This window comes from Anastrepha ludens, chromosome 3, assembly GCF_028408465.1.
Source record: "Anastrepha ludens isolate Willacy chromosome 3, idAnaLude1.1, whole genome shotgun sequence".
Taxonomy (NCBI): domain Eukaryota; kingdom Metazoa; phylum Arthropoda; class Insecta; order Diptera; family Tephritidae; genus Anastrepha; species Anastrepha ludens.
In genome coordinates this window covers 106,268,788-106,340,876 of record NC_071499.1, presented here as the reverse complement: position 1 = coordinate 106,340,876, position 72,089 = coordinate 106,268,788, and the positions used below count along the sequence as shown (strand labels likewise).

The window sequence follows — 72,089 nt, the reverse complement described above, 5'->3', positions numbered from 1 at the left end:
GTCAATTGTAGCGTGTGCTGTGTGGCTTGTGGCCCCGTCCTGTTGAAACCACATGTCGTCTAAGTCCATACCATTCAATTGCGGCCAAAAATAATCGTTTATCATGTCGCGGTATCGATTTCCATTCATAGTAACGTGGCGATCGTTCTCGTCAACGAAAAAATATGGGCCAATTACGCCGCCGGCATGTAAACCGCACCAAACAGTGATTTTTTCGGGATGCAACGGTGCCTCATGAATCACGTGTGGATTGCTTTCTGCCCAGTAACGCATATTTTGCTTGTTGACAAAGCCATTGAGCCAAAAGTGAGCTTCATCACTGAAGATGATTTTTTGGAAAATTTATAAGTTTTCATAAAAAATTTGCACGATTATTTTCATAAAAAATTTGCACGATTTGCAATCTTTGCTCAAGTGTGTAGCGTTCCATGGTGGAATGTATACTAATGAAGTTTACAAATGACAAGCGAAAAATAAAAAATATTGCGTCGTTGCGCACCTATTGAAAAACGCTATACAAGCGGAGGGGTAATTACATCTTTACTCGATATTCACAAATACTATTGATGATGTCAAATCATACCTGATTCAGTTGTTTGCCAATAAAAACCAGACGTTTTATGAACGTGGGATTATGATGCTGCCTGAAAGATGGGAAAAGGTCATTGATCAAAATGGGCAATACATTACAGAACAAACTTATTTAGTTCCATGAAAAAATTTTCTTTGATTTTGATTTTCTAAAAAAAATCCGCAATTACTTAGTTGCCAACCCAATATAGGTATATATCAAATTGTCTAAACACTGCTCGCGCCCTTCATAAGCATTCATATTTCATGATTAGAGGAATACGCATTGCGATTACCTAACAAATGCCTTCATATACTGATATTTTTTCGTTCATTCTACAAAAAATATCGCGAAATATAGTATGCATTTGCATACCGCACTCGCATATGGATGTAAAAGATATTTCTATACATATTTTCCAAAAATAATTGTCTATACTATTGCTGTCACGTATCAAATCCGTTTTGCTAATTGAATCTATTTTCAGTTCAATTTTGCGTTTTATATTCAAACAACCATTTTAGAGTATTTTAAACGATTTGCATACATTTGTAAATATGTACATATCGATGGTTTTCGAGAAAAGTGACATAATTCAAAAATACAAGTTTTGTAGAAAATCAATTTTAAAATTACGCAAATAGATAATTTAAGTTTTTGATTACAATTATGCATATTTTCCAATTCTACTGGTTTTGTGCAATCATAATACAACAGTGCTTTGTGGAAATAACATATTTTACATTCTTAGCTTATTTTGAAAAGAAATATTGTAAGTTGTTCGCAAATGTGTCATTTTTCCTGAAAAGATTTAAAAAATGTATATTATTGTACAATATATTTTTTTTAAATTTTGAGATACATTTCGAAGAGTAGTAGGGTCAAAAGCAAAAAAGCCATTTATTTTTTATTATTTTTTATTACAAAATAGAAATTGTAACACAACATTTACAAACTTCCTCTGAATAAACTAGTAAAACAAAAACAAAAACAAGTAAATCCTTTATAGAATGGTAGAACATAAAAAATACTTTTTTTAAGGCATAATGGTAAGAAAAATCCTAGATGTTATTGTAGAACTGAGAGTAATACTTTCGAATGATATTCTTCTCCATCAGTTTTAATAAACCTTCCTTTTTTTATCCTTAACTTTCTGTTTAGGCTTGTAGGCGCGATTGAGCGCAAGTAGAGTCGTTAATTCGCTATTACTGCTAGCACTATAAAGCCGGATTTTTCCGCTAAATCTTTTAAATCAAAAAATTATTCATAATTTAATTCATGTACTTCATACAAGTTGCCTCTTTTTTTAGCTCCCCAGATAATTGTAACGTATTGTTGCGGTACATGGATAGGTCCAGACATCAGTGATTTTGAAATTTGGCGCTCGATTGTTGCATGAACACTGTCGCCCTCGTTTTTATTACGCCCTTTTACGAGAAACTTGTGTGTGATGGAATTTATATGAGGATATTTTCTTACAGCAAATAAGTAAGGTGTTTTTTTAGAGGTTAGGTTTTCAAGATGAAATAAAACGTATATGATTTAATGTTATGGCCAAGAATTTAGCTTTATTATAAAGATAAGGGTTTGCCATTATGTTTTAAAAATGATACCCATTCAACCAAAAGTGAGCTTCATCGCTGAACAAAATTTTCTTCGATGCGTCGCGCGAACCGAACCATTATTTTCGTAATAAATTTGCACGATTTGCAAACGTTGTTCAGGTGTAAGTCTATTCATTATGAAATGGCAAACCAAACTGAGCATAAATCAAGTGACAGCTGTCAAAAAGACCATCTACGAAGAAAGTAGTGCCAACTTGAAAACCTAACCTCTAAAAAAAGCACCTTATACATTGACATCATGTAACGATTTTTCTGTGGACCACAGCAGTTGTCTGAGTAAAAATTATATCAAGTACATTGCCATCACTGTTGATAGTTTTTTCTCGTAAACTTTCAAGATACGATAGTACACAGGACCCAATTTCATCAACTCCCCTATTGGCCTCTGTTTCATCCCACACATAACATTTGGCTAAGTTAGTTTTTAGCTCAAAAATTGTGAAGTTAAACACATTTATTTTTGATGTGTAATAAAAAGAAGAACTATTTCCTCTAGGGCATTGAAGAACTGCCTGTAAATCGTATACGGCCACAACTAAACTGTCACTTACGCTTTCCTTGTCCACGTTTTTTTCATCTCTTGCTAAATCTTTTTATAAAAGGTGGTTTTCATACTTAATCCTCAATTTTCCCTTTTCTTCTTCAGATGCATTTGTTATGAGACACAATCTTCGCACATGTCTTTTTTTGGTTTAAAAAATGAGATATTGAGTCCACTAAATATTCTAAAATACGTTAAGTAATTGGCATACAAAAGATTATTTTCTTTGCATTGATTAACATAATCTCTATGTAACTCAGCTACAGATTTTCCCCCCTCGATATACTTTTTTTCCGTATCCTTTCTGCAGTAGTGACTCTCAATTTTGGGTATAGAATTCATGTGTTTTAGAACTCCCTCCTTAATGGCTTCATCAGTCCTATGATGCTTACTATTTTTGCCTCTTAAGTCAGTACTTATCATTCCACTTGCTGATTACTGTCTCTTATGCATCACCGTTCCAATTGGACGATCGATTATAGCCAAGGTTCCTTTAAAATAGGTTTTGCACACACGTATTTTTTCCCCCCAAATTTGAAAAAAAATGCATTGTTGCATATTCTATTACTATTTTCGCTCTTGCATTGATATTTAGGCTTAATACTTTCCATACTTAATAACATAAAATGACGTTGTCTTTGGATATCGCCTCGTTTCCAAAATTCGTCGAATATTTTTTGTCGTTCTTCTTCTTTTATTTTAGTATTGCACATTAATCTGCACTTCTCAGTGCAAGTCTTTCCCATTTTCTTGGCTTCATAAATCTTTTTACTCTTGGAACTAGATTCATACTGTTTTCCAGAATTTCGACAAATCTTAGCTGCTGTTTTCCTCCATGTATTTGGCTCAGCCTTTCTTTTTCTTTTTCTGACCATTTCGACTTCATTTAATTCATCTTCAGAAAGCGATTGTATATAGTTCGGATCTTTGTTGCTGTCATCACTAGAAAAGTCCGTTCTTTTGCTCCCAGAGACAGATGATGAAACTGAATCTGATGATGATGAGTCGGAACTTGAACTCGATGGCGATTGATGAAACGTTGAAGCCAAGTTGGAGCTTGACGGTCCACAAGAAGGTAATGCAGAATTATCTGTAATAAAAGATAAACATATTTTAAGGGAGTAACAACAGTGAAAAGAGCAAACCAATTTCGGAGAAATCAACACAAAGAGAATATCTAATTTGGGTCAATACCCTTAATTTCTGTTTCTCTATTTAATATGTCATATTTCGGTGACTTGGCGGCAGCTGATGACTGTAAGCTAATGTCTAAACCGTCGTTTTGATCTGAAACAATATTATTTTTAATCTTGATATATTTATTTTTAAATTTGAAAATAAATAATATATGCCTACTATAAAAAAGTAGTACCTTCATTGGTCAAATGCTGTATTATTCATTTTTTGCGCCATCTCCAAATTTTTCCTTCCCCTATTTCCATTAAAATGAATATGAATGAAATAAATAAAAGTAAATATTTTTAAATTATTTTAGGTTCTATTTATATTAAAAAAATGCACAAAAACTGCCACAATCCGAAAAATTAACAATATTATTTCGAGGCAAGTGACATAAATCAAAAATTAATAATGATGCTGCTCGGTAAGCTCATTGGTATTTAAAGAAAAATGACATAACTCAAAAAAAACAATACACTTATAGAAATAGTCAATTTGTTTCACTTACCTTATCGTCAAAAACGGCCCAACTAAAAAAATGACACTTTTCTCGATAAATTAACTGCGCTTTGCTTCAAGATTCTCTTATGACGCTTTTCCAGATAAAAATATATAAACTCTGTAGTTGATTTTTGCTTTTAACGGCAAAACTCCGAATTTTGAGTTGTGTCGCTTTTCTCGAAAACCATCGATATGTGTAACATCTATTCTCGTGCATGAATTCTGTTGTGAATTTCACATAAGGCATGTACGTGTGTGAGTATGTATTAGACATGCATGCAAGTACATGATATCATCAATAATCACAATTAAATAATTAAATTTTCCGACAACTTGCGGGTGACCAAAAGTGATAGGGTAGAAAATAGCCTACTATGGTAAAGTTCGTGTTTTTTTCCTTTATTTACTTTTATTATTAATTGTTGTAGTATGAATTTTATAAAGCATGTAGGCAATAGTGCATATTGTGCATTTGAATCTGAAAGTGTTTATTGATGTTGATTAAATAACCTGGTGGCTGTGCTTACTTATGCAATAACAAATTTGCGCAGATATTTTTGTCGAAGGTAGTAATCGCTAGCGCATTCATGAGAATTTCCTCAAAATTTGTTAACTTTATTGTGAAAATATATCAGAAATCTATCTCAATCATTTGGTCAATTTAAAACAACTTCTGGGGCCTATATGAAGAATTATGGGATGACTTGTTAATTGATAATTACAATATAAGACTTTTACTTTATGCGGATTATATAGGGCTTCTTTTGGACGATATCGTATATACGAGGGTGGATTGATAAGTCTTTATAATGAAAAACTAGGCATTGGTTTTTTAACAAAAAATTGATTTATTTTTCAACATAATCTTAATCTATTTTTTCTAACGCTTTTCTAACATATTTATTCCTTCTCTAAAATAAGTTTTTTCAAAACCGTCAAAATAAGCATTTGTTTCAGCTATAACTTCACTATTTGACACAAATCTTTTTCCGCCGAGCCATTTTTTCATATTTGGAAAAAGGAAAAAGTCACTGGAGGCTAAATCTGGCGAATATGGCGGATGAGCGAGCAATTCATAGCCTAACTCATTTATTTTTTCCTGCGTTTTCCAAGATGAATGTGAAGGAGCGTTATCATGATGAAAGAGGATTTTCTTCTTCTTCAAATGTGACCGTTTTTTGGCTTAATATTTTGGTCCAATGCATCCAACAAAGATGAATAATATTCAGTTGTGATGGTTTTACCCTTTTCAAGATAATGAATGAACCTTGTGCATCCCAAAAAATAGATGCCAAAACCTTACCAGCTGATGCAACGACCTTTGCCTTCTTTGGAGCACTTGAGCCACGTTCTACCCATTGTTTGGACTGTTCTTTAGACTCTGGTGTATAGTGGTGGATCCACGTTTCATCCATCATTATGAAACGACGCAAAAATTCCGATGGATATCTGTTAAACATGTCTAAACCAACTTTTGAAGTCGACATTCGGATCATTTTTTTCAGAGGAGTTAGCAAACGCGGCACCCATCTTGCTGAACGCTTTTTCATACCCAATTCATCATGTATTATGTTATGCACACGTTTATAACTAATGTTCACAATGTCAGCAATCTCTCTCAATTTCATTATTCGATCTTGTGTGACAATTTTGCAAAATCGGCGGTAATGGTCTTCAGACAAGGAGGAAGTTAGAAAAAGAAGAAAAATGGCAGTACATGGGAAAAGAAATAATAATCATAAAGGAGTATTGCTACTTAGGGGTGTTATTTACACCAAAAATGTCCTTTAAAAACATTTGGAAATAAAAACAAAGCGGCAATAGCAAGCCGGAATAGCTTATGGAATAGTTTTTTTGGGAAAAAGAAAATAGGTCTAAGCATTTAGTTATGCTTCTCAGATGTGGGGGCATGGACTATTTGAAGATGTTGATCAATTATTTTTGTATTTGATAAAGAAGATTTTCAAATTACCCGACTGCGCACGCACTTACATCTCGCTAAATTTGCGCCCACGCCCCGAAGAGAAGGACGATGCGGCCAAAAATTCCTTCTATGACCGCTTGGAACGTTCCTATGAGCGTTGCCCCCGCTACGACATAAAAGTCGTGCTTGGCGACTTCAATGCCAGGGTGGGCAAGGAGGGAATTTTTGGACCCACAGTCGGAATATTCAGCCTGCACAACGAAACATCCGGTAACGGACAGAGGTTTATCGACTTCGTCGGGGCCCGAAACATAGTAGTCTGCAGCACCAGATTCCAGCATAAAAAGATACACCAAGCTACCTGGCTGCCTCCTTATCGAAAAATGTGAAACCAGATCGGTCATGTTTTGATAGATGAAAGACACGCTTCTAGTGTATTAGATGTACGTATGATCCGAGGACCCAACATAGACTCGGATCACTACCTTGTTGCAGCCAAACTGCGCTCACGCCTCTGTGCAGCAAAAAACGTGTATCTACCTATGCAAAGAATGTTCAACATGGAAAAGCTGCAATCACAACAGACAGCCAGAAGACTCCCCACTCGACTCTCACTCCTGCTCTCAGAGAGTACTGCCCAACAAACCGGCATCTACGAAGAATGGAGTAACATTTCTCGTTCTCTACGTACCGCCGCCGAAAAAGAAATCGGATTCCGGCGAGCCCGAAAAAACAGTTGGTACGACGAGGAATGTCATGCTCCCGCAGAAAGAAAGGATGCCGCCTATAGAGCCACGCTGCGATCGGGCGCAACGCGACCCATATGGAATGGATAGAGAGAGCTAAAAAAGAAAGAGGAACATATTATCCGAAAGAAGAAATAAGAGGCCGAAATACGTGAGTGTGAGCAGCTTGAGATGCTGGCCAAAAAGAACAACGCCCGAAAACTCTACCAGAAATTTCTGCGGCTTACAGAAGGTTTTAAGACCGGGGCGTTTTCCTGTAAGGACAAAGAGGACGATCTGGTGACTGACATCTAGAGCAATCTTAAATTAGGAGGGAAAACTTCTTGAACCTGTTAAACAGTGATAGCTGCGCATGTCACGGAGAATGTGAAGATCCCGATACCTCAATCGTCGACGACGGAATTGTCGTTCCGCTACCCGATCATGACGAGCTGAGAATAGCGAAAACGTCATCATGCCCGTCCTAATGTATGGCGCAGAAGCGTGGGCGATGACAACAACCGATGAAGCGACGCTTGGAGTGCTTGAGAGAAAGATTCAGCGGAAGATTTTTGGACCTTTGCACGTTGGCAACGGCGAATACCGCAAGCGATGGAACGATGAGCTGTATGAGCTTCACGACGACATAGACATAGCGCAGCGAATAAAGATCCAGCGGCTCCGCTGGCTGAGTCATGTCGTCCGAATGGATATAAACGCCACGGCTCTGAAAGTATTCGATGCGGTACCAGCTGGTGATAGCAGAGGAGGCCTGCTCCTTTGCGTTGGAAAGATCAGATGGAGAAGGACTTTGCTTCACTTGGTGTGTCCAACTGGCGCCGGTTAGCACGAGAAGGAAACGACTAGCGCACTTTGTTAAACTCGGCCCAAATCGGTTAAGCGGTTATCGCGCCAATTAAGAAGTAGAAGAAGTGGGTGCATTATGCTAAACGAGTTTTTTTAGCAGAATAGAAAGGTTAGGAAATATTATGCTCAATGCTTTTGAGCTAATTGAAAAAATATATAAAAATTTAAAATATGTATTCACTAGCAGAGCTGTTCACTAGTTCAAGCACTTTTCATTAGTTTTAGCTTGATTTGTAAAAAATGTGAAACAACAAAAGCGTACGCAGTTTGACTGAGTTAATAGATATTACGATATATTGTTCAAATCAATTTATACCATATTGTTTAAGTAAATTAAGACTAGTTGCTTTGAAATATAGTTTTTATTGCAATTAAATTTTGTCACAAACAAGCTTTTGCTTACTTTGAATTACAGTAGGTTCTGTTTTTATGCGGCTTTTTTTATGCGGTTTTGAAATAGTGCGGTTTTTTTTTTAAATTACAAAATGCATGTCGACCTATCGGGAATTGTACATATAAACAAGATTCTAAACCAGCTAAGCAAAAACTCATCACAGATTACATCAGAAATGCTAACCCTACAAGTATGGAACCGCCTGCATAACTATCTAGATCAGACGTGTACATTTCCTCAAGTGACGAAAGTGATTTTACGCCAAATCCTAAACGAACGCGCAACATGTGGGTATTGTCTGATTCTATTTCTGACTTAAATTTATTTTTCGATTCTGACGTTTCTGAAATAAAGATATAATTTTCAAAAATACAATATTTTGGTTATGCGATTTTATTTAATTATTTCAGATTCATGCGGTCTATGGAACGTATCTATAGTTATAATATGGGACTAGTGCCCTTTTTTATGCGATTTTGTTACATTATTTCAGATTTATGCGGTTTTAGCACTTTTGAAACGTATCTATAGTTTTACTATAGAACTGGTAGCTTTTTTTATGCTGTTTTTTGTTATGCTGTTTCTTGCGGAACGTATCTACCGCATAAAAACAGAACCTACTGTACTTCATTCAATTCAATACTTGAAATTTTTCGGTATCCCGGGATTGTCATTCCTAGTATGCGTGTAGATGCAGAAATTTAATACGTCTTTTATGAAATCCTGTACTCAGAAGACACCACTCCACTTACCATTAAGAGTTAAAAGTTATGACCGACTGCAGCGCTATCATCATCCTTGAATATATTATATCAGCAATGAGCACCCATGGCGTATGAGCAATAAAAGTTAGAGCGTGCTGGCTTTTGTGGTTGAAACAAAGTTGTGTGAAGTCAACTATTAATTAAATGCTTGCTTTTAATATGCAAATAAACAATTTGAAATTTAATTTGATGATGAATGGAAAAGACAATACGAAAAGAAAATTGAGGGGTATGCTATTGTATCGTAAGCGTTTGATGGAAGGTGTCTCTGATTTATTGCGAACGGGCTGTTGAGTATGCCGAGGGAGTTTGGGACAGTTGTTTGCTTATATTGCGAATACCGTCATATAATAGTGGTATGATATTATCACACCAAACTCTATTTCCAGGTCAAAGGTCCGTCGAGGTAAATCCGGAATGTTGAACTTAAAAACAAAACTGTTGGATATTTACTCAAAAATAATTTTATTTGCACTTAACTTTGTATAATGTGAGTACACATATCATACTTGAAAATTATTCAATGTAACCTCCATCTCGTGCAATTACCTGCTCCAGCCGGGACCTGAAGCGCCACATGCGCGAGCTATCATTATGGCCATTGTGGTCATCACTTCCTCGATGGTTGTCTTCAGAGCGTCCTTAGTGTTATGAGGCTTCGCGTTAACTTTTGCTTCAACTGTGCCCCACACGTAATAATCAAAAGGATTGCAGTCTGGGCTTGAAAGTGGCCAAAAATCTGGTGGCCAGTGGTAGGGTAGGTTGTTCTGGAGCCAAGCCTGAGTCTTATTTGCCTTGTGAGCAGGTGTGGAGTCCTGCTGAAACACATATTCTCTTCCAGCAGCCACGCGGTCCATCCAGGGTTGCGTTTTTTTGTAACCAAACCACTCAATTATCTCTTTAGGGCTTTTTCCGGCGCGAAGTGACTCTAGTATCGCAGCTCTTCTGTCCTGCTCTCGACTCATCGTTTCACTAGCACTTACTCCGGCACTCCAATGTCAATCAGGAAACAATACACTAAAAATATGTCCCTTTATCAGCGGTTTTAGACTTAACGCTACTACTCCAGAGCTTTCGAAATGTTTTCCGGATTTACCTCGACGGCCCTGTATATGTACTTATATTATATAATTAAAATCATTCCACATTAATGTCAGTCACAAGTCGACAAAATTTAGCAAAACTCTTCCCTAAGCTTTTCGATATGCTGAATCAAATTCCAGTGTTATAATTGCTCCGGTGAGTCTAATTTTTGATATTTTTAACCTAAAAGTGCGAAAAATCGCATTTTGACTCATATTTGAGGTTATGCCACATCGCGATTTTTCTTACAAAAAACACACCCCAGAAAGAGTTCCTAATCTGTAATAATAGTCAATTGTCACTTTAGGTCTACTGAAAGGCATTTGCCAGCGTTGAGAGTTAAAGGGCTTGTAATCTGCGTAAGTTCGTAGAAAGATGCAACCATGCAATTTAAAACGAAAATTTTTATTGTAAAAGAACAAGTCTTTCAAGCAAGAAAATTATTCAAATGCTATTGAATTTAAGAAATTATTAGTATTTCCTGATAAAACCATAATCAAGTATTTGATGTCGGCGTGGTTTTTAGTAGATTTTTGTATATTGAGAAATTTATAAATTGAAAAAATTTTTAGTTCGCGGATCTGGTGTCTTGTCCAATTTCTTCTCGTTCTGTGTTATCTGGCGCTATTCGACGAGCTTTTTTTTAACATATTTACCTCCTCATAATAAACCATCTGCCGTACGGAGGTGGCATAAAACTGTGGGTATGTACCTTCATTCATGGAACAAAATCAAAACACACACCACAAATTGGAGGAGAACTGAACCGAAAACCCAGGAAAGTATGTGCGCGCCAGTCACCTATGTCTGCTTATGGAAAGGTAGGTAGCCCTTACATTAACTCTTTGGGCGCTAGAAGAGTACACCAACTCGTAAAGTTGCGCATTTCCTCGAACCTATCTTAGATCTAAGGCGCTCGAATGAACTTTTAAAGCTAACAATGCCTCAACTCTGGAATATTGTGCTTGTCCTAATCCAGACCTTGTGCGCTAGACATCCATGCGGTGAGGTTTGATATGATATTACGTCGGGCTCCTTTCTCGGCAGCTAACTGAAAAATGAGATGAAATCATCTCAGCATCTTCAGCTGTCTTCATCAGTTATCTCGCTTGCACAAGACAAAGATCTAGGCATCTTGTATCTTGAGAAAGAAGGAGATTTGGATAACAGACGCCCAATGACCTTACTCGTCTTGCTGGCGAACCCGGAAACTTTCAGCGAAAATGCTCAATAGTCTCCTTTTCTAAAAGGTCGCCACAGCTTCTGCAATGGAGGTTAAATGGTAACCTTTGCTTTTCAGCGTGTGTGCCGATCATCCAATGACCGGTTATTACAGTTACGAGTTTGGAAATTGAATCGCGTGGAGTTCCCAGGAATTTCCGAGTGCTCCGTCTATTGTGCTCGGACCAAAGGGTTTTCGAAGTAGCACATGAAGAAATAGAGCTCCATATTTTCTGCGCTTATTTCTTAAGAAATAAGTTATACAATTCTCATTTAACAACAGTCAGCGGGTTGCCGATCACCGAGTAGGAGATCTCTGAGATCAATTCAGTCCGCTTTCAAGCAAGCTCATCAGAAACTTCATTTTCCTCTATGTTCCTATGTCCTATAATCTAGATCAGAGAAATATTACTTGCGCACCCAAGGGACTTAAGCTCCTCCTTACCGGAGTTGACTAGTTTGGATCTGCACCATGGCGTCGTCATTGGTTTAAGCGCGGCTTGACTGTCGGAATAGATGTTAATATCTCCCTTGCTCCCAAGACTTCTGCTTGAAAAACACTAGCAGTATTAGGCAATTTTAAGAAATGGAAGAAATGGAATTGAGCGAGATTGAATGAGTGGTTGAACTCCTACTTTCAAAACTGGGCTTATAGGAAATATGGTATATTAATTTGCTCATTGGTGATGCACTCTCATTGAAATGCATACTTCCTCGGATTGGATAAATCACCAAGAATCTAAATTCAATAATTATTGTTGGCTTTGTGGAAAACTTTTTCTGTTGGACAGCAGCCACATGACCGAAGGGCGAATGCTACTATAAACCACTTTTCCTATCATTAAATATAAATATTTCATAACCATAACGGGCATTGAGCCAAAAGGCAGCTCGGTGGTAGCCAGTCACTCACAAGCGCACCCAACTATGGCGGTCGCCCTTTAATTAAATTGTCACATTATTCCCCCGCGTCCATCGAAAGTCAAAAGCATTTGGTTAGGAATATTGCTTTTTTGAATAAGCCATTTTCATTTGCGCCTTCAAATGTATACAACTTTTAATACATTCAAAAATGTATGGCACTCGAAAGTCCATTCTTTTCAACTTTTCCATCTCTATTACAAATTGCTCTATAGTAAAAACCACAATCACACAAATATTCAAACCAATGGACAGTAGTCATTTCGAGATAAAGTAGCACACATTAAAAAGCAGCAGCAGAGTGAAGTGAAAAAAGCTGTAGAAATGGAAATAACAAGCAGATTTGAGTCGATTGTCGTCTTTTTGCATCATTTTCGGTCTTATCGTGTCACCACAGCAGCTCGAAAGTATGCGCATACGCATGTGTGGTTATAGATATAAGTAAATACAAACAAAATATTTATATATTATATAAACATACATACATACATATATACATATACATAGGTATTTACAGCACAATAGCCGCTTGGCCCAATGTGAGTCAAGTTGACAGTGATTGTCATTGATGGGAGCACTTTTACGTCAAATTTGACAAAAAGGCAAATGAACCGATAGACGTGTGCTTCTACAAGATTTTAACTGATATACGTACTTACACACATGCATGCATGTGTATATTATACATATGTATTTGTTATTTCCAATAGCAGAGTGTATACCTTCGAAGCCAGTCAACCCTCAGTATGTTTTTCCTACTAAAAAATCCTCTAAATTCAAACTGGCGTCCTACCGATGAATTGAGAACCACGACTGGTTCTCTTCTCCATGATAATTAAGGGAACCCGGTGGTCTAGAAATTTCGAGAAATCGATCTTTTGTTTTTCGATATTTCAAAAGTATAGTATCTTAAAAATATACTGTGAATTTTTCATGCGGAAACTCCCAATATTATCGCTTCTGCAGCCCTTTAACTAGGTAGAGAGTGATCCGCGCGCTCCTGTACCTCCCACTTTAAACTCATTTATCTCGAAACGACTTTTTTCGGCACGGCGGGATGAAAACAAAAAAACTATTCAACGGAATCACTTGAAATTTGGATATGTTGTTCACAACATGTATCGCTATCGTCGAAACTAGAACCATAATTTTATTTAAATAATTTCTTATTTTTTAAACTAAAAAACTAGTGAAAAAACCCGATCTTACGAACTCTTTTTCAAAAGTGCGCCATTTTGTCAATTTCTCATTTTTTCGATTCGTTCTAGTTTCGACCATAACTGCACTCTTTCTGATTAAGAATCTTCTTGAATTTTGTGTTTCAGATTAGTAGAAGTCTCGAAATCATCTACGCCGTCCGGGTTCGATTTTTCGAGAGGGTCATCTTCAGCGGCATTTTTATAATAATAAATATTGTTTCAAAAGTAAAAAAAAAATTTGTTTGTATGCTCAATAAACGTACTAATAAGCCCGAAAAGTTGAAACATCGTTTTTAAAATTTTTAATGGCAAAAAAAAATCGTGAAAATAGGTGAAATTTTCGTGCTCTACACCACCAGGTACCCTTAAGTGAGCACAATTTTTTCTGCTTCCTCCTTTTTCGTTTAATCTAAAGCATCGACTTATGCGAAAAATTAAAGTGCTATAAAAGTGCTCTTTGCTTCTTCGCAAAAAGGGAAACACTGTGGGTAACCCTGACACTGACTGTCAATTTTATAACTCGCACTACTCAGAGTTACTGAGGGTAATCCTTTTGATAACTCATGCTACCATTTTATATAGTATTGCCTGACATATTATTATACACATACTAACAATCAACCTACCGGCGAAAAATCCTTCGAAAACCTTGTTTTTCGTGACAAATTTTAAAGGCCGATCCAAATTTTAGTATTTTAATATCCCTCATGTTTAATCTAAATCAAGTGGTGTTTTCTCTAAAACTAAAAAGCAACTTCCTAAAAGTGACAGCTCTCAGATTTTAGCACTCATCAAGAATTGTATGTTAAATTGAAATTTTGACAGTTGACAGCTGCCAAATCAACTGTCACTTCCTCCAAAAATAAAAAGAAACTTCCTAAAAGTGACATTACTTAGGCGTTTTAAAATTCGTCAAGTTTAATCCAAATTAATTCTTTAAATTTAAAAACAAACTTTTTAAAAGTGGCAGTCTACCAGGTATATACCTATGAAGTGAGACTTTCAGCTATTAGTCCATAGTTGTCGCTAGGAGTATTTTTAAACCTTCCCAAATGTCTTGTTTTTTTCGTCTGTCAGCTGTCAACAATACTCAGTTCATTGTTTGTTACGTTTCAAACAACAATGCGTTTATGTCGCTCTTAAAAATGTCGAATTTCGTGCCTTCAAATTATGATTTGCCGACATCGTTGATTTTCTGTTATCAATTGAAGAAAAACGCTTCTCCCGGTTCAAAAGGAAGTCTTTTTTGCATTGAATCGTTACGGGTGATGAAAAATGGGTGTATGTCTCCAATCCCAAGCGTAAATGATCGTATGGTCCCGGCCACAAGCCAAAAACAACGGCCAAACCAAATCGCTTCGGCCGCGAGGCAATGCTGTGTGTTTTCTGGGATCAGCGTGGTACGATTTGGGTCGAGATATTAAAACCAGGTGAAACAGTTGACGGTGCACGCTACCAACGACAATTGGCCGACAGCGCTATACACCGAAAACGCCCAGAATATGCCGATCGGCGTCACAAAGTAATTTTTCTTAATGACAATGCACCGCCACATGCACCGCCATATCGAACAAGAGCGACCTGGGAATTGATGGAGACGTACGATTGGGAACCGCTGGCGCATGCGGCTTACTCACCAGACTTGGCGTCTTCCGATTTTCATTTGTTTGCATCGATTGGCCACGCACTTTCCGAGCAGCGCTTCAATTCTCACGAAGAAGCCAAAAAATGGCTCGATGATTGGTTTGCGGCCAAAGACGGCCAATTTTTTTGGCGCGGTATCCACAAATTGCCTGAGAGATGGGAAAAATGTGTCGCTAACGATGGCTATTATTTTGAAGATTAAATTTGTAACCATTTTTTGTTAATAAACATTTAAAATCGAAAGAAAAATTCTCATTTCATAGGTATACACCTGGTATATGTTTTAATAATCGGTGATCACGAATTTTATGTTAAATTTAAATCTTGACAGTTGACAGCTGAGAAATCAAATGTCACTTCCTCTAAAAATAAAAAGAAGCTTCCTAAATATGAACTCCTAAGATTTTGGAACTCGCTGATTACGAGTCGTAGGTCAAAACTTCTTAAAAATTACACTCTTCAGGTTTTGGAACTCGCTGAATCCAAATTTTATGTTAAATTTAAATCTTGACAGCTGTTAAATTAACTAACTTGTTTTCCAAAAAGAAAACAAAAAACTTGATAAAAGTGACTCTCCTTAAGTTTCGGAAGACGTTGATTACGAATTGTGGATCCAATTTAAATTATGACGGAACGAAAAAAATCATATTACAAAATCATTCTAAACGAGCATTTTTACAATTTTCGAGGCTCGTTCTCCTTAATTCTTTGAGCTAAAAAAATATCGAAGTCCTTTTTTTCTGAGAAAGTACTTCAATAAAATCAAACCTCCAGAAAGTTAAATTTTTTGAGTTTAAACTATTTTTAGTTCACTCGCGAGTTGTTATTTTGAACTATGTATTGCAGTCTTGAAAAAGAGTAAAATAGAAAAGAATTTAGTACTCCTGATAGCACGACCCAGACTGTCCCTACCTGTCATGTTTATTTTTAAATAAATTCTATTTCGATTGACCCTTATCCAGCCTTAATCTAGTCGCTTCCAAACTGGTTCGATTATGCATACTATTCTGATCCCCAAGCTTGTTCCATTGTTCCGCTATTTCAGATTTTCTGCCGTATGTAATGGAAAATAAGGCTTCTTGCTTCACAAGTGATAATTGGTATTTTCAGATGACGTCATGTTTGTATTAAATCGTTGAACTAAACCGGGTATGGTTGCATTTTTGTAATCCTCTACGAGTATGTTAATGAAATCGTTGAAAATTATGCTATACATGCGTCCTACAAAAATCTAAGTTAAAGCTGAGGCTGCCATGAAAATGCCACAAAAATTCAAGTAAGGACGAAATTAACCCGTAATATTGATGGCATTCATTGCTGAATTGTCAAGTTTTCGCAGGTTTATGTTTTATCTTAACAAAACTTTTTGTAGCAGCCCTACCTAGCAGCTTAGCTGGGGCTGGTCGAGTAATTAGGGTTTCGTGCTTGATTGCCAAAGTTTAGTGCATAAAAAAAAGAACGAAAATAATCCAAGCTTTAAGAAGGAAGTGAAAGATTAGTCAAGCGAGAATTGAGAATTCTAAAGCTGCAAAATAAGTAACTTATAGGTCGCTAGCACGTCCGAGTTCATGTGCTCGCTGAAATTGTTTAGACGGCTATGCAAAATGTCTTTCTGCAAAACTACCTACTCTGTGGGGATTGGGAAGAACGCATAGGAAACATTTCACACCGAAAAAAATCTCAGACAGAGCTTCAAGCGGTGAATTTGAAACGTTCACGTACGCTTTGTCGACCTGAATGACTGCGCTTGAACTTTTGCCTTGTTTAACTTTAATGAGACCGCTCTAGTGGCGGATAAAAATAAGCATATTTTGAGAGTTTATTTCAGAAGAACAATGAAATACATAAATCAAAATTCCGAAAATGTTATAAACTGTATAAATTTAAGTTTTTTTTAAAGGTTATAGAAATTACCCTGGGCTATGTGCCATAGTGGACAACCACTGAAACCTAACCTAACAGCTACATAACTTTTCTTTTACGATGGCTTCTTTTGGAAAGGCGCGTGATTGCAGCTGCAATTATTAATTCACGAGATTTTTGACCTATGAGTCGGACCAACTTGAAAAAATTTAGTTCCTGGTCAAACTCGTTTAAATTTTTCGTACGGTACGGTACGCATCGAACTTAGAAGAGTTGGCACAAAATTTAAAATATTGGGTAGTCGAAAAAGTCTTTTCGTATTTTGTCAATAGATGTCGTTGGAGTCATCTATCTCCAGTGCTACCAATCACATTGTGTCATATCATATGGTGTTAGAAAGGTAACATTTTAAGCTTCATTTAGCCAAAAAAAAATTAAATTCGGAGAAGTTGAAAAAATGTTATAGCTGTTCAAAAATGAGTGAAAATAATGAAGATATTCGCTATATTTTGAAATTTTTGTATAAAAAAGGGAAGAATGCCACGAAAGCCACCAATGAAATTTGTGAAGTTTACGGAGACGATGCTGTATCAGTTCGTGTAGCACAACAATGGTTCGCTCGCTTCCGTTCTGGAAATTTCAATGTGAAAGATGCACCTCGCTCCAGTCGACCTATCGTTGGAAAAGTTGATGAAATTATGGAAAAGATTGACCAGGACCGTCACATAAGCTGCCATGACATCGCCAAGGCACTAAACATTAATCATCAAACGGTTTTGAACCATTTAAAAATGGCTGGTTACAAAAAGAAGCTCGACGTTTGGGTACCACATGAATTGTCTGTGAAAAATTTAATGGACCGAATTAACATCTGCGAGTCTTTGCTGAAACGAAATGAAATCGACCCATTTCTGAAGCGAATGGTAACAGGAGACGAAAAGTGGATCAAATACGACAATAATGTGCGAAAAAGATTATGGTGCAAGGGTGATGAGGCTCAACAAATGGTCGCAAAGCCAGGAATGACGCCTCGAAAGGTTATGTTGTGTGTTTGGTGGGATTGGAAAGGAATCATCCACTATGAGCTGCTCCAGTCTGCTCGAACGGTTGATTCTACACTTTACTGTCAACAACTGATGAGATTGAAGCAAGCAATCGAAAAAAACGGCCAGAACTGATCAGCAGTCTTCCATCAGAACAACGCTAGACCACACACATCTTTGATGACTCGGCAAAAACTGGGAGAGCTTGACTGGGAAGTTTTGATGCATCCACCATATAGCCCTGACCTTGCACCATCGGACTACCATTTGTTTCGGTCAACACAGAACTCCCTTAATGGAGTAAAGTTGGCTTGAAGAGAAGCCTGTGAAAATTACTTGTCGCAGTTTTTCGCCGAGAAACCACAAAAGTTTTACACTGATGGAATAATGTCTCTAAAAGAAAAATGGCAAACGATGGTCGACCAAAATGGTGCATATTTGGTTTAATAAAGTTCATTATAAATATAAAAAAATTAATTGAAGTTTGAATAGAAATACGAAAAGACTTTTTCGACTACCCAATATACGTAGTTAGACGTTTTTCACATATTTTTCCTTTGAGTACGTCATTTTTAAGTAAAAATTTTTTTTCATTTCGAATAGAAGAAGAAAATAAGTCAAGTTGGCCACATTCTGAAATAAGGATGTCGATTGTCAAAATTACAACATTTGGCTCTACTTTTTTCATTTTTATTTATGCATCAAGCCAATGTCCATCTGCTGTCAATTTATCAAGAAACAGTATTGATTGACAGATTTAGAAGACATTTTTCTTGTACGCGTACACATTTCTCTTAGTCAATACATATTTAATATTTCCTTGCGTTTACACTAGCAAATAAGCATATTGTTGGAAAAATCATAACATCAAAGTACAAATTTGTTTGCGTACTACGGAAAATCAATATATTTGAAGTTGATAAATGACGGAGTGTTTATCCAAGAATATACAAGAGCCAACCCTGACCACCCAACCAACAACCACCCATCGTCTGTTTCAAGCACGTCTTCTTTTATTTAGTTTGGAAATCTGCATTTCGTATAAAGAACTTTTTGTATCTGTTTGCTTATTTTATGCTACGTAGATAATAAAGTCACCTCATTATCGTTGCCTACCGTCTGCAGTGAAAAGCCGAATTACTTAGCAGACATGGACTAGTTCGCGGACTGGTATTTGATGGAAGGATTCGTACTAGTTCAAGAGTAATTAGAATTGTACTAGTTGCAAAATCACCAATGAGAGCTTTGTACAAAAAAAATATTATTCTATAAGAATTATTTGTTATTTTGTTTTATAATAGCAATATTTAATAATTAAATTTTTATTTGAAGCGGATTTTATAGTTACAGAAAAAATAAAATTTAAGAATATGAGCGAGTTTCATTGAAATTTTCTGACAATTGCATTGAAATTCATCCGGAAATTAATTGCAATTCTTGTCCAATTAAGCCAAACAACAAAATTGATCAATCTTCGGTTGGACACCCGGCTCTGGCCTTGTTTCGTCTTGTTCGAAGATGAATTTTTATATACTATTCCAACTCGTTCAAACCTGGTGATTTTGGACACAAATTGAATCAGGTGTTTTGGTGCCTATTTGAAACTTGTTCCTTAACTGGTAAAAAGCTAATGCATAGGCGGGCAATTGACGTTTCATAGGGCAGCGCCATGCTCAAAATACTAGTGACTACAAGATGGCACAAAATTAATCATCAATATTGGTTTTTAATCACATTTTTACTAAATAAAAAATGATTTTGAGTGATGAAAATCTTTTATGCGCTCCATTGCTTGTCTGTCTGTATACTGCAGCTGTCTAGTTCACAAGTGTCGACTATGATTGACGTATGACGCCATTATATACAGGGTGAACGATATGAAGTGTTACCAACTTCATACCGCTTGTATCTGTAAAACAGCTCATGACATCAACGTCAAAATTGTTCTAATGACAGTTCAATATATTGTTTATAAGCCCTCAAAAGCATTTGCTGAATTTTTTTTCTGTGATGGAATTCAAAGGTAATAGTGTGATTGCGTTATATTTGGCTGGACAACCACAACCAGCCATTGTTCGTGAGCTCAGTCACCTCAAAGTGAATAAAATGTTTGTGTATCGCACTATAAAACGTTACAATGATACTGGTAGCATTGCAAAACGGTATGGAGGTGAACCAAAAAAAACCGCATCAACGCCAGAAATGGTTCGGAAAGTGAAGGCTCGAGTTGAACGAAATGCATGTCGAAGTGGAAGAAAAATGGCCAAAGAATTGAAAATATCGCAAGACAGCATTCGACGCATATTGAAAAATGAGCTCAAGGTCAAGGCTTATAAGTTCCAAAAAGCACACGATCTTTCACGAACGTGGCGAGTTTCCTAATATTGTGTTTTTTGATGAAAAAAAAATTTCCCAATTGAGCAGTTCATAAACACTCAAAACGATCGTGTTTACTTGACCGATCGCTCATACGAGAATTTGAGCCTACGTATGGCCCCTCGAAGCAATTTTCCATCGTAAGTAATGGTTTGGGCCGCAGTGACCGCTGATGGACGCTCTCCAATCGTTTTTATCAAGCCTGGTGCCAAAGTGAATGCGGCTTATTTTTGGGAAAATGTTTTAGAAACTGCTTTAGAGCCGTGGACACGCAAACATTTCGGTCGTAGACCATGGACGTTCCAACAGGACTCGGCACCGTCTCATAAAGCTCGTGTGAACCAAGAATGTTTAAAAAAATTATGCTCCACACTTCATTTCGACCACACAATGGCTTTCGAATTCGCCAGACGAAAATCTGATGGACTATTCCATCTGGTCCATTTTGGAGAGCAAGGTGAGGACTAAAAAATATGCCAGTATGGATGCGCTGAAAAAAGCAATGATACGAGAATGGACCAAAATACCTCAAGATCACATTCGTGCAGCATGCAACTCATTTTTTGACCGTTCGAAAGCTAGAGTCAAGGCAAAAGGTGGTCATATCGAGTTAAAGTGAATATATGTTAAAATTGTACTCACTCTGTATATAACTATAAATCTTCCGATAGGATGATTAATTTTGCGCCCCCTTGTAGCCATGAAAAAAGATAGAAGACGAAGGCTTATAAGTAAAACAAATCACAGAATGCGCATATAAAAATTGTCCATGACTTTTTGACATAGGTCGGGCAGTATATCAATTAAAACCCATATGCTTTCGTTCTTCAGCTCTGGCATTGAGCTTGTCGGCATAGACCATACTTTTTACGTATTGTACCTCCAGAGAAAGTTGCCCAATGGTGTCGAATCGCAAGATCTCGGTGACCATTTCACCTAGTTGTTTCGTGAGCTAATGTGATCCGGGAACTTCAATATGGGGGGCATGATTTCATGTGCTAAGTGGCATGGTCCTGTTGGAAATACATATTATCCATGTCCATGTCATCTGATTCAGGCCAATAAAAGTTTGTTATCATGCCACGGGAACATGCACCGTTTGCCGTAAGAGCCTTCCCGACTTCCCGAAAATAATGACTTCTACGATCCAATGCCTTCGCCAGCCGAAAAACCACACCAAACATGACTCGTTGTGGGTGCATAGTTTTTTCTTGATGGGCATGTGGATTTTCAGTACCTAAAATTCGGCAGTTTTGCTTGTTAATGTATCTGTTGAGTTGAAAATGTGCCTCATCGCTTATGATAAAAAAGTCACGCAATACGGAAAATTGATTTCTCGCCGAACAACCATTTTCATAAAATTTTCAGCCACTTTTGCAAGTTGTTCAACAGAGCATCGCTCCTTGACTAAGTTTGCTAAAATCTGTTGTAGGTCTCAATTGTGATGTCACAAACTGCCGATGAATTGGCCAACTGCGGATCAGCGCTTACCCCACAGGGATCAAAGCCAATAATCGGGATCAGTTATACAGGGATCACGAATTAGATCAGCGACTATCTATGCAATTTACACAAAGAGCGATGGTCCCGTCTAGAACGCCGTAGAACTGCAAACTGTTTTGTGACAACCCCGAACAGAAAACTGTCGAACTTTCTTCTAAAACTTAGTAGAAAAGACATAGCATATGACCACCATTGGAATCATTAAGGACCCGATTTGCCTATCTTGCTTAGAGAAGGCGGATAGCACTAAGCATTTTCTCAGTGTGTGTCCTACCTGTGAGTGTCCTTGCTAGAACAAACCTATGAATTTTGGGTTGCGGTGTCATGGGAATGAGTAATATTCGTTCTCTCAAACTAGAGAATATTTTCAGATTTGCCAAAGAATCTGGAAAATTCTCACAGGACTAGCTAGCTATTTGTTTGAAGAGTTACCATTCTCGCGATATTTCTTGGCTGACCTTTTCGAAATTTTAATTTCAAAAGTGCGAAAAAAATTACTATAGTACAAATAATTGCTGGCAAAGATCTGCATCACCCTTGAATCACCCTATACTTTAACTGCAAAGAAAGCTGGTACTAAACTAATTCGGAACTGGTAGGTTTGGCTGCAGGGATTTCTTACATCTTTGTGCGTTAGTTGTGAGTTTTTACGTCCTATGCAAACTTATTTATATTGGATATTACTGTGGTAAATTGTAGTTCATTTTCAGAAAACAAAAGAAAGTTTGATGGCGAACAGTAGAAAGCGAAATGTTCTAAAAATAAAATGATGTATAGAGATAAGTTGTAGCCGATAGATATGTAAGACTTGGCCAATATGTTAGTAAACCTTTTAGTTGTGTCGGGCCCGCAATGAACTGAGCTAAGTTTAATTATTTCAAAATTTAAACGAAATTTGTGCATATTTAAAGTTTGAATGGTTAGAAATTTTGTTTTATACCCAGCGCATTGCGATGTCTTGGGCATTGTGATATCAATGCTTTTACTAAGTAAAAGTTTTCTAAGTAAGTAAAATATCCCATTTTTGGCAATATTGGAAATTGCACTAAGACTTACTTCATGTCGAATAGGGGGTTCTCTTAGACTTGCAAAGCTCTTGTAAAATGCACTTTTGCATCCCATGTAATATGTACAGGGTTGGCCATATTCGACGGACCCGACGGATTTCGATGACTCTTTTGGCCCATTCCAATCGACGTCAATTGAATCTTATACGGGAATAAATGCAAATCAACGCGGATAATTCGTTCCGAGCAATGCCCAACTGCTGAGAACGGTAATTTTGGGATGTCCTTGGCGACGCCTTGGTGGGTTTTGATTTGGCCTCTTTGGATTAGAAAGAGCATCACCAGTCGAAAACCTTTCGTACAAATGTTTAATGGTGTTCTTAGAAGGCGCACTTTTCACATAATTTAATTTTTTATACGCTCGTTGAGTTTTCACAATTGACTTCTTTTGTTGAATGTAAATTTCAACAATTTGGGACCGCTCGCGTGGCGTGTGCTGTTCCATGGTAAAAATCTGCTTGGACTGACGCTTCCAACGCGGTATGTCATTAAGCGATCTGACGTCTCTGTCAAAAGATACAGGGTTGCCAGATGGGTCCGTCGAATATTGGCAACCCATGTATCTTATACAATACAACAAAAAAATGCAAGCAAATAAATATCTGCACTGCCTGCAAAGAGTGCAACAACGAAACCTACACCACACAGAAAATTATAAAATTTCTAAGTTTCTTATATTTATATTATCAGTTTAGGACTAACTAATTTTTTTAATATTCAACCTTTAAACGATAAATGTTTTAAAAATATTCTAAAATAAGCACACATTTCACGAAACTTAAACTAAAGGGGTATTTTTTGGCTATTATCGTTTTAAACAGTTGGTTTAAACAGCTGACGCACGTTTCGTGTTTTGTTTCACTGTCAAACATCTTCAGTTTTGAATCGTCTTACAAACGAACAAAGCTTGCAAATCGTTGAATTTTATTATACAAATGCGTGTTCTGTTAAGAAAGTTTAAAGTCGAAAAATTGTGTTCAGCAACGAAGCTCATTTTTGGATCAATGGGTACGTCAGAGAGCCAGAAGAATTGCAAGGGCTTCCAATGTATCCAGAAAAGGTCACAGTTTGGTGCGGTTAATGAGCTGGAGGTATCATTGAACCGTACTTCTTCAAAGATGCTGCGAATCGTAACGTAACTGTGAATGGTGAGCGCTACCGTGATATGATATTCAACTTTTTTTGCCCAAAATGCAAGAGCAGGCATGAAGCGTGTGATAGCGAAGTTCGTTTCAAAATTGCTGAATTTTGACCAAAACCAACGTCGCATTAGCATCGCTCAGGAATTGTTGAATGACATCAGTGATGATACAAATTTGCTTAAAAGGGTCATAACTGGTGACAAATCATGGGTATTTGGTTATGACATCGAAACCAAAGCCCAATCGTCCCAATGGAATAGTCAAGGAGAACCAAGACCAAAAAAAGCACGCCAAGTTCGATCAAATGTCAAGGTTTTGCTCACTGTTTTCTTCGATTACCATCGCGTAGTGCATCAGGAGTTCTTACAAAAGGTCTTACCGTAAGGAGTATTACCTTGAAGTTATGCGGATTGTGGAAAAAAATGCATGGCTTTTGCGTCATGATAATGCACCTGCTCACTCATCTTTGCTTGTGAGAGATAATTTGGCCAAAAACAACACCGTTATCATGTGTCAGCCCCGTATTCACCATATATGGCCCCTGCGACTCTTTTCTGTCTGAAAGGACGGTGTTTTGCGACTATTGAGGAGATAAAAAACGAATCGCTAAGAACTCAAGGGCATACAAAAAAGTTCTGATATGCACTTGCTTCGAAGATTGGAAAAAGCGCTGGCACAAGTGTACGAGTATTATATCTGAGAGGGACTACTTTGAAGGAGTTGAAATATAAATTGATGAATAAATAAATATTTTTTGAAAAAAATGAAAACTCACTTTATTTTTAATTTTGGTGTATATGAAACGCATTGTCGTTCCGCTACCCGATCATGACGAGGTGAGAATAGCGATAACGCGGCTAAAGAACAACAAAGCCGCGGGCGCCGACGGACTGCCGGCTGAGCTATTCAAACACGGCTGATGTTGGAGAGCATCGTACGAGCCGCAGAACTGAATCGCTCAGGCACAATATTTTATAAGAGCGTACAATTCTTGGCGTATGCCGATGATATTGACATCATCGGCCTTAACAACCGCGCTGTTAGTTCTGCCTTCTCCAAGCTGGATAAAGAGGCAATGCGAATGGGTCTGGTGGTGAACGAGGGCAAAACGAAGTACCTCCAGTCTTCAAACAAACAGTCGGCACACTCGCGTATCGGCACCCACGTCACTGTAGACAGTTATGATTTCAAAGTTGTAAAAGACTTTGTTTATTTAGGAACCAGCATTAACACCGATAACAATGTCAGCCTTGAAATCCAACATAGAATGTCTCTTGCCAACAAGTGCTACTTTGGACCAAGTAGGCAACTGAGGAGTAAAGTGCTCTCTCGACGAACAAAACTAACACTCTATAAGGCTCTCATAATGCCCATCCTAACATATGGCGCCGAATTGTGAACGATGACAACATCCGATAAAGTGGCGCTTGGAGTGTTCGAGAGAAAGATTCTGCGTAAGATTTTTGGACCTTTGCACGTTAGCAGCGGCGAATATCGCAGGCGATGGAACGATGAGCTGTGTGAGCTTTACAAATGTCACACTGGTCTGTTTGTGTCGTGTGGTTCGTTTTACATATTCTAGATTAAAATCCGCTCGCAACATTTGTTGCGCACGACGGGTAGTATTCCTAATTAATAATGTCAGGCTTTTTGATTTATTTAGCTAAACGTTTGATTTCCTGAACATCTTTAGCGCTAAGTATTGTATCACTTCTCTTGGTACATCCGTACTTTTCTTTCAAATGGGAGTAATAAAAAACCACAGATTTGCTTCTTTTTAATTTTGAAGCAATCTCTCGCATTCTAAGGCCTCTCTCTCCATACTAAAATGTTTCCCTGCTCAAATTCAGACTAAGTTTTTCCGCGCTTCAAAGGCGCTTATAATAAAATAAATTTAATATAATAACTTGCATGCTATACTTTTAAATTAAAAGCGAATGCTTTTGGTCTTATAATTATTTCATTTTGCGAAAGTGCAACACGGTGCGGTTTCATCAGAATGTTTTGCTCTGCTTTGTTTTACATATGTGAGTTGATGCAACGCCAACACAATAAAAAACCATTGAAGTCTAAGTACATTTAATTTAATTACTATGAATGATTTTCTTAATTGTTGGTCTCCCAAATGAAATCTTCATGCACGGGTTGTGCTATCTTCACGCTTACGCCTCTGAAATATACAAGTAAGTTCCTTCAATCGGAACAAAGACTTTTTTTTGTACATTTCTTGCTGTGCATTTTTATTTGAAGAGACTAGAAGAGGCCTTACCTTCGTATCTCCCTAACCTTCAGTTATAAATATTTATATTTGAAATATCTTAGCAGCAAAAAAACGTCACGAAGATAACTCCAACTTCGTTATCTTGTTTTGCCTTGGACCCTCTTTGATGTCACGCTGTGCAATAATCATTTATGTACTACATATTTTAAATAGTAAATTGGATATTTTTATCAATATTTTTAATCATCGTTTTTGAGCCGCATTGTGACGTTACTGTCTAATCAATGAATTTCACCGAACCGCAATTGTCGTAGAATTTCTGCAAGTACACCGCAACCAGTGTATTCATGTGTGTGTGATACTTTGTATTAGGGTAGCCCACATTTTTGAAGTTAATACATTTGAATCATATACCACAGGAAATGAGTTGAATTGTGAGTGGTGCATAAATAGAGATGAAGAAATGCAGCGCTACATGAAAAGAATCATGACAATTTTTTTTGCTTATTCGTATTGGAATCAAAATCACTAACCCATGTTTTTATAATTTTTTCCACTTTAAAAAAATTATATGCATTTTATAAAGTTCTCCACTCAGATGAGCAAATTTAAATGGCTCATTAAATTCTCAGCTTCCCATCAAACTCAAATTCAGGCTACCGGATCACTGCAGTGTGTTCCAAGCAGAGGTGGGCACTTCTTAAAGAAGCAGCTGACTGGCTACTTACTTGCGTAATAACTGTTAAGAAGGTAAATATTTACTCCGACAGCCAAGCGGCTATTAGGGCCCTAGGCTCTATTATGGTGCATTCAAAGCTGGTCAGGGGCCAGGCATTCCCTCTCGATTGCATCAGAATTCTTCGACATAAAGATAATTTGGGTACCTGGTTACAGTGACATTGCAGGAAACTGCGAAGCCGACGAGCTGGCCAGACAAGGGACCTGCGAGGTAATGTGCCCGCGAAAGGAGAGGATCGGGATCCCCTTGACAACCTGCGCTCTACTCCTGGAAGGATGGGCTCTGCACCAACTCAGCGATCGCTGGGCAAGTACACGAACGTGTAGGGACGCGCAATCCTTCTGTTTGGCGTTTCGGGATATCGTGGGGATGGCAAAATCTCATCTCTCAAATTTCGTGGGCATCCTCACGGGGCACTGTCCGCGGGGTATACTTGCCGTGAGACTCGGAATTACTTCGAGTCCTTTTTGCGTCAGCTGTATGGAGGATGACGTGGAATCATCTCAGCACCTGCTCCTTGGCTGTCCAGCTTTCGCGGGACTAAAACTCAAGCATCTTGGTTCTCACTTCTTTTCTGCGCCTGCTGATATAGCAGGTGTTGATAACAAAAATCTGATGAACTTCATCAGCAGCATAAAGAGGTTAACACAACCGCAGACTACTCACCGTTCGTAGTCCACAAACACTCACCATTCCCCATCCCTTTCCTTTCTCCACTTTTTCTTTCACCCTCTTGCAATGGTATCACAAAGGATGAACCAAACTTTTTTCGTGCAAGTGGGCCCTACTCTCTGGGCAACCATCACTACCTTACCTAACCTAACCATTCTATTAGAATTATTATAGAATATTTTATTCTATTCTATTATTTCTGGTGCCATTTGAAGTTGGTGTGTCAGTTATAATAGAAAGAACTGAATGTCAGGCGGTGATAAAACGCTTTGTTTTTGAAAGTTTGTAGAACTTTATAAAAAAAAGGGTGAATTTAAATAAAGGGCCTGCTCCTTTATTTCCAACTCTGCATCGATGGATTTTTCTTCTTCTTCTTAGCATACCAGTTATTGATGAACCATTGCTTCATGCGCAACCATGAGCCACCTCTCACTACAAACCCACATCCTTCCAACGACTCCGTTTTAGCTTACACATCTTCGAGCCATTTTGTTTTCGGCGACCTCTTCTACCTTCAACCGTGCACAATTCAAGCGCTTTTTGTGTTGCTCGCTCTTTGGCATTCTCATAACGGGCCCCACTCATATTACATCACGGTTTCCTTTTTGATTAATAGCTTCAAGTCATGATTATATCTAATTTAACCATCTTGCTGCCTTACAGGTCAAAGAATTTATCTTAGTACTTTTCTTTCGAATTGCATTAGTTGCTTAATGTCAGCATCTTTCAGTGCCCAAAGCTCACATCCATTGGTGTGCACAAAGCGGATTAAGGCTTTATATGCTAAATCTATATTTTTGGGTAGCACTGGGTAGCAGTTTTAACTAAAGCAGCTTCATCGTGGAGTGATAGGATTCGTCAACAGCTAAGACTCTGTCATTAATGCGTCTTTATTCGCTGTTTTTTTATACCAAGGCAGGAAAATTCTTGTACAATCTCAAACAGGTTAGCAGTATGCCTTAAACTGGAGCTGGATCGAACCATGTACTTCGTTTTCTCCATGATAATTCTCAGCCCAGTTTTTCGATTATCACATTTTCTCTTGTTTTATAAACACAGCTCATTTCTGTTTTTGCCAAATATGAGTATAAGCATTGATGGATTTTAAAGTTTAAAAACATTTTTTATCTTATTTTTTAGAATATTTTGTTAAAAAATAGCTTTTATTTCGTAAAATTTTTGTTTACTGTAAGGACTATTTTTTAAATTTCAAAACGAAAAACACTAAATTTGAATTTAAATTTAATTGTTAAAATAAAAATGAAAAAAATGATATTTTTCTTTAGAGAAATAAATCTTAGACAAAGCAACATAAAAGGTATTGCCGACATTTTTTGTTACTCTAGAATGACTATGAATTAAAAAATATTATTTAAACTCTCATTTTATCATGTTGAGTGATAGTGGGAACTAAAGTGTTAAACGTGGTCGTAAAAGCGTTGAAGATTAGACATCCAAAAAGTGTAACAACACCAGAAATCATTGAAGAAGTGCATGGCATTATTTGGGAAGGTTCAAGGTTGACTAAGCGTGAAATTTCTAATACCACTGACAGCTGCGATGAACAAATATACAGTGCCGCTCAACTGAATAGGTTTGACTTCTTTTTTAGACTTGGAACATAATATCTTCATAACGAGCACTCGGATTTAAACCAAATAAATTTTGTTAAGTAAAACGATCAATTATTTATAAAATACGCAAGGTTTTTTTTTTTTTTTTGTTTCGTTTTTATATATTTTTTATTATATTTTCAAAAACATAACCGAAAATCTACATTATTTTTGGCTCAAGTGAATAGGTTTGACCAACAAAACTATAAAAAAAAATTATTCACAGCAATATTTCATAACACTTGGTAACTTAAATAATAAAAGACACTATTTCTGCATTATTTAATATTTGGTATGACCACCCTTATTCTTAATTATTTCAAACATTCGAGTTGATAAGGAATCGTAATAATTTTTATTTCACTCAGTGAAATAGTTGACCAGGCTTTTTTAATCGCTTCGACCAGAGTCGCCGAGTCTTGAAATTGTCTTCCTTCTTCATACACTCTCCTGGATAAAAGTCCCCAAATGTTCTCGATAATATTTATGTCTGGGGAGTATGGCGGCCCCTCGAGCAAGTTGAAATTCTGGTCCTTAATCCACTGTTTTGTAACCCGGGCTGTATGGATGGGGGCTTTTTCTTGTTGGTACGTCCATTGAATAGGTCCAAAAATTTCGGAAAACTGGGGAAAAGCCTTTTGAAGCACAGTCTTGTAGACATTTGCATTCATCTTTGATGAAACAAACTTCAGCTCGCAAGTCCCATTAAACGATATAGCTCCCCAAACCATTACGCCTCCTGTACAGGAGTGATGACGACTCAAAAAGCATTCCTCTTTTCGCATATCGTGAAAATAGTATTTGTAGCCATCCGGTCCGTCGAGATTGAACTTTTTTTCGTCGGAGAAGACCACAGCCTTCCACTCATTGTTCCATGTCATGTGATCCCGCGCAAATCGAAGTCGCGCTTCCTTCCGTGCATCATTGAGAGAAGGTTTTTTTTTTATTTTTAATCTCTTTAAGGGTTTAGCACTCCGAATAACTCGTTTTACGGTTGCCAAACTAGCATTTACACCGCATTCATCCCTGGTTTTACTGGCAGAGAGGTGGGAATTCGAAGCAGTTCGAAGGATTAGTCGCCTCTCTGATGCCGTTGTAGCATACTTTTTTCCTTTTTTCATTTTTTCCCATAATCGGCTTCATTACGAAGAAAATTACTTACTTTGCTATTCCATTATGTTTTAGGCCAGATTCAATATAACCTTTAATTTGACCTTTTTCAAAATCGGTTAAAGATTTTCCCCGAGCCATATTAAAAAAAATGGTAGCAATTACTTTAAATTTAAGTAGACCAAAGAAATTATATGTTTTCAATCACGCAGTCAATCAAAAAGTGAAGTCAAAGTTGTCAAACCTAATCAGATGAGCCAAAAATAGACCACACATTTAGCGAATTTCGCGATGAAAGCAAAATTCTGATTTACCGTTGCATAGAACCCGTTATATTTTTTTTTTTCATACATATTAGGAATAAACAAATGAATGTTCAAAACAAAAAAGAAAAAAGGAAAAAATGCCATAGAAACAAAGAGAGAAGAAAAAATTTAAGAAATAATTTTCAAACCTATTCAGTTGAGCGGCAGTGTATATATTTTTTTTATTATGAACAAATTTTAAATATGTTTTGTCAAAACACCCTTGGTGTTCTCGTACTTCTCAATGTTGTTGTTGCAAGGAATATGAATACGACGAGCAACACCGAAAGAGAATTGGCTAAGATGAAACAACAAAATTTGTATTGTTTGCTCTGTATGAACGCGATGTAATGGAACTAATATCAAAAAAAAAGAGAATTTAAAAAAAAATAGTAAGTTTTACCAGTTTTATAAGGTTTCATTATACTTCGCTTGAGCGATAACTTTGTGACTGCTTTCACGTGTACATTTTTCGTCAAGTGAGCAAAGTCCAGAGAGAGCGAGTAGAGAAGTGGCGAATCGAAGGCGCCTTATATTGCATATAAAATATATAAGCATTTAAAAATTCACATTCATTTATTTTTGCTTTTTTACTTTTCAATCAACCTCAATTCAATAAATTATTTGCTTCTGAATTTCAAAAATAATTTTGTTTTTAATATTCCAATTATTTGCGCAAGTGGCATTAATTTCTGAGGATCAGGGCGGGCGATAGTCTAAGCTTCTAGTGCATTTCGTAATGTAATATAGTACAGGGTGGTGCTTTTTGAATCGGCTATAAAAAAAAAACTAATCAATATTTTTTCAAACTTTTTTTTATTTTGAAGACTGAACATTGTCATTTATGAATGTAGAATAATATCGTTCCAATGACTGCCACGACTGGCTTTAAAGTAGGCCATTCGATCAACTCAATTTTTAAGCACATTTTCGATTGTTTGGGCTCCAATTTCATGAATGGCAACTTCGATTTCGTGTTTTAAAGCATCGTGGCAATCATCTCTGGATGGTTCGCATAGCATTTGTCCTTAACGGCTCCCCACAAAAAATAGTCCAACGGGCTTAAATCACAGCTCCGAAGCGGCCAATTGATATCGGAATTTCGGCTGATTATTCGGTTTTCAAAAACGGTAGCCAAAAGTTCGAGTGTAACTTTGTCAGTGTGACAAGTTGCACCGTCCTGTTGAAGCCAAATGTCGTCGATGTCATCCTCTTCCATTTTTGGAAACAACTCGTAGAGCATGTCACGGCAACGCTCGCCATTTACTGCAACCGCGGCTCCTCGCTCATTTTCGAAAAAAATGGCCCCATGATGCCGCCAGACCAAAATCCGCACCAAACAGTGACTCGTTGTGGATGCATTTGCTTCTCTACAGTAACGTGTGGGCTTTCTGAGCCCCAAATCCGACAGTTTTGCTTATTGACGTAGCCACCGATAAGAAAATGAGCTTCATCAGAAAAGATGATTTTTCGGTAAAAATGCTCATCTTCGGTCAAACGATTTTGTGCCCATTGAGCGAACCGAAAACGTATTGGATGGTCATTCGGCTTCAGTTCTTGCACCAATTGAACTTTGTAAGCCTTCATACCGAGGTCTTAATGCAAAATTCTCCTCAAATAAGTGCGTGAAATGTTGAATTCTTGAGAACGATGACGAGTTGAGCTTGTTGGATGTTCACGCACATTTTCGGCTACAGCAGCAATGTTTTCGGGTGTACGCATTGTAGGAGCACGTTCACGTGTTGTTTTATCCATTAACGATCCACTTTCACGAACTCGAGTAACAAATTCATCCACAAACTGTCTTGTTGACAAATCTTTTTTTTGGAATTTTTTTTTTTCAAAATTTCTCACAGTTTGAGTAAACGACTCTCTTTGGAAATAGGTTTTCAATATTTCCCAATTTTGTTCAAGCGTATAGCGTCCCATTTCGTAAATGTCAAACCTTTAAGTAAATTATGAACACATTTGACATGTCATTTGTGTTACCATTCTCGAAAAAATAGGTGGTTCAAAAAGCAAACGCTTTATGGCCCACCCTTTAGATTACTCCTAATTATATTTATGGTAAATAAATAAATACAAATAAATAAATAAAATTCCTGAAGAAATTGTTATTATGGACCACCCTATTGTTGGTGTATGAATCCATGTATGTGCATAGTAATCGTATGTATGTATGTCCATACACACAACGTTCTGTGGCGGTATTTAACTTTATATAAATGCTTAGAACTAAATTTAAGTTTCACTTCAGAGATTCTATTTTTTGGCAGAGTACCAAACGCAGTGATTGAAAAAATTACTAACAAAAGTGAAAGAGTGAATGAACAGATTGGTAACAAATCAACATTAAACGTGAATTAGACAATACATTTAGCAGGAAAATTTGTTGCAAAGACTTTTTAGCAAGTGTTAAATTGAATGCCAGTGTATGTTAAAAAATTAAATAAAACAGGAATTTTTTTCAATTAAAATTTAATTTAAAAAAATGTAAGTTAAATAAAAAGGAAGTTATTTGTTAATAGCAAGTTTTAAATCGCAATAGTAAAACACTAAACCAAGAAAAAGTGAATTTCCACACGAGAATAACTAAAAGTATTTTAGTGCAAAATGACATTTTTGTTCATGGGAATGCTGAAGTTGTCGATGATCCTTGGTGGCACACACTTTGTAGTATCCAGGTAATTAAATGCCATATCTATTTTTGTTTTCATACTTATATTTAATATATTTTTATCAAAATATGAATTGAAATGATAGTTTTATAAAAATGCGACTCGAATTCGCTAGCTGCCCCGTTGATGATAGGCGATGCTGCGTCTTACCGGTTAAGGGTAATCAGAGGCCCGAAAAAATTATGATTTTCAATAATTTTTTTTTTTGCTAGTCAATTGCTTTATTTTACAATAATAAAAACATAGCATTAACAAAATTTCAAAAAAAAGTAATAATTGTAAAAGTTATCGCTGTTAGTATGGAGCCCATTTCTCCAGAAGTCCCTTGCGGTGATCATCACAAGCCCTTGGACATTCATCTAAAATCAATCGGACAAGAGAAATAAGTTTTATTAATAAAAAAGCTTGTGCCTGATCGAAGCTTTTTTTTCAAAATTAACAATATATGGGGTTTTTCAATTGGTGCGGGTCGATTTTGGCGCCCTGTGGCAGCCATTTTGTTTTGGTGACATCTGTCAAATCTTTTGTTTATTATTCAGTTGTTTATGCCAAATCATCATGGCAAGTTACACGATTGAACAGCACGTTCAAATGAGTGTTCATTAACGCAAACGTTGCGCGCATTACGCCCATTTCTCGGTAGACGTGGTGGCCCTTCCAATTTCTTATAGCCCATATTGAACGATATAGACCTAGACGACATGTGGTTCCAGCAGGACGGCGCTACGTGCCACACAGCAAACGCCATTTTATTCCATTTCAACATCTACCCGCCCTTATTGAAAAACCCTTAGTATGGCGGCCTCGGGAAATATTTTTCAGATTTTCGAGAAAAAAACCGGCAATTAATTGTTATAACAAAAAAAAAGTCGAAATTAAAAAAACAAAAACCTTCGATCGAGTTTTTATGTTTTTCAGTTTTAAAGTTACAGTGATCACCAGTTCAAAAATCATTGTTTTGAGAATAACACATTTAAAGTTTTGCTATCGATTTATGTAAAATTATACGAATTATTTAATTATTTACACTGTGTCATCTATTCCTGGGCCATATAATGGTTCTTCAGCCGTCATAGCAGCTTCCAAAATATCAGTTTGCTGTTGCCTACGTATAGGTAGCGTTCGACCTTCTCGAATGTTATCGTTAGCGCGCTTATCTGCCACGTTCAAGCATGCTTGCTTGCAGCTGCTGCTAGCTACTTGCTCTCGAACGCTCCGAAGCGCCCGAGCGCCGTTTGTTAATTGTTGAATAACTCAAAAAGTATTTGTCGGATTCACTTCACCTTTTCACACAATAATTTTAAGATATTATACTTTAATTAAATGTAAAAAAAAACAATTTTTTTTAATTCTGACTACACCTAGCCCCTTATACTCGTTCACTTTCAGATCCGTTTGGTTGGTTTCTTTATCGGTTTTAGAAAAGGCGGCACTAACGTCGCGGTCGTTAAGGCCGATGATATTATTTATTTATTTGCATATACACATGCCCCACAAAGTCTGCGTTCACCCGAAGAGCTTTCTTAAATTTATGAAAAACAAAATAGAATATTATGATTAAATTGAAATCTTTGCAATTTGTTTATTCACTACATTCCCAGCTTTCAAAGGCAAAAAAAAAAAAAAACAAGATTCCCCACTTCACTTTTTAGATAACGGGAAAATAATTTCAGCAGCATGTAAATGTGGCACCAAAAAGTCTGCGTTCAGCCTGTTTATTTTAATGATACCGCTAATTTTAAGATATCTTTCCTTGTTTATATTAATTTTTGATTGCGCATTACTTCGACTGAATGTTAACAAAGCTTAGCCTTTCTGAGAGGAAAATAAATATAAAAATCTGGAAAGACGGAAAAAGTTTCCGAAATATTGGAAAATCTATTGGGAGAACGTATTCCTCTATTCAGCGAGTGGTAAAAAATTTTCGGCAAACTGGAATTTTTACATCTAAGCCCAGGTCAGGGCGTCCGAAAAAATTATCGACCCGGGAAGAACGTTCTATAATCAACTTGGCAAAGGTTAACCCCCGGATTACATCCTCAAAATTAGTTGAAAACATAAATCAAACATTTAAAAAAAGTATTTGCGCTGAAACTGCCAAAAAAGTTCTACGTCAAGCTGTGGTATCCAGCTGGTAGAGTGGCCCGAAGAGAGCCTTTCATTTCTCTTGTGAACAGACGTAAACGCGTTCAGTTTGCTAATGAGTACATAAATAAGCCTCCCGAGTTCTGGAAAAAAGTAATATTACTGGAACTGCTCTTGAAAAGCAAAATCTTGTTGGCACGGTTAAGCACGGAGGTGGCGGGGTTATGGTTTGGGGCTGCATGGGGGCAAATGGGGTGGGTCAGTTAGAATTTATTGATTCGACGATGGATAAATGGTGATACTTGAACATACTAAAACGGAATTTAAAGCAAAGTGCAGAAAATCTCGGCTTATCAAGAACATTTTGGTTTCAAAAAGATAACGACCCGAAGCACACGCCCCAAAACAGCTTAAAACACCGCCACAGTCCCAAGATCTTAACCCCATCGAGCATCTGTGTGATCTATTGGAAAAAAGAATTCGTCAGCAAGTGATTACTAGTAAAGAGGAGTGTCATGCAAGCAGAATGGAGGAAGATAACAGCAGAGGAAACAGAGAAACTAGTAAGTTCAATGCCAAATAGGCTGAGTGAAGTCCTGAAGCAACGTGGATATCCAACTAAATATTAGAATTTTTGCATATAGCATATTATGTTTTTGTATTAGACTTTAAGGCTAGGGTGAACGCAGACTTTGTGGGGCATGTGTATGTACCTATGTGCCCATAATTATGAAAATGGTCTAAGTCACATATTTCTTGTATCGAGATATTCAATAAATTGCGTTTGAACGAGTTAAAAAATATTTGTATACTATGCGACATTTTAATTTACAATTTTCTTAGACTTGGTTAATGGTAGTTTATTATCAATATGAAATTTTGTATGAATTTCATACGAAAATATTGTTTTTAAAACTCTACTGGACTTAGACTATTTTCAAAATTAATTGAATGTGCTATAAATGACTTCGTTCAATAAAGAACTATGAGTTTTATTTCAAACAATAACTTCAATGAAATAATCCATTAACCTTAATTAATTATTTTTAAAAAATAACCATCCGAAAAAATTAGTATGATGCCAAAGTTAACGCCAAGATCCTCAAAATTCTTGAAGGGATTGCAAGATTCCTCCACAGAAGTTGCGCTGGGTTTTTAATAAACTGCATGATTTTGAAAATGAAACATGGACACATTTTTTAAGATTTAAAGAAAAATGTGATCTTAGCACGAAGAATATAATTTATCTAGTTCGGATTGGAGTTTCATCATACCTGCCGTATTCGTAACGACGGAATAAATCCTCAGATCTTCAGCGTATAATAGATCGTTGGCGAATAAAAGGCAAGAACCAATGTCATTTCTAAACAGAATAAACAACAACAGACCCAGAATGCTACCTTATATATACTCGTATAATCACTACATATTATAAAACAAAGTCGCTTTTTCTGTCCCTATGTCCCCTTATACGCTTAAATCTTTAAAACTACGCAACGGATTTTGATGCGGTTTTTTTTAAAGATAGATTGATTGAAGAGGAAGGTTTATATCTATATAATGTGAAGAAATATATAAAGGGGGCGTGGCAATCGGTCAAAATGTGGCAAAAAAACATAATTTTTTTGTTTTCACGGCCATAAATCATAAACGAATCAACCAATTAAAATGAAACTTTCTTGAAGTTTAACTTTGAAATATTTACTTTCGTTCTGCATCAAAAAAAATAATTGATTTATTTGTTATTTAACCAAAATTGTTTAAACAAAAGCAGCTCTTTTTCCAAAAAAAGCTGTTTATGTGTGTGTTCGCTGTCAACCGAATGAAGCAACAGGCGTTAAGCGATAATCTCACCACACCTCATTAATGTTGAATTACATCGTATGGTGACGTATGTATGTATGTATTTACGAATCGCTCGCATTATTTCATTTCGGACATATGTACATATGTATCTATGTATGTATGTACTGAATTCCATGTAATTATATGTACATACATACAATTTTACAGCGAAATAAAACGCTATTTTCAGGTTCTATATTAGTAAATTGCACATAATTAAAATACAGTTTTTGAATAGTTTTTATTGATTCGGAGCGCGTTTAGTTTGCTATCGATTCCATACAATAACATTTTTTGTCATTTACTTTTTACGACAACTAATAGCTTATTTTCGAAGCGATTTCAACAAATGGGTACAACATTAATCCTTATCCAATTAAATACCTTAAATACATTGTTGTTTTCATATAGATCTATGTATATGGCTCTTTACAGCATATAATTAAAAACAATATTTTTGAAGATATTACAACAGTAATTAGTAATTGAGATCTACCGGAAAAATTGCGTTAGCTGTTGCGTCATCCGGCATTGCCGCTACTCTTTTGGAAAGAGGCCGAACCACACACTCTACAATCAAGCACCCGCTGAAAATCGCCACCGATGATGATAACAGCGTCTGTAGTGTTTCTAGACAGAGCAATACAGGAAAATTGATGCGTGACTGCTCATTAATAGTCTGGGACGAAGCTACCATGTCAAACAAAACGTCTGTGGAAGCACTGGATAGGACAATGCGCGATTTGCGCAACAAAAATGCACCTATGGGTGGATGTACAATTCTGTTCTCAGGAGATTTCCGTCAAATCCTACCAGTTGTGACTCGAGTAACACGTACTGACGAAATAAATGCTTCGCTAAAAAGATCCCACCTTTGGTTGCATGCCAATAAATTAGAGCTTAAAACTAATATGAGGGTTTCGTCATCTTCACGTGAGAACAGGCTATTTCCAGAGATGCTGCTAAAAGTTGGCAATGGAGAATTAACACAAAGTGAGGGAAGGATTAACCTAGAAAACCTTTGTGTTTTGATAGACAACATCCAAGAGTTAGTCAACAATGTCTATCCTGACATTGATAACATAAGTTATAAGACAATATCTTGGTTTAAAGAAAGAGCTATTCTGTCACCAACTAACGAACAAGTAGATAAAGTAAATAACTTGATTATTTCAAAGATTGGTGCGCTGACGAAAATATACTACTCGGTCGATACTGTTCTCGATTTGGAAGAAGCTGTTCAATTTCCTATAGAATTTCTAAATTCTTTGAAACCGTCTGGACTCCCTCCTCACAAAATGGAGCTGAAAATAGGTTGTCCTGTTATTTTATTAAGAAACCTAAGTCCACCTAAACTTTGCAATGGCACGCGTTTGCTGGTAAAATCACTGAAAACTTTCATAATAGAGTGCACAATACTCACAGGATGTGGTACCGGAGAAGATGTATTGATTCCCCGAATCCCTCTGATACCATCGGATCTACCATTCCAATTTAAACGCTTACAATTTCCGGTAAAGACATCTTTTGCAATGACCATTAATAAATCTCAGGGTCAAACCTTCAACGTTGCAGGCTTAGATTTGAGTGTTGACTGTTTTTCACATGGCCAACTGTATGTCGCTCTTTCAAGAGTAACCTCTAGAGAAAACATGTTTGTATTGTCTAATGACATTCTAGTAATATAGTAATTGTTGTAAAAATAAAATAAATACATATGTAAAAATGCAAAAAGTTAATATGCAAAAATGTAGGGTATGAATTTAGATATCCCAAAGATAGCAGGAAATCTTCATGCTATAAAGAAAGGGGAATTGTTTTACTCCAAATTTAACGCGTGCGGGCCACGGGCAGTAATGAATAAGCCAAAACTACTGGATCGATTTTAATCATTTTTTCAGTGAGTGACATAGGGTATATATTTTATACCCGTGCGAAGCTGGGCGGGTTGCTAGTATATTATAAAATGTGTCGACTGAGCGACTTAGTTCTGCATCGTTTGCGCAATAGCCCAGTGCTCGCTGAGTTGAGGCGAAGCACATCCTTTCAGGAGCAGGCCGCAGGTTCTCAAGGAAAGGGATCGTCATCACTTACCTTCAAATCGAACTCAAACCTAATTATTTATTATTCATAAATAATGTAGACCTTTTCACTGCCATAATTAATTTATATATTCACAAACTGTACAAAATTCAAAGAATATCTTTTTTACTAATTACAATATTATTGCAATTTTCTGGTCTTGACCTTGTCCGTTCGCGGCCTTATTCAAGTGCGCGAACCTTTGACGAAGTTCTTCCACCGCTCGCTGGAACTCTTCCACGCTGTCTTCAGCTTGGTTCGTATAAAGTTGGGAATTTTCTTGATACTGAAATCTCTCGGCGTTTGCATTGTTCTCTTCACCAGCAGCATTCAATTCGGTTTCCGCACTTATTGTAGACGTTTGGCCAGATTCATTACGCTTAGCCTCGCCGAGTAGCACTTGACGGCGATACTGGTCAAAATCGGTGGTTCCTAGATTAATAGGACGTGCAAATAGCCCACTCAAGGGCAAAGACTCTGTAGTTGTATGTTGGAGGCCAGTATTAAAACTGCCAAATGGCACTCTACTGGGCGTTGGTGATACATTTATACCGCCACGTACGCTATTGACCGGAATAAGTTCACCATTTGCACCAACCACAATCAAAGTGTTTGGTGGATATTGAACGCTATTCAAGCTCGTAGAAACCGGTCTGGCAGTGGTCGACAAGATACTCGCAAGTGTGTTCGGATTAAACTGGCCGCTGTTCGGTGAGGTCAGTACGATCAGATTTTCTGCCGATAAACCCTGCAAACCTGGTAGATCTCCACGCAAAATACGGAAAGCTCCACCGCCGCCACCTGGTAAAGAAACATTTCAGAGGTCGTTATTTTACACCAGCACCTCTCGCAAAATTATGAAATTATATAAAATTATTATATTAACCTCCACCGCCGCCACCTCCATTGGTCCCATTAAAAAATCCTCCTCCACCACCTCCGCCACCGCCGCCGCCTCCTCCTCCTCCTCCTCCTCCTCCTACTCCGCCGCCACCACCACCGCCACCTCCACCAAAGTACGGCGGATACCAAGGACAGCCGCAGATACCAGGAGGTCCTGGAGGACCAGGTGGACCGCGTGCTGGAGGATAGTACGGCGATGCACCATAACCGGGATCTCCTCTTGGTCCTGGTGGCCCCATAGGACCAGGCGCACCAGGCTCACACGTACATTTCATCAATGATGCTCTGGCACCTGACCCCACAGTTGCTGCAAAATATATGACGGTTAACACAAATCTTTACTACACACAAAAAATACTTACTAGAAATTGCTGCCAACAGGCTGATCCATTTCATTGCTAACACAAAATATATTTTTTCTGTTGAAATTTCGAAGTAATGTTGACACGTTAAATATCCAATTGAGTATGCGGGTCTAACTTGTGCCTAGCAGTATTTATATACAAATGCAACTTTAAAAAGAAAATGTGCTTTTCTCGAATAACGGACCGGCATGTCCGTTAGATTTAAGCAAAACTATTTATGAGCCATGAAAGTGCAATATAATTTTATAACCAATCATTCAGAAATTCTAGCAGCCAAAAGCCGAGATTCTCATTCACAAAAAGGTTCACTCGCCATTCAAAGTGCAAGCCGTTACATTTAACGCCTCCGAGCCGCTATGTTTCTAAACCATCTCGCATGCTCACACGCACCATTACACAACGAATGATGCTGCGAACCGAACTGCAGCTATGTACAATACATGTGATTTAATATAGTGACAAAACCTTTTCAAAGCAAACAAAAAACAACTTAATCGTCAATTTATTCAAATTAGAGCATTTGATCTGAATGCAAAGGTGTGGTGAGTGCATCACGAATGCAAGAACGCCGATCCAGTGGTCGTCAATTAGAGAACAAGTCGAACTGTCAGTACTTTGTTGTCATGTGCGTGTGCACTCATATGCATATACTCGTACAGTGCCGCTCAACTGAATAGGTTTGACTTCTTTTTTAGTCTTAGAACATATTATCTTCATAACGAGCACTCGGATTTAAACCAAATAAATTTAAACCATAAATTTAAACCAAATAAATAAATCTCAAGTGAATAGGTTTGACCAACAAAACTATAAAAAAAAATTATTCACAGCAATATTTCATGGCACTTGGTAACTTAAATAATAAATGGCACTATTTTTGCATTATTTAATATTTGGTATGACCACCCTTATTCTTAATTATTTCAAACATTCGAGTTGATAAGGAATCGTAATATTTTTGAATTTCACTCAGTGAAATAGTTGACCTGGCTTTTTTAATCGCTTCAACCAGGGTCGCCGAGTCTTGAAATTGTCTTCCCCCTTCATACACTCTGCTGGATAAAAGTCCCCAAATGTTTTCGATAATATTTATGTCTGGGGAGTATGGCGGCCACTCGAGCAAGTTGACATTCTGATCCTTAATCCACTGTTTTGTAACCCGGGCTGTATGGATGGGGGCGTTGTCTTGTTGGTACGTTCATTGAATAGGTCCAAAAATTTCGGAAAACTGGGGGAAAGCCTTTTGGAGCACAGTCTTGTAGACATTTGCATTCATCTTTGATGAAACAAACTGCAGCTCGCAAGTTCCATAAAACGATATGGCTCCCCAAACCATTACGCCTCCTGTACAGGAGTGATGACGGCTCGAAAAGCATTCCTCTTTTCGCATATCGTGAAAATAGTATTTGTAGCCATCCGGTCCGTCGAGATTGAACTTTTTTTCGTCGGAGAAGACCACAGCTTTCCACTCCTTGTTCCTGTCATGTGATCCCGCGCAAATCGAAGTCGCTCTTCCTTCCGTGCATCATTGAGAGGAGGTTTTTTTTATTATTTTTAACTCTTTAAGTGTTTAGCACTCTGAATAACTTATATAACTATAATTACCGTTGCCAAACTAGCCTTTACACCGCATTCATCCCTGATTGTACTGGCAGAGAGGAGGGAACTCGAAGCAGTTCGAAGGATTAGTCGCCTCTCTGATGCCGTTGTAGCATATTTTTTTCTCCTTTCATTTTTTTCCCGTAAACGGCTTCATTACGAAGAAAATTGCTTACCACGTTTTGGCTTCGACCAATCTTTTTTGCTGTTTCATTATGTTTTAGGCCAGATTCAATATAGCCTCGAATTACACGTTTTTCAAAATCGGTTAAAGATTTTCCCCGACGCATATTAAAAAAAATGGTAGCAATTACTTTAAATTTAAGTAGACCAAAGAAATTATATGTTTTCAATCACGCAGTCAATTAAAAAGTGAAGTCAAAGTTGTCAAACCTAATCAGATGAGCCAAAAATACACCACACATTTAGCGAATTTCACGAAAAATGTCATAGGAACAAAGAGAGAAGAAAAAATAGAAGAAATAATTTTCAAACCTATTCAGTTGAGCGGCACTGTATATGCGTACATACGTATTAGTAAAAGGTATTATTTCATTAAGTTAGTTATTTAGAGCCAATGAATATTCTGGAAGACTTTCTTTAGGCAAGGGAAATACTTTTGCTTTTGTTAAAGAACTCCAGCTTATATAATATGCATGCACCAGTATACATACATACATACGAGTATACTATGTAGGTTGGCCCAAGATAAAACGTTTGTAGCTTGATGTTAATCTCTAAAAAAAAGTATGTACCTATAATTTTTATAATTATAAAGTTTTATTGTATTATTTATTTTATTATTTATTTTATTATTTATTTTATTATTATTTTGTAATTATTGTTTTTTACGCTTTTAAAATTACCATTGAATTCCCATGGAAAGAATGCTTTTGACGTGATAACGTCTTATAATTCGATTTAGCCGGCTGCACGCACGAAAAAATGTGTCGTTACCTTGCTCATTTGCCGTTACCTTGCTCATTGTCGTTACCTTGAATGAACTGCAAGCGAAAGGGCGGAACGAACGACAAAGCAAACGAACGACAACGTTCGACATCTTGCTCTCTCCTACTTAAGTCAGCGTATATATGTATGTATATGCGCATATGTACATATATAAATTCACGTATTTGTATTTGCATATACCTTCTTATTGATTATTATTAATTTGATTTACTTGAAGAATTTAAAATAAAACAAAGTTTGTTAATAATACCTGTCGTTTTAATGTTATTATTATTATATTTTTTTATTATATATGAAAGAAAAAATGTATGGTAATATTTACCATATACCTTATAAGATATGTTGTATACTAATATATGTATATAAACATGCATATACATATACAATTTCGCGCAATTTTCAAAAAGAACAAATCTATATGTAAAGATGCATACAAATCATATGGACATATCAAATATACGAATCTATTCCGTATGCAAGCAAATGTAAGCTATTGTGCTTGAACTGCACGAACGACAAAGAGCACAATCGGCCCCCGCGTTCGGCAACGTTCGACATCTGGCTCTGTCCTACTTGAGTGAGCATATATATGTAAGATAATATATTTAGTAAAAATGTTATTCAATAGTTGAAATATAATTAAAAAGATGGTGATTAAAAAGACCTTGTCATATTGCGAAAGCCACATTTATTTAATTTATTCTGCGAGGGTAGTTGCCGGCAAATATAGTTTTTTGATAAATTCATTGAGTTATTTGAAAACATATTTTTTGTAAAAAACTAATTTTTTTATTATAAGGGGTGAAAAGAAAATTCGTTCTCTGATGTGATAGGATCCTCTTGCTTTTGGTGAACTTTAATGATTTAATTATTATTCTTATTGCAAAAGGGATGGGTACTATAGAAAAAGGATTGAACCTTATTAGTGTTTTGACGTGATAACGTCTTTTAATTCGATTTAACAGGCTGCACGCACGAAAAAATGTGTCGTTACCTTGCTCATTAGTGTTACCTTGCTCATTAGTGTTACCTTGCTCATATGTAGTTACCTTGCTCATTGCCGTTACCTTGCTCATTTGTCGTTACCTTGCTCATTGCATTGAATGAACTGCAAGCGAAAGCGCGGAACGAACGACAAAGCAAACAAAGCAAACGAACGGCAACGTTCGACATCTTGCTCTCTCCTACTTAAGTGAGCATATATATGTATGTATATGCGCATATGTAGGTATATAAATTCACATACTTGTATTTGCATATGCCTTTTTGCTGTGTGCATGGTAATGAACCATTTCTCTGTTGAGAATAGGACGATGATAGAAAAAGTAGGAAATGAAAGGGAGTATTTCGAGTGTAAAGTGTCTTGAAAAAGGCAAATCGATGATGATGCTTCTAAGTGTGGTTGACTTATTAACGTCTGATGCACAATCGAAATTGAAGATATCTTTCATGAATTTGATAAATGTTTCGTAATTTTTCACGTTTGTGTAAATGTAACTTAACCTATTCCATTGCAATTCCATTTACCTCCTCCTCTATATCCATACAAAATATCTATCAAACAGATAAAATTAAAATTTTGTTTTGAAAATTGCAACCATTCCATCAATATTTTCTTATGACGTTGTCACGTTAAACTATCGTCAGTAAACCGACTTTACAGACAACCCCTTTTTTAAGCAAATGATAGGGGTAGTTTTGTAATATGACAAGGGGCTAACAGATTCTTGTTTATTTTTACCAAGTGGTTTTGCTAAAAAAATTGACAATATTAACACTATTTTTTTATCAGTATGTAAGTTTTGACTATTACTTATTTTTTAAGGGATGTAAAAAGGTTGTTTTTGACGTGATAACGTCTTATAATTCGATTTAACAGGCTGCACGCACGAAAAAATGTGTCGTTACCTTGCTCATATGTAGTTACCTTGCTCATTAGTGTTACCTTGCTCATATTAGTGTTACCTTGCTCATTGCCGTTACCTTGCTCATTGCATTGAATGAACTGCAAGCGAAAGGGCGGAACGAACGACAAAGCAAACGAACGGCAACGTTCGACATCTTGCTCTCTCCTACTTAAGTGAGCGTATATATGTATGTATGTATATGCGCAAATGTACATATATAAATTCACGTATTTGTATTTGCATATGCCTTCTTATTGATTATTATTAATTTGATTCACTTGAAGAATTTAAAATAAAACCAAGTTTGTTAATAATACCTGTTGTTTTAATGTTATAATTATTAATTTTTTTATTATATATGAAGGAAAAAATGTATGGTAATATTTACCATATACCTTATAAGATATGTTGTCTATACTAATATTATAAAGAGGAAAACTTTGTTTGTTTGTAATGAAGAGGCTCAAAAACTACTGGACCGATTTTAAAAATTCTTTCACCATTCGAAAGCTACATCCTCCGCGAGTAACATGGATTATATTTTATTTTGGAAATAGGGCTCGAGATATAGGTCAAAACGTGGACCCGGGTAACCTTCGGATGTGTATGTACAATATGGGTATCAAATGGAAGCTGTTGGTGAATGCTTTAGTCCAGAGTATTTTTCATGCTGCTCCGTGACTAGGGTCTCGAGAGAGAGACCAAAACGTGGACCCTGGAATGTGTTTGTACAATATGGATATCAAATTGAAGCTGTTGGTGAATGCTTTAGTACAGAGTATTTTTCATGCCGCTCCGTGACTGGGGTCTCGAGATATAGGTCAAAACGTGGACCCGGGTAACCTTTGGTTGTGTATGTACAATATGGGTATCAAATGAAAGCTGTTGATAAGTGCTTTAATACGGGGTAGTTTTCATACCTATTGATGACTAGGGTCTCGAAATATATGCCAAAACGTGGACCCGCCGTGTCTTTGAACCGAATTAAACCAAACTTACACACATTGTTAAGTAGGTATTGAAGATGATTTCCGTATAGTTTGAATACCTATTGGTAGATAGGGTCTCAAGATATAGGTCAAAACGTGGACCCGGGTAACCTTCGGACGTGTATGAACAATATGGGTATCAAATGAAAGCTGTTGGTGAATGCTTTAGTACAGAGTATTTTTCATTCCGCTCCGTGACTGGGGTCTCGAGATATAGGTCAAAACGTGGACCCGGGTAACCTTTGGTTGTGTATGTACAATATGGGTATCAAATGAAAGCTGTTGATAAGTGCTTTAATACGGGGTAATTTGTTATGTTATGTTATGTTATGTTATGTTATGTTATGTTATGTTATGTTATGTTATGTTGTGTTGTGTTGTGTTGTGTTGTGTTATGTTATGTTATGTTATGTTATGTTATGTTATGTTATGTTATGTTATGTTAAAGTATATTATGTTATGTTAATGTTAACTCATTCTCTATATCCATACAAAATATCTATCAAACAAATAAAATTAAAATTTTCTTTTGAAAATGCAACCATTCAATCAGTATTTTCTTATGACGTTATCACGTTAAACTATCGTCAGTAAACCGACTTTACAGACAACCTCTTTTTTTAAGCCATCAGGTGCTCCTTAAATTGATTAGAATGTTTTTGAAATAAGGTCAAGAAGCAAGTAACGAAAGCAAAAAAGAATAGATTTCTTACGCTTTTTTGGGAATTTTAATGATTTATTTTTATATAAGGGGTGTAAAGGGGGTGAGTTTTTTTAGTGTGGGGATTTTGAAGTTTACTAGAGTCTTTTTAACATTCATATAGGACAAAGATTATATGAATTAGAAAAAGAAACAACTTTCGGCTTTTTGAACACTTTTGATTGTATTTTGTAAGAAGGATATAATAGGGGTGGTTTCAAAAATACCAGGGGGTATTAAAATTCTATGGGGTAATTATCAGCTCGCTTGAGAGAAAAAATATTATTAATGACAATAATCTTGGGATGAAAAAAATGATTAAAACAATAGATAATTACTTCACTCAATGTAAGGGTGCAAAGGGGTGGTTTTTTAAAACTGATAAGGGTGTATCTGATTTTACATCTTTTTACTTATAATTGCTTATAAAATTAAATAATATATGAGAATAAAACTCGTGCTATTTTTGTATTAAAATGTTTTACAGTTTATATTCATATTTTGAGATTAAGGGATGAGGGTGGGTTTTCAACACTTTCCCCAGGGTTTACAACATTCTAAGTGTCATTTTTCGATTCAGCGAGGTCAAAGCTGTCAGAAAATGATGATCTTTTACAATCCCCAGTTAGGCCAATTTTGACCGATTTTGTGCATCGTTCTTTCCCCATCCAAGAAAGCGGAACACAGATCGATAATATGCAACCCAAAAGTAGCTCTACGTGTCTTAACATTTCTTGGTGTAATTTTAGTGCCCCTTCAGTGTTATTTCATCAAGTTCTGATAAAGTAAGTGGTCTCTTCTTTGTTAAAATACTTAGTGCTAAATATTTTTTTACCTAAAAAATATTAAGCAGTGAAATAATAATATTTTTTAGAATACATCGTGTAATAGAAGAAAATATTTCTGAGCGATTCGGTGCGATGGCATGGTGCAGAATCATCGTGTAAGATGACGCCGCCCATATAAGAAAAAGTATCTACAATTGAAGAAAGCTTGATTTTCTACACATTACTGTATGATAGGTAAACCACGCCCAAATCATCCGTCTTGCCCCTACCTAGCGGTACATCTGCCACACTCACCGGATCTTCAGCGTATGGACGACATCTCGTCTAAGCCGAAAATTTTTAATTTTGGATTTGCCCGAAAAATTATCGTTTCTCCAATATTCTTTAGTCCATTTTATTTTTTGTAATTTAGCCCATTGGAGACGTTTATGCTGCATTTGAACTCTTAAAATGGCTGTTTGGCGAGACGACTGATAACTAGTCCGGCTTCTAGGGGACGTCGCCGAACTGTTTATGTGCTGATTTCGACTCTATTTGATTGTTAAAGTTCACTACTGTTCTTCAGCCGTTTGAACTGATCTGAATGCTGAACCATTTAATGTGGTGGTCATTTAAGATTAAGTGGTATTTTCCGCCGTCCGGAAACAAATCTTGCGTTTATAGATACAGTCGCATAGATATTTTCACATATTTTTGAGTAAAATTGCTGACAGCAGTTTGGGTGAAACTTATTTTTCACTAATTTTGCAAGTATATAAGTACTAAATTTTTGAGTTCGACAAGCCAAAATTGTGGTTTGATGAATTTCAGTCAATTTGATATATTTCGCACATTTTATTTTACTTGCAGCGCAAGTGTAATGGCGCAAGAATTCATTAAGTTCTCATGGCCAATTCAATGTAAAGTGATCCAAGTATAGGTTGGGCCATGTAAAACTTGCTTTTTGAATCGGCTATAAAAAAAAACTAATGAATATTTTTTCAAACTTTCTTTTATTTTGAAGACTGAACATTGTCATTTATGAATGTAGAATAATATCGTTCCAATGACTGCCACGACTGGCTTTAAAGTAGGCCATTCGATCAACTCAATTTTTAAGCACATTTTCGATTGTTTGGGCTCCAATTTCATGAATGGCAATTTCGATTTCGTGTTTTAAAGCATCGTCGCAATCGTCTCTGGATGGTTCGCATAGTATTTGTCCTTAACGGCTCCCCACAAAAAATAGTCCAACGGGCTTAAATCACAGCTCCGAGGCGGCCAATTGATATCGGAATTTCGGCGGATTATTCGGTTTTCAAAAACGGTAGCCAAAAGTTCGAGTGTAACTTTGGCGGTGTGACAAGTCGTCCATGTCATCCTCTTCAATTTTTGGAAACAACTCGTTGAGCATGTCACGGTAACGCTCGCCATTTACTGTAACCGCGGCTCCTCGCTCATTTTCGAAAAAAAATGGCTCGATGGTGCCGCCAGACCAAAAACCGCACCAAACAGTGACTCGACATCCAAACAGTGACTGACATCCACATTTGGTTCTCTACAGTAACGTGTGGATTTTCTGAGCCCCAAATCCGACAATTTTGCTTATTGACGTAGCCACCGATGTGAAAATCGGAAAAGAAGAAGAAGACTCACCACTTTGGAAATAGGTTTTCAATATTTTCCAATTTTGTTCAAGCGTATAGCGTCCCATTTCGTAGATTTCAAACCTTTAAATAAATTATGAACACATTTGACATGCCATTTGTGTTACCATTCTCAAAAAATAGGTGGTTCAAAAAGCAAACGCTATATGGCCCACCCTGTATTTTGGACATGGTTTGGAATTTTCCTGAAAATTGGTCTATTTGGCATGGCTTGATTGTAATAAAAAAGAAAAATGAAAAAAAAAATTGAAAATTTTGCTATGGAATTTTTAAAGTCAAATATCTTCGGTTCTTTTTAACATTTTTATTTTTTAATTTTTAAGGAAGAAAATTACTTCTAAAAAAATTTTGGAAAGAAAATTTCATTTGTAAAAAATACCCTCTCTCAGGTTTTTTCCTATTTTATTCATTAATAGATGAGACTATACCCAGTAATCCATGGAAGTTTCATAGCGGGATTCCATTAACTTTTCGATTTATATTGAAATAAGTTCAGCGAACCACTGAAAAATCAATGCGAGTCAATCGAAGTATCGCTACGTACATTAGTATGTTACGCACAATATTACGATACCTCCCCTGTGATAGTTTACTCGGCTCTTACGAGTATTATTCATCATGCCTATATCAGACCGAGTTGATCCCACTAAATACAGTATTCAGATCATAAATTCGGCGGCGTGAATATTCGTTTTGACTGTGGGCGTGGAAGCATATACGAGATTTTCTGAATTTCGTGTAAGGAATAAGATTCAGCTATAAAGTAGGGCACGCTTGGGACATAACCTCTACCGCTACTGACCGACCGAGCGAAGTTGCAATTAAATCTCTACAATCAGGGCAGTTAACAATTACACTCTATGGAAAACAACTAAAAACTTAGTCAAAGCAGTTCCACATAAACCTCCCATCAAAACACAACACGGAACTTGGGCAAATACCAATAAAGAGAATGCAAACACACTAGCTGAACACTTTAAAACAATACTCTCAAACGAAAAAGACAATCAGCACATTGAACAAAATTTAAATACGAGTAACCCAGAAAAGAGAATGAAAATGACAACCTCAGCAGAAATCAGATATCATTTGAAAAATCTGAACAGTAAAAACCGGGCTACGATCTAATAAAAGGTAAAATACTAAAAGAACTACCTGATGTAGCAATCACATATATACGACAAATATGCAACAGCATATTAAGGACACAATGTTTCCCACGCCTCTGGAAAGTTGCACAAATAACGGCAATCCCCAAACCAGGTAAAAATGCATCAGAAACGACAGTGTCCCAGGCCCTCTATTGTACCTGATATTCACAGCAGATATACCGATCCCAACAACAAAAAATTGCATGATAGCCACATTCGCGGATGACACGGTTTTAATGGCATCAAACAAAATAGAAAAAAAGCTACTGACATTCTTCAACAAACAATAAATGACACTGTATCATGGCTCGATAAATGGGGAATAGAGGTCAACAAAGATAAAACGGTACAAGTAATTTATCCACATAGAAAGTCTAAGAAATAAAAATCCACCCTAGTGCAAAGTACCTTGGCATAACTATAGATGAAAAACTAAATTGGAAACGACATATAGAAAACAAGCGAAATGAAATCAAAAACAAGTTCAGATAACTATACTGGCTGTTGGCTAAAAATTCAAAACTAAGCCTTAACAACAAAGTAGTGATATATAAATCTATAATCTCACCCATTTGGAAATATGGGATAGAAATCTGGGGCACAGCAAAAAAATCCAATATCAAAATAATTCAAAGGACCCAATCTAAAATACTTCGAACAATAACAAAAGCAGGCTGGTATATACCAAACGACGAGATCCACAGCGACCTCAATATCGACACAATAGATGACACAATTAGAAAATACAGCATCAAGCATATACAACAACTAACAAATCATCAAAATGAACAAATGCGCAAACTACCACAATCGGAGAAATTGGGAAAACGAAGATTAAAACGATTAACTCCAACAGAACTCACAAGATAACAAAACTATAAAGAATAAAAAATAATAATAATAATTAATAATAATAATAATAATAATTATAACACTTAAAAAATAATATAATGTAGCATAATCTGAAGCAAAATTGAATGTTTATCTAGCACTGGTTAGAGAACAAAGAATTCCAATACTACTTTAAAAATAATTATTTATTGTTTAAATTTACAATAACAGATTGTAATTTAAAAAGGGACAAAAAAAAACAATCAGATACCATCAGATAGCCATCGAAAGTTGAAGAGTCCCGCATAAGCAGGTTTCGCAGTGCAGCACAAGTATTGTACCATATAGCTGCCTGGTCACAATGAAATTTCTGAAAACACTACTGCGTACGTGCTAGCGAGGAGAGGTCGAAATTATTTATGGGGCATTCCGTTAAAATTATGGTGAGCTATGACATCTACTTGTTGGATAAAAAGGTAAATTTGGCTCAAACTCGATGAAAATATGATCTAGCCGGTAATACAGCTTGATCGTTCTCCCTCCAACTTGACGGTCGGCATAATAACAAGACACTATCTGATGGATATACGCGGTTATAGGCAGCTTGAAGTATCTGGGCTTCGCGTTCAATGATTACTCTCGCTGCTGCAGAGGCGAGGAGGAGGTGGAAAGTTGTATTCAGTACCTCTACCGCTGTCCCGCGACGACAGAAGCAGAAGTATATTTTCGAATGCCTAGCAGACCTGTACTCAGCAAGTATTCAAGTATTCTCAAATTATTGAATTTTAATAATGATTGAAATTTAAGGGACAATGCGACGAACTTAGCAAAAGAAAAAGATTCAGTGTTGTTGTGTCTGAGCTCAGGTACACCTTGCACTGCAGCCAGCTAACTTAACACGTTGACTGCAAGAAAGCATGTATGTGTGTGTATAATTTCTTGTGTTTGGTAGTTTCTATTGCTTTTGCCTACTCTTCGTCTTCACCAACAAGTAATTTCATTCTTCCGATTGACAGTCGTAATAATTGTCTACAAAGCCGCAGGGGGCCACCAACCATGTTTTTATAACTCATTTTATTTGCTGAAAATAATATTTCAACACGCATCGCATAATGAAAAGTTCACGTCGGCCCCTTGAGCAAACCATAGAAACGTATTAACTTAAAATCAAATCAAAATGTTATACTTAGAACCCAGACGCACAATCCACGTTAAATGTATCATTATAATTTAAAGGGCATTTTTAGTTTATGTTAAACAAAAAAAATTGTTTGTGGTATTTATTTATTTTTTGGTATGCATGTAAATTAATACGTTAAGGGGATAGATACCTGTAAAATTTCGAAAAAAAAAATAAATAAAATAATAAAATAAAAATAATATAATAATTTAAGAATATGTCAAAAAAATTTTAGAACGTTAATTTAAGTATTTCTTATATTATACGACGACTCTATTCTTTGCGTTCGAGTGCTGGGAGAGGTATAGTTATGTATTCAAACTTTTAGACGCGTTTTTCTCAAAACTATATTTTTCGAATTGGGGTACTCGATAACTCGAAAAGTTATTGACCGATCTCCTTGAAATTTAGCACGCATCTTTTTTATGATATTACTTTCCATGTGAATTACAAGTTTTCGAAAATTTATTTTTATTTATTTTATTTGTTTATATAAATAGTACATAGTAAGACTAAGGTCTTTTAATAGTACTTCAACAATATTATAAACAACTGGAATATTTTTAACATACAAGTTTCTTAATCTAAATTTTACACCAGTTCAACTTAACTATAATAATAAGAAGAAAAGAAGCAATAGGAAAAGAAAAGAAGGATTTAGAAAAGAAAGAACAAAAGTAGTAATTAGAGAATGTGGAGAGAAATTTAATGCCCTAATTTAATGCAATCAAACATTTTTAAAATAATTATAGACTTGTGCCCTGAATTTAAATCTGTTAAGTCCAGTCTTCACAGTGTCGGGTAATGAGTTCCACACTTTAACAGCGTTAATGAAAAATAATCTAGATGATGGTAGGTAATTAAATTTTGGAACGATGAATTTGTTGTGTCTCCGAGACCTTACTGGTATCAACTTCTCTGTCAGATAGGGAGGAGACTTGAATAATGTAAGTTTGCACAAAAAAATGCAATTTCTAGCAGACAAATAACTATTAACCTTGATCACCATGCAAAGATATGGTCATATCTGCCAATCCCATATATGTACATACCGCGTGGCGTTATTAAATGCCACATTAAGTTTATGGCAAGATGTGGAGTCGAGTTTGCTGTATACCACCTCAGAGTACGTAATGAGAGGCATAATTAGCTGGAGAACTAATTCGCGCCTCGTTTTCTCTGGCGTGAATGTTGCAGAGACTCTCAGCTTACGCAATGTAGCATAAATGTTCCCCACAACCTTATTTATATGGTCAGCACACAAAACACAAAACTTACCGTGTTGAGAATGAACCCCAAATTTTTTACCTTGTCCATAAAGGTAAGGGAACTTGTAGCTATCCACAATTTAGAAATATTGTCAATATGCACGACACTATTACATATAGGTAAGACATATGACTTTGACGCGTTCAGACATAAAGAGTTTTCAATTGTAAATCATCAGCATACGCATGGACATTCACGTGCAGACAAACGGCAAAAACATCATTGACAAAAAGACTGAATAAAAGTGGACCAAGGATAGACCCTTGCGGAACAAAAGTTTGTACGTATCTAGACTGAGATGTTGATTTACTGGTCTTGACCTTCTGCGTTCTGTCACTAAGGTAGCTGGCCATGAGCTTCACCGCACTGTCTTTGAAGCCGAAATAGTGTTTAAGCTTCAAACATAATACAGTTCAATCGTGATAGTCCGACACATACGGGACCGACTCGTTGTCGGATTATCAAATATTCCGGACTACCGAAGGTTCCATTTAATGACACGAAAAGACAGAAAAAAATCACATCAACACCGTCAGAAATCGCGAGAGAACTGGCGTCGTTCAAATTTAATGACAAATACGTTGTGACCGGGAAACAAAACACAATCCCCCTCTGCTGCTCTGCTACGACTGATCAAAATAAAATAATGCCAATTGCATCCATAGACGTTATGAGGTTGTCGGTTTACCGAACGTGTCGGATTAAGAAATGTCGGACTATCACGATTGTACTGTAATTTGTGATTCGCTGAGTCAAATGCTTTAGAAAAGTCAAGTAAACAAAGTAGAGTCAAGTCTCCGTTGTCAAAACTAATTCTAATGTCGTCCAGTATTTTCATCATTGCAGTCGAGCAACTGTGTTTGTTTGAAGCCAGATTGTAGTGGAGAGAGTAGACGATTGTTCTGTACAAATGATGAAATTTGCGTGGCCATCAAGTTTTCGCAAACTTTGGAAAATATTGAAATAATAATTTTTTCGAAGCAAAAATAGTAGGAAACTTCGCGATATTTTTTTCCATTTTGTTTTACTTCATATAGAAATTATGACATTAATAAACAAAAAAATGTTGGTTTTGTGTATTCAGGTCACTGACGCCGATGCTACAATGCCCGCCGATTGAGAAGCCCCGCTGCGACCTTCCTGGAAGAATTGAGTCTACATCCGCTATTTTAAATGATTAAAATAAAAATAAATATTTTATATTATTTTAATGTATAAATAAACTGTATGCCAATTTTGAAAAAAATATATTGACTTCTTCATTTTAAATAATTTTAATGAAAATCAGGGAAAATATGGCCGTTTACAGGTATCTGTCCCCTTAAGCACGGTCCTCGCACTTTTCCACATTTATCTACTTTCCCTGTTTCTAAATAAAAAAAATAACTCATTCCTCGAACCCAAAAACTCAGTGGTGCCAGCAAGAGGAAGCGGGCAACCGCGGTAATAGCGCAGACACACCAAATTTAGCGAAGTGCTCAACCATCTGTGCGATTCTTCTGGCAGAAAAATGTGAAACACAGATGACGCTCCAAGCAGTAAGGACAAGTGGGCATTCCCACTATTTAAAACTGGTAGCGGCAGGCTAATCACCTACCCTGTCAGAAATCAAATAGATTAACGAAACCAACGCAAGACAAGTCTTGTCGAGGCCCTATGCTCGCGAGAGGAGTGAACAAGGAAAAAACAAAAAAATGAAAATTAAGTAATGTATGAAACTATCAAGTCCCTGTATTAAAAAAACTTTGGAGTTCCATATAAACATAAGATTAATATTTTGCTGATATGCTTGGATAATCTAGCAATAAGTTCATATAATCTAGAACCTTTAAATTTGCCAAACATCTGTAGTTACCATATATTTTCTTGTACAATTACAGGAACTCTTACAGTCGAAGAGGTGTACAAAGATCGCGACCAATTCGCAGCGCTGGTGCGAGAGGTGGCCGCACCTGATGTCGGCCGCATGGGCATTGAAATACTCTCATTCACCATCAAGGACGTCTACGATGAAGTGCAATATTTGGCCTCGCTGGGCAAGGCGCAAACGGCGAGCGTTAAGCGAGACGCCGATGCGGGCGTGGCTGAGGCCAATCGTGACGCCGGCATACGCGAAGCTGAATGTGAAAAAAGCGCCATGGATGTAAAATACTCCACGGATACTAAGATCGAGGACAATTCGCGTATGTATAAGTTGCAGAAAGCAAACTTTGATCAGGAGATCAACACAGCGAAGGCCGAATCGCAATTGGCTTATGAATTGCAAGCGGCGAAGATACGCCAAAGAATACGTAATGAGGAGATACAAATCGAAGTTGTCGAACGACGTAAACAAATCGAAATCGAAGCACAGGAAGTGCAACGCAAGGAACGCGAACTCATGGCTACCGTGAAACTGCCAGCCGAAGCGGAGGCACATCGTGTACAAACTATAGCACAGGGCAAACAGTGAGTAGGCGGAAACGTTTTGCTTTGAATAAAAATCGCTAACCGATTTTATTTTCTGTATTTTAAAGATGCCAAACAATCGAAGCTGCCCGCGCTGAGGCCGAGAAGATACGCAAAATTGGTACAGCTGAGGCTCTTGCTATTGAAGTGGTGGGCAAAGCGGAGGCCCTCAGCATGAAGTGTAAGGCGCAGGTGTATAGGCAGTACGGTGATGCTGCCATTATGAACATAGTACTTGAATCTCTGCCTAAGGTGAGTGGGACTACCTCAAAGCTGTTTGTCTGTTTTTTATTTGTTTTTGTTGCTCCTCTTATCTTATCAAAACAAAGCTCCGAATATGCATATGTACACATATATGTACGTATGTAATCAGGCATACGTGAATCGAGTGCAAACAGTTTGCAACCTTACGAGGGGTGCCTTTTATATGTCGGGATTAGAGAACAAAAACAAATTTTAACCATCGAAAATCACTTTATTGTTTTTCAAAATATTCTCCATGAAGATCTATACACTTTTGCATGCGTTTGAACCAATTGTCGAAGCACTTTTGCCACTCTGAATGAGGTACCTTCAAAACATGCATTCTGAATGCCGCAACCGCTTCTTCAGGTGTCGAAAAACGTTTACCTCTCAGTTTGTTTTTTACGTACGGGAATAAAAAGAAGTCATTCGGTGCCAAATCAGGACTATACGGCGGATGACCCATTAATTCGATGTTTTGGGTGCTCAAAAATGCAGTTGTTCTAGTGGTACGGTTGCGACATGTCCAGTTTTTCCGAAAAAACAGACGACCATTTGCTTGGAAGTGCTTCGTGCGCGAACAACTTTTGTTGGATTTGGCTCATCTTGAAACACCCATAAGTCGACTGCTGTTTACTTTCGGGCTCATACGCGTAAATCCATGATTCATCAGCTGTCACGATGTCATAGACGTGTTTTGAAGGCCCGCGATCGTATTTTTTGAGCATTTCCTTCGACCAATCGACACGAGCCTTTTTTTTGAGCGATTGACAAATTGTGTGGGATCCAACGCGAACAAATTTATTTGACAGTCAAATGTTTATGCAATATTGAATGTATGCTGGTCCCACTAGTGCCTAAGATTGTCTCAATCTCAATAGGTCACATGACGATCTTGCAATATCAGTTCGCGCACAGCATCAATGGTTTTCGGAACAACAACTGATTTTGGACGACCTTCACGAACTTCGTCTTGGAGTGAACTACGGCCACGATTGAATTCACCATACCATCGATAAACACTGGTCCTTGATGGAGCTTCATCGCCAAAAAATGAATTAAGTTCATCATCCATGCAACGTTGCTGAGTTGATCCACGTCGAAAGTTGTAAAAAATAATCGCACGAAAATGTTCACGATTTAATTCCATTTTTGGACCGAGATGAATCTTTTAAGTTAATGTAAACAACACAAATAGCGCTGGTATTTCAAAACGTTCTGAGTACGTAAAAGCCAAAAAATGTCTAACTTTGCGATACAGCTGTCAGTTACCAGATTGCAACACCAGGGTTGCCAAATCCCGAAATATAAAAGGCACCCTCGTATCACTAAGCGCGTCGTAGAAAAGTTACGTATACAACCCTACGACTACGAGAAATCTGCTATCACTGAATCAATGTGAACCAGAAAGAGTGCTGCCAAGTTGTGTGAATATTGATGACTCACATTTTACTAATTTGCTGTATTTAAAAAATTGGCAAAGTAACAGTACTCAATCAATCCTTCTGAATTTTAGTTTGAAACTTTTCTCCGACAACCAAAACACGTCAGACAAATTCTTTGAAACTCTATTCATTACGAATTTTCGACTTAGCTATTCGCCGTGGCCATATTTATGACTTTTTCGATGAACCTACGAAAATCATACTACGCTAGATTCAGTGACACAATTGGTTTTTCTTTTTTTTTTGTGAGGGGAGGTAGAGTTCAAAATGATTTCGTACTCACAGCGACCATCGTTTACTGCATCGAGTGGTGTGGCCACTCCTTCTGGGTAGACAGCCTTCCCGGGACTACATACTTTTTGTATTACTTCGGGAGAGCTCAGAACGGCATACATAAAGCATCCAATTCTATTCACCCACGTCTGATCACAAAGACTGCAGCGCCAGAGACAGTGCGGTAGGCTGAGGCAACTCTGAGTGCCAAGAATAGGTAGGTTTAAGGTTTGCACTTCTACCTCATAGTCTTTTGTGCCTCATCCAAACCCAGTTCCCTTATTAAACTTAAGATAGAGCTGGGTCGGGCTAAGCCTTTCTTCTAGCTGCAATTAGTCGAGATGTCTCAACCTTGACCGCGCTATAGCGCTGCATTAAAGAATAAGCTATATTGGAGTCTCCTGACACTCAGTGGCCCATATTCCAATTCTGCGCAATCTGCAATTGCCAGTGATAGGTCTGATTAAGTGAAGTAAAGATTTTTCGTTTTTCGATGGATATCTCTGTTTTTATTTTGCCCTTTGCGGCTTGCAAGTCCTTAAAAAATTAGATATATGAGGAAATAAAAAATGGGTATGCATTACGATACAAAATCTATAGTTTCATGTGCATATGAAATTTTTCTTGGATAGCTTTCATTGTCACACGGTGTAATCAGTGCCACAATTAGAATGCAAATTCCTCATAAATAGAAAAATTATATTTGATTTTAAGGTGTATCCAAAAAGAATAAAAATTTAAAACTATCCCTCTTTCACCTCGCATTTAAATTTCTCTTCACCGCGTTACACACATTCTGTCCTATGAACCAAATATACTTTTTCGGAAAGGGGATAAAAAATAAAAATACACGTGTATCGGCGATTTTCATGTATACGTCACAATTTTGTTTTTTTTTTGTATTTTATAACTTTAAACGAGCAATTCTTCTATGCATATCTGTATAGCCACACGATCTCAGGATTAGCTTAACGGATTTGAATGAAATTAGGCACACAGATAGTGTCTCACATTTCTAGACTTTTCACCTAGGTGTTGCCACTGACAATGTTTCACAGGGTTCGAAATTAAAAAAAAAATTGCATGAGATATGCCGATGTAGGTATCAAAAGAAAGGTATTTCACTCCGCATTAAAATAGAGATATAAAACCCCGATTTTTTTATTAATTTAATTTTATTAAAATAAACAATAAGCCAGGTTTTTTTCCCCGATCTTCGTGCAATTTAAAAAATTCGTCACATGGAATACTGCTACGTCGATCACGAGCGGCTGTTATTTTAAAATCAGCCGCCACTATATTCCACTGCTTAAAGCGAGATGCAAAGAGTTCGGCTGTTGTCTTTGACAAATTTCCATCTCGTACAAGGTCATTGAAGTCGGCTTGCGCTACTAAATGCGGCACTGCAGTCCCAAGTTCACTGGGTGTTGGTACAAATTCCGATGCTTCTGGTTCACCGCATCTCGCATTCGATGCAAGTGCTACTGTTGGTTCTCCATCCCTTAATTCGGGAACATCATCAAAAATCTCCATAGAAGCCGCTATACGTTCTTCTGGTGAGTACGAGTACAGAACCGCTGGAATAACCGATTCTACATTAGCGTAGCGAATTTTGTTTCGGCGAAAGTATTGGTACCCTTTAGTTTGAGTAAAAGTTACGCAAAAGTAGCACAGTTCACCGCAGTGCTCCGTACGTGGTAGCCAAATTGTTGGTACAGAGTACTTTATTGTTGACCTTCCATCAGTAAACTTGCATAAATTTCTATAGCAATAGTCGCACACGACCGGAGTATACCACAAGTAAGGAACATTAGCAGTCTTGAAGATTTTCTGAAACGAATTAACCACTGTTTTCGTAATATTTTTAAAATTTTTACTTGGTGCGAATAAACCACAAACGTAACAAAAGTTATTTCGAGTCGGGCACTGCATTTTTTGTAAGATGAAATATACAGAAAGACGTTTTCGCGCAACAGAACTTAAAACAATTGTCAAAGTATACTTCTCCTAGTAGCGCAACTGTCAGATGATCGGAACTTCCGGAACTGTAACAAACACACAAACGGCACAGAGTGTGTTGAATGAAACAATAAATTAAAGGTTAATAAGTTGTTTAAAAATTTGGAGTCCCTTCAAGTTATGCCGAAAATTTAGAAAAAAATTAAAAAAAAAAAAAAATTTAAGAAAATCTGAGAATTGATAAAATTTTTTTTTTTAATTTTACATAATAAAAACATTTCCACGAGTCTGCCTGCAAAAATTCAGCGCGATTGGATTACGGAAAAAGGGTTAAAAATTGATCCAAAGTTTTTCACACAGGCGGACTACGAGCTCTATATTTTATACATATTAAAAAAAAATTCTGACGTGTACATGAAAATCGCCGATACACGTGTATTTTTATTTTTCCTCCCCTTTCCGAAAAAGTATATTTCGTTCATAGGACAGAAAAAAAGTTCGTTTTTGTAACGCAGTGTTATGAACACACGCTTATTATTCAGTTTATACCAGAAGTAATTCTATGAAGTTTTTACGTCGTAGTATAGCAGGCATTACTCTCCTTTATTCTGCCGCGTGGTATATCTCTAACCTTCTTCATCGGCAAAGTGTTGCAGTATTCTGTAAGCCTATAGGAAACATACAAAACATAAATTCTGATCTTTCGAAGAAGATCCATGAAGAATCCATTTTTTCAATTCAATTCAATTTTTTCAACATAGCCCCCTTTTAGAAAAGATACACGTGTCCCAATGCTCCGGCCATTTTTTTAACTCCTCCAAAAAATTTGATTTGTCCAACTCTCCAAAATACGCCTCTGTCTCGGCGTTGACTTCCTCGTTTGAACTAAATTTATTTCCCGCGAGCTATTTCTTCATGTTAGGGAACAAGAAAAAGTCGTAGGGAGCCAGATCGGGTGAATAAGCAATCAGCAATTCATAACGCAATTCATGCAGCTTGGCGGCAACAACTCCGGATGAATGTACTGGAGCGTTATCGTGGTGAAACAGCACCATCTTTTTCGCCAAATGCGGCCGTGTCTCCTTCAATTTTTGATGAAAGCGACCCAATAACTCACTGTAGTATTGTCCAGTGATCGTTCTTCATTATTCTAAAAAATCCATGAGCATAACTGCGTTCGCATCCCAAAAAATCGTCGCCATTCACCGAATTCCATTTCATTCACCATTTCGAAGATTCACCGGGAGAAATCGATTGTTTTGATAGTTGCTTAGTTTCTGGTGTGTAATGATGAATCCAGGTTTCATCAACTGTGACAACTCGACCCAAAAATTCCTTCGGATCTCGCTTAAATTGCTCCAAACACTGCTTCGAAGTTAGCAATCGCATCCGCTTGTTGTCCACCGTGAGCAATCGCGGCACCCATCGGACCGACAATTTTTTATCGTCAACTTATCATGTAAAATATTAATTGCCGTTCCGGTCGACACACCGATGGGCTCTGTTACTTTGCTCCCTTTCGTTCGTCGATCAACGAGAATCATGTCGTGGACTTTTTGAATGATTTCCGCGGTAACCACGTCTGCGGGCGAATTTGAACGGGGCGAACATCCGTTGTTGATGAGGAACGAATCAACGTAATATTCGCTAAGGATGAGGAGCGAATCAACAACGGATATTCGCCCCGTTTAAATTTGTTGAACCAATATCTTCCTGTTGTCATAGATGGCGAAGCATCTCTATAGACAGCGTCCAACTTTGCTTTTATCTTCTCGCGTTTTTTCCCATCCAAAAACAAAGAGCGAATTATCGAACGATACTGCTCTTTTTCCATCTTAGCGAATATTACGAAACATGTCTTACTGGAATAGCTGCCAAATCCAAGCTAATCTATCAATCAGTCTGAAATTTGTGTTGCCGCCGTTTGATAGATGGCAGCACACAATGCTAACACCAACTTCCCTCAGGAACGCCCTTTGTCATCAAACACGGGTACTTATTGAACCGCCCTCGTATGATCGAAATCAGACCATAATAACGCTTTTTCAAATAATCTCAACCACATTTCCTCCTATGCAGTTAATATCAGTGGCGTTCACAACAATATTTTTTTATTTTTTACTACATGGTTCAATAAGTTCACAAGGTGAGGCATAGGTGGCGCCGTCAATATGAAAAGCATATGGTATTTAGTGAGAACCGCCCTTTAGGAGCTACTTGTTAAATTTGCATGAGATTTTGCCGATTAGTTTGTGAGTTACAGTCGTTTAAATGAAGTTACTTTTGGTTTTGTGAAAAAATGGATTAAAAAGAATTTCGTGTATTGATAAAACACTGTTTTTTAATAAATAAAAAACCACTGGGAATACACCAATGGCTACGGAAGTGTTATTCGGACTCCGCTCCGTCGATCGGAACCGTTGAACGATGGTTTCGTGAATTTAGATGCGGTCGTACGGGCACTGAGGACGCAGCGCGCTCAGGACGTCCAAATGAAGCAGTTGTTCCAGAAAACATCAAAAAAATCCGTCGTATCATTCTGAATGATCGTAAAGTGAAAGTGCGCGAGTTAGCAGAGGCCGTAAGCATATCGAAAGGGTCAGTAGGAATGATTTTGCATAAACATTTGGGTGTGCAAAAGCTAGTCGGAAGATGGGTGCCGCGTTTTCTTACAATCAACCAAAAACAACAACGAATAATGGATTCTGAGCATTGTTTGGAGCTGTTTCGCCGCAATCCAAGCGACTTTTTGCGTCGATTCATAACAATGGATGAAACATGGATCCACCACTACACGCTACAGTCGAATAAACAGTCGGCAGCGTGGTTGGAAGCCGGCCAAAGCCGACCAGAACGTCCAAAGACGCAACAATCGGCTGGAAAGGTTTTGGCCAGCATTTTTTGGGGTGTAATCTTCATCGACTATCTTTAAAAGGGTAAAACGGTCACCGGCGAGTATTATGCCAGCTTTTTGGAACGTTTGAACGACGAAATCAAGAAAAGGCGGCCTCATTTAGCAAAGAAAAAAGTGTTGTTCCACCAAGACAATGCACCGGCTCACAAATCAACGACTCTCATGGCAAAATTGCACGAATTGCACTACGAATTGCTTCCCCATCCACCGTATTCTCTAGATTTGGCCCCCAGGGACTATTGGCTGTTTCCAAACTTGAAGAGATGGCTTCAGGGAAAGAGATTTCGATCAAATGAAGAAGTTGAATGGGAAACAGACGCGTATTTTGAAGGACTTTCTATCGATCATTTTTCGAAAGGCATCAAAATGTTAGAAGAACGTTGGGAAAAGTGTATCGCCCTAGAAAGGACCTATGTTAAAGAATAAAATGAATTTTGGTTGAAAAAATTGTTTTTACCCTCTCACCTTATGAACTTATTGGACCATGTAGTATAACTCAAATTTCAAATTTTGTCCAAAATAAAAAAAATAATAAAAAAATGTTCATCAAATCTCATACTATTTAGTCAGAATGTTAGAAAAATTTTGGACTTTTTTATTTCTTTTTTTTTTTTTTGTGTTACCAAATATGAAATTGTTTTTTCTATTTTACGACAGCTTACTCATAATCCCTTTGCTCGTTTCAATTCTTATTCAATTTCATTTTATTTGCAGATCGCTGCCGAAGTAGCTGCACCACTCGCCAAGACCGATGAGATCGTACTCATTGGTGGCAATGACAATTTAACAAACGATGTAACACGTTTAGTAGCACAATTACCACCGTCAATCAATGCACTCACCGGTGTCGATCTAACGAAAGTGTTGTCGAAGATACCCGGAGCCAAGGCGTGAAATTCAATGCAACACTCCAGCATGCAAACACCACAAGATGCCAGATCGATGATGTTAATGACGTAAAAATGAACGGTATATGGAATGACGATGACGAAAAGTGAAAAATAAAGTTAATAAATAAATTACAAGAAATAATAAAATAAATAAATAAAATTGAAATCAAACACAATCACGTAAACAACAAAATTACAACAAATTAAGACGAAGAAAAAACTGAAGCAAAAATTATTGTATTTCGAAATTTAATAGAAAAAATTAAAATAAAGCTGCATATTTCTAGTAAACAAAAACGAAAATTGGCAACAAATGTAACATTAAGCATAAGTTATATGTATGTATTAAAAACAAAAAACAGTGAAAGCTAAAAAAAATATTCAAATTTATTAAAAAGCAGAAAAATGTCACGGAAGGACGGAAATATTTATATTTATTATAAAAAGAAAACGAAATACGAAAAACTCTAGCTTAGGCGCCTATTTTTCAAAATTGCTATTTTAAATATACTCGCCTCTTTATTATCAATGTACAACAACACACACACTTATACAAGAAGCCGTACGTGTATATCTATGCAAACATACAAACTCTTCTACAATTGTAAGGCAGTAAAAATGGATTGAAGTTATTGAAAAATGTTCTAGGCAGAAACAGAAGAAAAGCAAAAAGCTGCTCAAATAGCTCTTTGACTGGCAACTGTGACAAATGTACACAAAACACTCAGTTGTTGGGAATATTCACTTTCCAGACATTCTCGATTATTTTTGATATACTCGCATGCATTAAGCAAAGGCCGTAAATCATGCGGATATGTAGAACTCAGTTGTTTAAAAAAAAGATAAAACAAAAAAAAAAACCTCTATCTCTCTTCCGTTTTACATATATGTAAGTATAAAAGTGTATGTGTAATGCCTCAATGTCTTCAAATACTCTTGAAACTGTAAAAATCTGTAGGTGTAGTTTAACGCGAATTGATATCTAAGTATGTGTGTACTCTACAAGTAGTTTCTCTTTATTTCGATTTAAAGTATGTAAAGTAAAAGTTTTAATGTGGAATTTTTGTAATTTAGGTAAGTGCAATTTTAGCAAACAGAAATTCGAAAAATATACCTACTAGCTAATAAAAAGTAAAGACGACTTGAAAAATAATTTCAAAGGTATAAAAACTGCACATCGCTCGTTTGTTGCATCAGTAGTCGAAAAAGCAAAAATTCACGAAAGACGACTTGAAAAATAATTTCAAAGGTATCAAAACTAAAACAAAAGTATAAAAACTACAAAAATTCACGAAAGACGACTTGAAAGTTTACTCTAAAAAAACTAAAGGAAAGTAAAACACCCATTTTTTCTAATGCGTTAGTGGGCCTCTTCGGAAATGCATCACGGTTAACTCGTAGCGCTTAAGATTTGACATAAGATGCACACCTGTGCTCACAACAATAGTAGCGGGGCATATTGCAAAGTTTAGACTATTTATTTATTTGATATTTATTATAATTTTATTTATTTTTTTATAAAAATATTATTCATGCTACAACAAAAATCATTTAACTTGAAATTTCAAATTTTGTACAAAATTAAAAAAAACAAACCATCACTAAAAATTTTACGAAAATTTAAAACTTTTTACTCAGAACTTCTAGAAAAATGATAAAAGCATTATTCATTTCACAACAAAAATCATTTAACTTAAAATTTCAAACTTTGTAAAAAATTTAAAAAAATTCAAAAAGGTTCATGAAAATATCAAATTTTCTCAAAATTCTGGGTAAAAAGTTTCACATTTTCATGAAATTTTTTTTTATTTCAAACCTTCTACAAATTATAAAAAATTCAAAAGATTTTCCTGAAAATTGCAAACTTCTCACTCAGAATTTGTAGAAAAATGATAAAAGCATTATTCATTTCACAACAAAAATCATTTAACTTAAAATTTCAAATTTTGTACAAAATTAAAAAAAAAACCATCACAAAAAATTTTACGAAAATTTAAAACTTTTTACTCAGAATTTCTAGAAAAATGATAAAAGCATTATTCATTTCACAACAAAAATCGTTTAACTTAAAATTTCAAGCTTTGTAAAAAATTTAAAAAAATTCAAAAAAGGTTCATGAAAATATGAAATTTTCTAAAAATTCTGGGTAAAAAGTTTCACATTTTCTTGAAATTTTCTTTGTACAAAATTTAAAAAAATGCAAAAGATTTTCCTGAAAATTTCAAACTTTTCACTCAGAATTTTTGGAAAAGTTCTATGTATGCAATTTTATAGCCCATTGAATTTTAGTGTTTAAACATTCTGGGTATGCAATGTTGTAGCCAATTTAATTGAATGTTGTTGAATTTAATAAGTTGAGAGGGTCAAAATTCGTGTTGATTTTTGAAAATTTTTTTTGGAGGTCTTATGCATTTTCTCCATACAAAAACATTTCCAACATTCGTTAGATGGAAGAAAATGCATTACGTCCTCAAAAACAAAAATTATCAAAAATCAGTGCAAATTTTGAGCCCCTCCCAACTTACACTTTTTTATACCACAATTAAATTGGCTACATTGCATACCGAGAATTTCTCTCAAAATTTTGTCAAAATTTATTGTGAATTTTAATGAAAATTTGTGGAATTTTTAAAATTTGGTACAAGTTTGAAATTTTAAAATAAATAATTTTTGTTGTAGCATGAATTCAAACATTTTTTGTTGTCCTATGAACTATAAATATATTTTTATAAAAAATTAATAAATAGTAAAAACCGTGCAATATGTAGCGCTGCTATTATTGTGAACACAGGTGTAGCTGTGGTATAAATCTTCACATTTTGCTTATATTTGGTTACATTTGAGATCACGTGCTTTGCTGCACTAAATAAATTGAAAGTGTTTACTTTATACGAGACAAGAATTTTTTCTTGTTTTTTTTTCTTTTTTGGAATTAAGAATTTTTTGTTGGTTGTAAGAAAAAACCTATACGTTCAGCTTTAAGGGAGGAAGCTTTTGATTTTCAAAGATTTACCAAACACAAAATTCCTAAAAATAAATCATTTGATACATTTTATTATCGTTTCCGAATGAATCGTTTCACTTTTAATGTAAATTTTGGCAAGCCTGGGCCACCACTACTGATTCGTACACCATAGGCATCCAAAAAATTACAAATGCACCCCTTTTGTACAAAGATATTGTGCATACTACAACAAAAACCATATAAAAAAAGTTGCGAGCTTCGACACAATTTTTTAAAATTTCATCAAAACTTTCAAATTTTTAAACAGAATTTTTAGAATTTTTCGGGTATGCAGTTTTATAGCCGCTTGCATTTTAGTATAACCAAGTCATTTGAGTATCAAAATCATTTTAATATCAAAACTTTTAAACGAAATCAGAATTTTTAGATATTTTCTGTGAACCCTGCTTCAGTCCCTACAAATTTCTGTTAATTTTTGAAAAAAAAAAAAAAAAATTTTTACGGTTTTCGGCTTTTTCTTCCATATAAAAACGTCCGAGCATGCCCTTTGTAGGAAAGAAAAGTCAAGACGTGTCATCTAAGTGAAAAAAATTGTCAAAAATCAACGTCATTTTATAGTCACTGAAACATACACAGAAAACCTCTAAAAATTCTGATTAAATGTTAAAAGTTTTGATTAAATAAAAAAATGCTATAAAGTGTGAAACTTTACGTTATATGTTTTTTTTTAACAAAAACTGTAGTTTTATAAAAAAAAAAATAGTTGTGTGTTTATAATTTTGCAACGGGATGTATATGAAAAAAAATCGTAGCGGTACGAAATTTACATTTATGAACATTTGCTGGTGCTGCAAAGGCAGTTTGCGTATGTTAATGCATTGCCGAAGAGGAAACTCACTTATTGCCAATTGATATCGCCATGAATTTCTTGGACTGCATGAAAAAAAAAATTGTTTTTGAGTTATCAAGTTCTTTTGGCAAACGAGGGTAATGTGTTTGTATGAAAACAGCTAAAATATCATTTACACCTCCAAGGTTGTCCTTATTTTTTATTGGCATAAGACAGTGACGTCAGAACAAATAGGTTCAAAAATATAAATAAATAAAAAATTTGTAGTTAAAATATTTCAAATATACAAATATAAAAATTTATATAAAACTTTTAGTGCCATTAAGTGGTTAGTATAGCATTTTATATGCGTATTTGTGTAATCCAGTTTCCTAATCTTTCACACTCCAATTCACGTCATCACAAAGCCACATTTTGAAACACCACACTTATGGACAATAAAATAGCATCCACTAACATGAAATTCGGTCTGGCGCAAAAGTTTAAGATCCTCCAGAATTGCAATCAAAAATATTGATTTTAGTGTAGATGCTTTCCATTTCAATTCAACCGGGCTATTCGGGTCATGTTCTTCGATTTCGATGTAACTTAAATATGTTTGTCTCTGGTCAAAATAATGAGATACGTATTTTTTTGTTCGCCCGAAAAAATTTTTTTTTAAGAATTATCGGCAATTTTGTTTTTCGGCTCAAACTCGATTTTTTTTAATTATATAAGAAAAAAATTTTTTAAATGCCCATAACTTAGTCAAAAATGAACCGATTTTAATAATTCTGGGTTCAAAATGATCGTCATTACTCACACGAGCGACTTCATGTAGAAACAATTGCAAAAAAGTAGTTGAAAATTTTTTATTTAGCAAAAAAGAAAAAAAATGGAAATTTTTTCGAAATTCAATATTTCAAAAAGTGTATTTTTTTTTATAACTTTTTCCAAATCAAAAGGACACCTCAAACTTCAATTAAGCGGAATACCCTGTAGCTAAAATGCGTTGTTTTTGAGTAATGCATTTTTGAGTAAAAAACCTGTTTCGCACTTCTTGTTTTCTGCAAAATAAAAATTTTCAACTACTTTTTTGCAACTGTTTCTACATGAAGTCGCTCGTGTAAGTAATGACGATCTTTTGAACCCAAAATTATTAAATTCGGTTCATTTTTGACTAAGTTATGAGCATTTAAAAAAAAAAATTTTATATAATTAAAAAAAAATCGATTTTGAACCGAAAAACAAAATTGCCGATAAAGCTTGAAAATAAAATTTTTTCGGGCGAACAAAAAAACACGTGTCTCATTATTTTGACCTGAGAGCAACATATTTGAGTTACATCGAAATCGAAGAACATGTCCCGAATAGCCCGGTTGAATTGAAATGGAAAGCATCTGTATCAAAATATATTGCCCACATTTTTCTTGCATGTGTTTTTGAAGTTTGATACCTTGTCAAAATGTCTGGCTCATTGGGTGGCGATTCAGAAATTTTTTTATCGATAGCAATCAAAGTTTGGTTATTTTGGAATCACTCATAAATTTTAAAATTAAAAAAAAACATTTCCTAAATCGAGTCCCTACCTGATACTTTTGCATATGTCCTGAAATTAAATTTTTTCGCCAGCAGCCATGCAATGAAATCATACTTTTAAGCCTACCAACTATGTGCAAAGTCTACTAAATTTCCCTTTCAAACTGGCATTTATAAGCAGATCCAACTAAGTAAGCGTTTAAGTGAGAGTTTATGTGTATATCCTATGCGTAAAGTAGTTAAATCATTTTCGAAAAATTTTTCTTTGGTAAAAGTTACTTTTTGTAAATTTAGTTGTAAATAACAAAATATCATTTGCCATATCAAAACGAGTCGTGCGAATTTATTTCCAATGTTGGTTTTTATTTATTTTTATATATTCTTTTGGAGTTATGTTATAAATGTTTTGCTGTTACTTTGTGTTGTTCATATTTGTTTATGTGTTATACTTATTCATACGTATATTGCACAACTATTAGTAATTATTTACAAGTAAATTTGTAATGCATTTTATAACTCTTTACTGCGATCGATGACCACAATGTTTCACTTATTCAAACTTACGCGTGTTTACAGGCACATAGCGCAAAAACAATTCTCTTACATTCGAACTGTTTAATGAGTTCGCGAAATATACGAGTATTGCAGTGTCATCGCTCGTGAGTAAGGAGTGAGTAAATAGTGCACTCTTACATGCTTGCATACGCACGAACGTATTTGTTGCTGTGAGTGTACTATTCTAGCAATTAACATCACATATAAATAAATAAGTATGTTTTATGATTTATCGCCATGTAAACAAAATATTTTATTCGAAATAAAAACAAATTTCTTAGCTGCATTTTACTGATATTACTGGAAATTTGATTTTGTGAATCTATTTACAATATGTAATTACAAAGGAAAAAGACAAACAAAAACTGGAAAAGAGAAAATGTCTTTTATGCACTTTCCTCTTAGGCAATTAATTTAAGTTTTTTCATAAAAGTTATAAATTAAGCAGTAAACCCCATGATACAAAAAATAAGTAGTTTCATTAGCCCTCTTTTGTACAATACAAAGCAGAGTTTTGGCATGTAAAGAAATGGCAGCGCGTGTTACTTTACCGGATTTTTGGATGAAAGAAGAATTTTACATAATATGTAATATATTTTGAAGAATACTATGACAAAGTGTTGAGTTTTACTTGTGATCAGTAAAGAAGCATAAATTGTAGTTAAAAAAATTGAATTGCTCTACCAGCTCAGTAAATTATAACCCCCAATTGAATTTGTTAAATTGTCTGTATTCTTCGCGTCATTTACGATTTTGTTTTTCAATTAAATTATTTTTGAAATTCTCAAATTCATTTGCTTGGTTGGTTGGTTGGTTTAAGTGGTGATTCTTCCAGAATCCAACTAGTGCTTCAGCACCATTTTGTTGCCACATCCTCGTTACCAACGTTATTTACAGCATGACTATATCCAGTATGTACGGTTCAGGTTGTTGACATCAAAGCCAAACAGCTGTTCCAGACTCTCGAACAACGGTTTACCCAGGGTTAACATTCTGTCCTTCCATAGGGCAGGGCATTCGCAGAGGAAATGGAAGATTGTTTCCTTTTCCTCCGGTTGTTTACAGCTGTGACAGTATGTGTTGTGAGGGATGCCCATTTTGGCTGCTTGTTCTCCCACAGACCAAAAGCCAGTTATGACTGCCGTTAGTCTCCAGGCGTCCCGTCGTTTCATGTTGATCTATGTTGACGATTACTTAAGGTTGTAGGTGGGCCATAACGTTCTGCTAATTTTGCATTTTGTCTGGTCTCTCCATCTACAATCTGCGATTCGAAGGTATGTTAGGGAAATTGCACTCTTGACTGCATCTGGTGGTGTGAATAGCGATTCTGCAAGAGCGTTATTCATGGCAGATCCCCTTCTTGCCAGTTCATCCGCCTTTTCTTTACCTTCGATGCCCCGATGTCCCGGGACCCAGATTAAGGTAACTTTATGGTTTTCGCTCAAGATGGTAAGCAAAGCAGGAATTGCTCCACCTCTTTAGAGGTTGTTGTAGCTGAACCCAGTGCCTGGATTGCAGCTTGGCTATCCGAAAAAATGGCGATACTGCCCTCAAAAGAGGGATCTACGATTAGTAGCCTACAAGCTTCCCCAATTGCCAGTACTTCCGCCTGAAAGACACTGCAAGCATTAGGGAGACCCACAGATCTTTCAATTTTAAGTCTATGAGAATATATATCAGCTCCAACACCACAATCCATTTTACTGCCATTTGTATAGACTGTAGTGTCGAACTTCTTTAGTGAGAATCCCTTATTCCATTCTTTCCGAGATGGAAAGAGATTGCCAAAATTTCTGCTGAATGTCACCGTCGGGACGATGTAGTCAGTCCTCTTCGAGGTGTGCTGGGTTTGTCGCAGTAATAGACTAGCATGACCATGAGCTTTTTCCTTCCAGCGACCCGCTTCATTTAACCTAAATGCACTCATGGTTGCCATCTTCTTGATATGTAGATCTACCGGAATAACGTGTGTCAGTGCATTGAGAGCCTCTCTAGGACATAATCTGATCGCACCGACTTTTATTGCACAGGCTGATCTTTGTATTCTGCTAAGTAATTTGATGTTGTATTCTCTCTCTAGAGCTTTCCACCAAACTACAGAGCCATACGTTAAAATTGGTCGTATAACCGCCTTATACAACCATAATGTATACTCTTCTTCCCAGCATACGCTTACAGGCATATACATAAAGCGATTTCTGCTTTCTTTACCCGTTCTTCAATGTTTAA

The 72,089-nt window shown here is 36.3% G+C and overlaps 2 protein-coding genes across 2 annotated transcripts; one reads left to right on the top strand and one right to left on the bottom strand.

Moving 5' to 3' along the window:
* Window positions 1-33,387: 33,387 nt before the first annotated feature.
* Window positions 33,388-65,597, top strand: LOC128858708 (flotillin-2). Its single transcript, XM_054095186.1, has 4 exons — window positions 33,388-33,497; window positions 55,681-56,248; window positions 56,317-56,500; window positions 63,797-65,597. The coding sequence occupies exons 2-4, from the start codon at window positions 55,767-55,769 to the stop codon at window positions 63,974-63,976; spliced, it is 846 nt and encodes a 281-aa protein (XP_053951161.1). The 5' UTR covers window positions 33,388-33,497; window positions 55,681-55,766; the 3' UTR covers window positions 63,977-65,597.
* LOC128857636 (collagen alpha-1(XVII) chain) lies at window positions 39,637-41,060 on the bottom strand. The gene is made up of 3 exons (XM_054093383.1): window positions 40,769-41,060; window positions 40,498-40,713; window positions 39,637-40,304 (listed from the first exon to the last, which is right to left on the bottom strand). Exons 1-3 carry the CDS (start codon window positions 40,800-40,802, stop codon window positions 39,637-39,639), a joined length of 918 nt encoding a protein of 305 aa, XP_053949358.1. The 5' UTR covers window positions 40,803-41,060.
* Window positions 65,598-72,089: the final 6,492 nt, after the last annotated feature.

What these genes read in the sequence shown, in the direction of transcription:
- LOC128857636 (XM_054093383.1), bottom strand. Translation starts at nt 40,802, where the DNA reads ATGAAATGGATCAGCCTGTTGGCAGCAATTTCTA. An exon ending in CCTGTTGGCAGCAATTTCTA is followed by an intron (nt 40,714 to 40,768) that starts GTAAGTATTTTT and finishes TATATTTTGCAG; the next exon opens with CAACTGTGGGGTCAGGTGCC. An exon ending in TGGTGGAGGTGGCGGTGGTG is followed by an intron (nt 40,305 to 40,497) that starts GTGGCGGCGGAG and finishes TTTCTTTACCAG; the next exon opens with GTGGCGGCGGTGGAGCTTTC.
- LOC128858708 (XM_054095186.1), top strand. Translation starts at nt 55,767, where the DNA reads ATGGGCATTGAAATACTCTCATTCACCATCAAGGACGTCTACGATGAA. An exon ending in ACTATAGCACAGGGCAAACA is followed by an intron (nt 56,249 to 56,316) that starts GTGAGTAGGCGG and finishes TGTATTTTAAAG; the next exon opens with ATGCCAAACAATCGAAGCTG. An exon ending in TACTTGAATCTCTGCCTAAG is followed by an intron (nt 56,501 to 63,796) that starts GTGAGTGGGACT and finishes TTTTATTTGCAG; the next exon opens with ATCGCTGCCGAAGTAGCTGC.